We start from the raw sequence: 64,344 nt of genomic DNA, 5'->3' as shown, positions 1-64,344 counted from the left end.
TCCCCCCCCCCCCCCCCCCAACAGTTCTGACTTCAATTCATCATTTCTGCATCAATACTGCACTTTCATGCTGGGGATGGAGATGCCTGTTTCCGCCCCAGCTGCTGCAGTTCAGCAGGTTGTTTTTCTTGGGTATCTTGACATAAGTCTTTTGTGCGGTCATTAAGGTTTTGTACCTTGCCTCACATAGTTTCCAAAAAGTCAATAAGAACCATTGTAGCTGTTGTGAGGCGGCAGTATGAATGTAATCAATGCCCATTTTCTCACCAGTGTTCACAGCTTTAGAGGGGCTTACAAGTTAAGAAAACACAGGAGTAAATGCACTTTTGGCCTGAAAAGACTCCCTGTTGGCAGTAAATCACACCCAAAACAGCCTGAAAACCTGCTTACAAGAAGAGGAATTATACCCAATCACAGTGTTGATTAAATGACAGTTAATACAAACTAAACTATCCTTTAGTCCTCTGCTTCACATGGTTTACAGACTGACGTGACATGAATATCACTGTCGGCCAGGAACAGGATGACAATGATTACTGAACAGCAATTTTGCAAACAGTTTTCAGCTACAAATAACACAGCCATGAAAATCTTTTCTTTTTGTTTGCATTCCTTCCATTATACAGAAAACTAAAAACCACCATTGTTTGGAATAAAAACAACACTTAAAATGTGCAGTAAAAGCAATGGTGATGGCTTTTATGTGTGCGTAAGCCTTGTAGAAGTTGTTGTCATCTCTATTCTGTAATATAACGTCCATATGCTCCTTCTCTCTCCCCCTCGTTCTCACTATCTGCTTCTCTCGTTTTCCCACTGGGTGGAGGAGCTATAAATTAAAGTGGGAATTACTGCTAACTGTTGGAATAAATTAAGGCGCTTTTGCGTCTGTAAACACCGTCTGACTGCGTAATTACACTCCCACTCCCACTGAGACGCCATGGAGAGGGAGGATAAGGAAAGAAATGCAGCATAGATGGAGAGCAGTGGTAGTGGGAGAGGGAAAAGATGAAAATAATGTCAGATATTAGTTCACTCCTTCACTGAGTCCTGAATGCTGGCTGAGCACTCCTACAGATTATGGGGGAAAGGTGACTTTGAACATCATGATCTCAATCAACGTATTGGTCATTACATCTTAATGACAAAAAGCAAAATACTGCAAACTGCCTCAAAATATTACTCTAAACTAGTGCAAACTGCAACGGTTTCCTCAGCAGTTACCTGCATTCTCGCTCTCAGACCTGTTTAGGAATTCTTTGTTGACGATTTACATATTTGAGCCATTGGTTTTTGTCATTATTTTCTTCTGCAGAAAATGTGTTGAACATCACGTAGCACTCCAGCTCTCACTCAATTTGTAGTCTAATTACAATATGGCATGTTAATGGCAAATCACATTTAGCAGTACAATAGTTCATTGGATGGACTGGAAGTCACTATCACAAAAGGATCTTAACAACTGGCTATAAACAAGAGTCAGATACGCACAGCCTTCGAGCACAACAGCGTTGCCAGTTTGAGCATAGCACTTCAGTTCATTTAGGAGAACTAGGTATATTTACAGTTTTTCTCAGTTCTTAACATTTGCAAGACAGCAAGCGCATTTCTCGAAACAGATAGTACAAACAGCAATACAGGATTCACAGTTACGCTTTCACTGTTTGAACTTTAATTTGTTGACAGAGCATTTCATTGTGATACAGAAAGGAAAACCGTTTTACAGCCCTGCAGAGCAAATCGGGAAAATTAGAAATGCAAACATGGGAAACAGCCCTTAGGCTGACGTTCCTGTCTGTCGGGCCACAGATTCTCATCCACATCACAACGGATATCTTCATCAATTCAGGACACATTTACAAAAAAAATGTCTAATAGACATGTATAGAAATTATCCTTGGACAGATTATGACAACATGTTCAACCATTTTGCAATGACATCTGCAATGAACTTATCGCTGCATTGTTTGGGGTTGAAAGACTATTCAACAGAAAATCAGTATAATATATTGTGATCAGTATGACATAAGTGACACAAGTGACCAGATGATGTGGAGGTTGAACAAGTACTTTTGAGAATTTCAATTCTGATCTGAGAAATATACCAAAGCCACTGAGAAAACCTGTAATTCTCACATTTAAAAATGTGTATGCTTCTGTACACCCATATCAACTGCTGACAGCGAGTCAGAATCACATACAAGGTTGTTGACATTATCCAGTACAACACAACTTGCATAGTAGTCCACTCCTACCACTCTAGTTCAACATGCAGCACAGGCAGCCAAATGAATGGAGCTCAGAGTCCATAAAGCTCAACTCACCTTGCTACTTGATTGTATAGCAGCTGTAAAGAAAATCAAAAGCCAGCCTGCAGAGCCACTGAACTGTCTGGACCTGCCAGCATGACTCCAGTAGCGATTGGACCTATTGTTGACTTGCATGCACATAATGACAGATAGCTCTTGTGATTGTGTAGCATACTGCTAGTAGCAAGTGTCTAAGCAGCCTGCATGTGCCTATCAACACTGGTGTCACACAGTTTGCCAGGGGCATGCACCTTTGATAAACTCTGACAGCTACAAACAAGCCTACATACAAATCATCTGTCACAACATTTTTATGAAATCGTGGCAGTTTAATGAAAAGGTTGGAGTTTCATGACTCCACGGTGTATATCATTCAGATTAGGATTATTAGGCTCTACATTCCCATGCATACAGGATAGGCGTCAAGTGAAGAGACAAAGTTGAGAAACAATACTTCACAAACAGGTTAAGTTTAGGTGACAGGCCTCCTTGCCTTTCTGTCGACTTTCATCTCTCACTTGTAGGTTACTCGCTACAGACACCCAGTCCTATCTGCTCTCTGTTCGAAGATCTAAGGTTATCAACATGCTATAACACTCTCAGATGTTACATTAATTGTTTCCTAGAGAAACACTGACGTAGATTTGATGCACATAAAATTACATTAAATGGATGGCGAGCACAGGAGTGCATGGTGGCATAGAAAGCTATGAGTAGCTGCATTTTTCATTTTTCAAGGTCCTACTGAATCATTAATGTTATATGCTGATGCTCTGCATTGTAATTATAGGAGCCGCTGATCTTTGCTTACAGTTTTGCCTTTTACGTGAAAAATTCTGCCCTTCTACACAAATCACAAGCCTGGATTTTAATGGGACATGATGGAGCGGCATAAAACAATATAAAATCCGTAGAGACAGCACATTTTGTACAATGACATGCACATTTAGGTAGGGAAAGAGAGACTAAAGCTGTGCCACACCTAATCACAGCTGATTCATGGAAAATGCTCAAGCTGACAAGTGTTGGTTTTTGATGCACAACTGAAATGTAAGCAGCAGGTCTGAGCTCAGCCCCGCCGGTGGGACTCACAACACTCAGCCCTCACACGGCTTGGTTCCTCCCACAGCGAGTGGTGGTCCACATCACTCTGGGGACTGTGGCAGATGTCCAACCATTTTGAGGACCACTTAGAAAACGCTTGCTGTCAAAGCTGAGATTAACAGTGCCATGATTGGACAAACTCATAACCTGCCCAAGATGCTGCACAGATCAGAGGCGCTCTAATTAAAAAAAAAATCCCCAAAACATCCATCCATCAGCCTGACAAAGAGGGAGTATGACTGAGACCAGCCAGAGTAAAATCTGTGGGGAACTGAGTTTTTCAAAATGCAACTACACAGAGACTCCTGGTAATGATATTATTCATTCACAAGGATTGATTTCTAGACAGAAACACTGCAGATATAATGGATAAGACAGACACACACACACACAGACAGACAGACAGACAGATAGATAGATAGATAGATAGATAGATCTTGAGCTGAATTTGCAATTTACAACATAGGTCAATATATCGCTTGCTTTGCACAAGTACTATACACACACCATAGTTAAAAACAGTGAACAGCTGAGTGACAGAGAGACAGAGAAAGAGAGAGAGACACAGAGAGAGAGATTTGTGAAATATGCACCGTGTCTCACTGTTATTCAAATGACATATATAGAGGAAAGGCTTTCTCAAATGCGCCTTAGCCTCATCCTCCCTCTCCTTTAATCCTCTCCATTCTTTACGCCTCACTCCTTTCTCTCCTCTGCTCCTCTTCTCCATCCTCAACCGGCTGATTGGAGAGATTTTCTTTTTCTCTTTCAGAAAAATAAAACGCGTTTCAGCGTCTCGGGGGCAATTTATGCAGTGCAAATAGCGGACGCAGCTGAGAGGCAGTATATTTTGCAAAGGTGCACGGATGAGCGGGCACGGACCGGTCCGGTGACTAATTGCCATAATAGGGCGCACAAGTTCGCCAGCGAGTCAGGCACGTTTTATTTCTCCGTATTACCATGTAGCCAGTGCCGCAGCGGGGAGATAATCGGGCGGAGGGAGCAGTTACACAGAGGAGACAGAGAGACAGAGAGAGAGAGAGAGAGAGAGAGAGGAGCTGGCAGCGCAGGATCACACAGGCTATCCAGTCACTGATCAACTGGAGCATTCATAATTGCGCTGGCGACAACATATGGGAATACAACAAAGCGATTGTGGTCACACCTGCTTCTGGAGGACACCGGAGGACCCGTGCGGGAAAAGGGCGGCCGAATCTGAGGGACTTTGCATCAAACACAGCCGAGAGAAAGCGTGGCATCGAAGCGCCATCCGGTAGGTGAGCCTTGATTGATGTGCGCGGACTGCCAATATGCTGTTCATCATCGGGGAGAAAAAAAAATCACCTTACCAGTGTTTTATTGCTCGTGATAGCCCAACAAGTCTTTGAGAGATATTTGTCAGATGTTTGTGACAGGGTTCAGTAAATAATAAGGCAGATCTGTGAAACAATAGCCTACAATCGCCTCTTTGCAAATGCCCAACCACTTGATTGAGAATACGTGTTTCAGATAATAGCAGTCAGATATATAAGCAGTGGGTTGAGGTTCGAAGGCCCAGTCTGGATTTAAATTCAAACAATGCAGAAGACAGAGAGAGGACATAACAGCTACAGGGATCAGGCAGTTATCGTGCAGGTCTTCATGCAAGAAAACCCCCCAGCATATTCAAGCAACGACATGCAAGTTTACAAATGTAATATTTTAACACATTTGCACTTGTAATGTTTATTTAACGCATGTATTTTAAATGCCTGCATTTTAGTTACAATTAGAGGAAGAACAATCTATTTTCAAAACAATGCTTTCAAGAATCAGTCTGAATGTAGGCTACTCAAATCCTACACTTCAGCCCACTGTTCTGGCTTGGGGCTGAATGAAGTTAAAGTTGGTGAGGTGAGTTCTGGATAACCTAAAACCCACCTACCCCACCCCCACTGCCAGGTTTCCATGGACTTATCTGACTTGAGGACAGGATTACTGCATATATTATTCCTACAGCAGTGTGCCCATTAAATTGACATTAAGTTGGTTAAACAGTTGGATGTAATAGCACCACACACTGAAATCAGCACAACATGCAGTAAATCTAAACATGTAAAATAGAAATATTGTGGTTCAGAGGATCAGTCAGAGAAGTGCTCATGTGTCCATAGCTTGCTTCATGCATTGGCTGAGCTGATTGTGCAAATTGTCCAGTTGTAATACTTTTGCAACATGTTGTGTGCCATCAGTACAAAAATCAATCCTCTTTCATGTAAATGTTCTGTCAGTGCCAGCCTCATGATAACAGTAGCTCTTTTATTAGCAGCTCTGAGGAAACAAAAAAGAATCAGACACAAGCATTAGTGTCTGATTATGAAAGGTCTTTTGGAGATAATGTTGGCTAACCCAAGTACATACAATACAGTGTATTCCAACCACATTTCCAATGCAATTAATTCAATAATCCTGTGTGCTGACATTCATGATGGAGGTAGATTTGGCACGAGGAACCTCTGGTAAAAGCCCACAGAAGGGCACTTCACAGAGGTGAAAACCAAACAGGATGATGAGGACTTGTATGAATAAGGAACTGCAGAGGCTTGAGACATGTCTCCTGTAACAACTTGATCTAACCTGTGCACATGGCACACAGGCGATAGACAAACAGATGGCATCTCCAAAGGAAATCATCTTGTGAAAGTTGGAAGAGATATTCTTGGATGGGCTACCCTCTGACTTGCTGGCACCGAGGCCTGTGTCTGGCAGTAATGATGGCAGTCATGGTGAATGGCCTCGCTGATTACATCGCTCAGTCTTACGACTTACCCATACCTTTCAAAAATAAAACCCTAGCTGCACTGTAACTGTGATGCTGATGCTGCAGAGTGTTGTTGAATTGATTTGCATAGCTTAATCATACATCAATAAATATGCAAGCAATTGAGATTTGCAATTGGATGGCTGGCTCAGGCACAGTGCAGTCTCTTCCCGTGCTATTAGATGCTGGGTCATTAACATGGTTATTGAATATTGTGGCTTTGTAATTCATTCGTTTGTAGATAAAGCTGGCACATTATAGTGCAAGGTATTTGTAGGACAGGGGTTTTGTTGTTGGTTTTCTGGTTGTGTGTCTATTTTTTATTTATTTGTTGATTTGAAGTTATCTGTAGTTACTGCAAAACCCAGATTAGAGCATGGCGATACTGATTTATTTGTATTGCCTGACAGAGACTATACAGCAGTCCTGTCCTGGATTTGTTTATGTTGCTGTCCAGGTCTTTCACAATGTAGCCATGGATGCTAGTTACACACGTTTCTATGGCTGCAGTACTGAGCTGCCTTGTTAATCACTTCATTGCATTAAAGAAAAAAAACATTTAAAATCAGTATGTTGTGTCAGATGATTAATGTCTTTGGTAAGCAGCTATGTAATAAGCAGGATAATGTATAGGGAGCCATTCGTTATTGCATTTTGCCTTGGGGCTTACTTTCAATAATGACCAGCTCGCTTTAAGTGTGCCTTACTTGGCAACCTGTAGCAAATCAAAGACTTGTGTTGTTTGCTGCAGGTGATAAGCCAGCACCAAATCATTACCGCTCGTTTCAATTGGCTGTGTGTGCAAGATAACCTTACTTACTGACATTTGACTTATTGATGTTTGAAATAAAGAAGCAACAAACAAACTTACAGACCAATCGGCCTTTGTCTCATTTCAATTTCAATTAAATTTTACTTATTTACTGCCTAATCGTAAGAGAAGTTCATGACTCTTTTTACTGTAACACCATAGACTGCTCAGTGTTGCCACAAAACAAGCTTACATATAGAAATGGTGCAATTTCAGTCCAGCCAAGCTAGCTGCCCTCAGCTACAGAACATCTTGCTCACACTGGGAATATGTGAACTTCCTGTCTATAAAACATAACAGCACAGCCATTATATTCATGACAGCACAGTCATTACAGGAATGACAGCCGTCCCGCTACCCATTGTTGCCATTACAGCTGAAAAATTGATGGTTTGCGGTTTCTGTGGTGGGCAGTGGGTGGAAACTTTTCAGAACAGACTGGAGGTGGACTGAGAAACAGGATTAAAACAACTCATAAAAATAAGTTCCAGTTTATATTGACGGAAAGCACCTCTACTGCTTATTTACTCATATTGTTAATTGCAAGGTAAGGCATTCCAACAGTCCCACTGTGTTATTTTCAGTGTTATTTTAGTGGTAAAACAACGTTGATCAAGGAAGCACATGTGTACCAATTGGTACTACTTTGTAACAAGATGGGAAATTTATGAGCATGTATTTCTATCATGAAATAGATCACAACCACATTTATCTGGTGGAATGCATTTTATGTGTTCTTACAATTGCATAATAGGGCAAATTGGCAAAATTTAAAATTGTGTTTGAAAAAGAAAATTCAGCCTCTGTAATTTCTGCTATGTGTCTGTGGGCGTGCCTGTAAGGAATTTGTCATATTTTAAATGCATTGTACACCCAATTGTTTTTTCTGTTTTAATGAAAGCCGTTCTCAGCTACTTGCCTTTTGCAGCAGCAGGAACGGAAACACAGTCCCTCTCTTCTCCACTGAAAGCATTAGAAGGGAGGAAGGAAAGGAAAAGGAAGGAAAGGGGAGGGAGGGCTTTCTGGAACCAGTGGGGCCTTTGGTGTTGGTACCCTTGCCACAGGCCTGTGCTGAGCTGGACAGCCTCTATCTTTGGCCATGACCACAAATTAATTAGTTGTACATTTGATTGGTAAACAGCACATTGAACTACTGCTGATAAAACTGAGGTTCACTGGATCAGTGTTAGTCAGCTGGCTGGGAGACTAGAGAGGGGCAGCTCGTGACAGGATGTGTCACTGCATCTCCATAGCTCAGTCTGAGCTCACTCTCCACTCATAACATCCGTCTTTCTTTTTTCATGTTGTCAATTCATTCTGATGATAAACACCTATTGACTTAATTTAGACATAAATTAATGTATTGCGTCATCTTCTCTGTGTGACTTATTGACCAGCCATTAGTGTATTTCATTGGAGAAGAGTTGGCAACACTGTCTTTTGTGGATTTATCCAGACATTTATTGTAAACTTCCTGCCATCCCGTGCTGCAGACGCCTGAGTTTTATGAGTGCAATTTATTTGGCAGAGTGGGAATGGCGATATCAGCACATGCACTCCAAACCGAAAAGGCAAATAAAATATAAATGGACATGAAAACATTTCCAATTGTCCCCTAATTGCTGTTGATTGTTGTGATACTGATTACAAATTAGCATGAAATATGATATACTAATAAAATCAATATTAACCACCTGAAAGCTATGAATACTTTCAGTAGTATGTGAGCTTCACTGTAACTCATTTTTGGGCGAGGTCATTTATGTGATAGCAGGTTTGGTGAAACTCACCTTTTACTTTTTCCAAGAATCAAAATGTAATGAAGTCAAGCACTGAAAGCATGCAAATAGACCATAATGATCACAAGCTATTACACCTATTACACAATGCATGGTGTTCATTGGTGCTGATGCTCCTTTAGGTCTGTCTGCTGTGTAAAGAAAAAAAGAGTCATTGAAAAGATTGTGGAGAAGCTCAGTTTAAGAAAAACAGACATTACCATTTGATTCAACAATTCTGTATATACAAATACAGTATTGTTAACACCTGGAAGTATTTAGCAACAGAGAAGAACATAAGCATAACGGATAAACGATTGAGACTTTTTAAAATTTACATCCTGTTAAAGCTATTTAAACTCATTTGAAACGAGTCAGGTGGTGAAGGGGTACCTGAGTTCATCTGGAACCGCAGGATGATAACCATCAGCGTTCTACCTGTTGTCACTTCAACAGCCAGTCCTACGGTACATAGATACTCCTACTTATCAGATCACAGGCTTCAAGAAATATGCAAAAGAAGTTGTGAGGTTTAAGATCACATTCTCAAATTGAATCTAAGCCAGTGCAGGTGCAAAGATGAGACATTGACAATTTCATGATAGGTCTAAAAACACCAGATAGGAACTGCTCTCCCTCCCCTGCTATGCTTTAGTCTTGCTGTGTGTGCAGTGCCTATCTCTCCCTGATTACATCATCTGTGATGCTGATATAACCATTTACTGTGATTTGAGGCTAAAGAAACATAGCTTCCTGCATTCATTTTGTCTTTTGACTGTTTTGAATGTCTGCCATTTTTACAGAAGAAAAAGCTCTTAATGTGTCAGCCTTTTTAAAACAGAAAGCTGGTTTAAAAACCGAGCTGCTTTACTTCGGTTGTGCATGCAAAGTGACCAGTTCATTTACAGACGTAGGCTCTGTGCAGCTGAGTGAGATGTGGGGGTCACCATTGCATTGATGTTGTCCGATATGTGCCTTTAATTTTACTTTACTTTTAAGTGGTATCCTGCAGTCCCTGAATTGAATGTCGAACAACAATTGTTGTGGGAACATCAATAGCTTGAACCTGCTTGTAAGAGTGTACTGAGCTGGAGAAAAATCACAATTCTTATGGCTCAAAAGAGCCTGTGTTGCTCTACCACAGGCAATATCATTTCCTCCTTCATACATTACACTGCCATGTTGAGAGACTGAAAAAGCAAACTGCGTCCTCACTCAATTTTCATTTGTCCTTCATTTTAGGAGCAGGCTCTGGGTACATAGATGCAGGAGATAGAACGCTGATCATATTCAATGCGGTAATAAATAAAAACCTCAAACCTTCTGTCTGCTTGTTGGAGCACAGTTTTCCCAATGGAAATATGTTGTTCTGGCATGTAAACTTAATTTGCTCTATCCTAGGCATTCCTGGGGCCTTTCGCCCTAAAAAACACTAGACATCTTTTTAAATAAAATGTATCTTATAACCACTTCAATACAACATGAAGCACAACTACTGTATGTAACAACACTGTTAATAAGAGTATATAACAACATAATTTTAACAATGCAGCCTCATGCAGCCTTAAAAAACACCTTTCATTTAAACTTGTACATGTACATTGTACATGATTTGGGGAAATACTGTTCATGCCATGTTACTCTAATAAATCTTACTGTGTAACACTGCTGGAGTGTGAGAGAGTGTGAGTAAGGTGAACATGCTGCAACTGATTATTTGCATGGATGATTTCGAAAATCACAATAGTCATTTTAATTTAAAAACAGCGATATTTTGGAATTGGAGACATTTGAAATCTAAAATGCTAAACAACAGCAGTTAATGGTGGTTTTCCTTGTTTAATGCTGAGGCTGTAAATGGAACATAGAGGAAGCTTTCCGAGGCCCAATAATATTGACATTTGTTGACACTAAAGCGTTTAAATCCAGCAGAAGTCACAGAATGTGTCTTCTAATGATTTAGTGATCTGTTAAACCCCCTTGTACTCTGTAAATCACAGAAATCAGTGGTTTACAAAAAGCCTAAGCATTCATGCGTTTTATATGTTAGCAATAGAGTTGGATCTAACATTTGTTCGCAAAATATACGCACATATTCAAAGGTTGTCAGAATCACCCTAGCTGCAGAGTGCTGCTCAGTTGTAAACTGTATGAGCCAAAGGTATTAAATATTAATGTTTCCCATGAGGTGGAATGTGAGCAAGTTGTATCTGCATGTGTCATGCCCAGTCGTGTAACATAAAAGGCTTCAAGAAATGTATTAATCTGTAAATCTTCTGCAGCAGCGCAAAGAATATCAAGTAACTTCATGTCAAACCCAATGTACAGTATGTGCTGATATACAGTATTTTCAACCCAAACCCCACACAGCACACATGCTGCTGACACTTTCAGAGTAACTAAGCTGAAATTCTCTCTGTGCAGCGCTCTGACTGTAGGTTGATTGATGGTCCCAAAGTCAGAGAGAGAAGTCATGACATCAGATTTTCTACAGTGTGTTGTTAGTGCAGCAGGCTCCATTAGGGTTCACAGCAGTCTTCATTCATCATACAAAAGTAGGAAACAAGCTTTTCTTAAAAATGGATACTTTTCTGCCATTCACTAGTAATTGTAGTTCACCTGTGGTTGGAATGTATTGGGGACAGTGCGCCTCTGAAAATCGGAATGACTTGCTCGATAATAAGTTTGCTCACAAAACGACGTGCAGCTTGTGTACCTCGCTGGTGTACAAATATGGCATCAAGAGAAGTCCTTTCACACCACATATTTCACTCATATTGATGAATTTGTATTTTCATGCACAGTATGCACAAAAGCATGCATAAAACACTGTACATAGTTAATGTCATGGTAAACCCTAGGGTGCACCCATTTGGCATAATGCAATAAGAATCACTCTGTTGTGGCCTGTATACTTAGTAATTTGCCATAAACATGAAAAGTGGTTTGCTATTCCTTTTCATATCACACTCACTCTATCTTTTCCTTCAGCATTGTTTTCTCATTTCCCCCCACCCCTCTGATGTCGACCTCTCTTCTTTCGAGCTGCCATGTTTTTTGTTATCATCCGAGAGACAAATGAGAAACAAGAGGGAAAGAAAGCCCCGGGGCTCGTGTCCTCACATCATCGCCACTCCCTTTATTCCCCCTCCTCCTTCTCGTTCTCTATCCTCCATCTTTCTGTCTTCCTGAGTGACAGCTGGCAGCCAGTAGGGTACAGTGGGCATGCCAACCCAAGTGCAGATATTTGCCAACTGACTTGAGAAAATACACATTTGAACGTGACTGACTCATGCGTGCTGTAGCTCTGTATCTGTGTATCTCCTATTGCTGCTCTTTTTTTTGTTGCTCAGACACATTACACATTACACTCCCTGATGCCAACGGAGCTTTGTGGCTATTAAAACATGCAACAGTACCTTCAAATAAGGCCTGTAAATGGATCCAGCGGGACGGACTCGAGGCAGAGGCCACACAGGCAGCTGCCATAAAGTCAAGCATCGATAGCAGCTTGGAGAACTGATTTGATAAAACAATTATATGTGGACTGATTTTAAATTTAGATTGATTTTATAAACATATAGAAGAGGATAGATTGAGACCCATTCCCTATATGTTAACATAACATGATGAGGATGTCTGGGTTCATTGCTGCTGGAAGGCTACTGCGATTTCTTTTTTGTTTTGACTGGAGCAATAATTAAGCTCCGCTTTGTTGCTCATGTGGATTTTTTTCCTTCCTTTTTCTTTCCCCTAAAAAAAAGAAGCTGGTGCTTCGGCTTTAAATTCAGGAGCTTTATAGCACACAGAGAAAGGAAGACATCTCCTGTAATGACTCTGCAATATGCAAACAGCACCTTTTATTATACAAACAGCGAGGCCTGTCCCGCTCCCCCCCTGTGCGGAAACACTCGCACATATATATGAATGTTCAGCTTCACACTACATACAGCACAGCTGATACTGAGCCGAGTCCTGAACATGTGACAGCCTGACTGAGAAGTGGTGGTGAAAACAGGAGGAGCAGGCATGAAGAAGGAGCAGCAGTTACCATGATTATTCTTTCAGAATTTCCACAATTTGTTCATTTTCAACAATTCCCCAATGGCAGACTGTCTTTTCTTTTCATTCCTCCACTCTAAATGGGAAGTGACATTTAGGTCAGTTCCTCTGGTTGATGTAGACTGAACAGCAGCTCTGGAAATACAAGACCTGATTAGTGGTTTGTGGGGGCTGGATTTCCGAATTTTACAACAATTTATGGAGGTGCAGAGGTCAGTGATTGCAAAGAGGAAATTACAAGACACACAATTACATGAATGGCACATAGAAAGTCAAAGAAGACAAGATGCGTGCCATATCACGGCATACACACATACGCACCCCCTACATCTGTGTGTAATCTGGGATTATTCTAGTACAGAAGAAGGGCATGTCCAGCACTTCATGCAACGCAGAAATACACAATAGAAAAAAGAAATAGACAAAACACAAGGCTCAGATTTGAACCTTAAGGGATAAAGCAAGGCAGGTGGTAATGAAAAATCAGGGATAGAGGGATTTGTTGTTTTGCTTTGATGGGGGAGACTGACAGTGAGAGACAATCAGAGTCTAAGACAGAAACACCAGCAACAATAATCTCCTGGAGACACTAAACAGACGCTTCTATATAAATCTGATATCTGTGTGAATGCTGCTCTTGCTATTAGCACCAGTTAGGTGTTAACATCCAGCATACTAACACTGATTACTACCATTACAACACAGACATTTGTAGAATTACCAAAACAAACAGGGCAGCCACCACAAAGCCTTTACACTACCAATGATATTATGACATTATGTGTCTTTGCATTTCACCACAGATCTGATGAATCGCTTCCATGGCATATAAAGAGAGACTGGTGGTGACTGGTGGCACAGGACAGGAGGAGGGGAGTGTCTTTCTTGCAATGGCACAAAAATGACCTCTTGGATCTTTATTAGAGCTGCTATGATTAGGCGCTTAATTGATTAGTCCATTGCCAGGAAATGAATTGGCATTAATTAGTTCAAGTCATTTTTCAAGCAAAAATAGCTAAATGAACAGGTTCCAGCCTCTCACATGTGAATAATTGAATAATTATTTTCTTCGTTGTTTTCTTCTATGACAGTGGACTGAATATCTTTGGGTTTTGGGATGACAAAGCATTAATCATTTAAACAAGGACATAATCTGTAAATACATTAATTAAGATCATTTGTAGTTGCAGCCCTAATCTGTACATCTTCAGTAAAGTGTAGGTTACCGTTTTTAAAAAATTATTCCCATATTTTTTTGTTTTATGTTTTTTACAGAGAGAGAGTAGCAAGAATGAGGGATGTTGTGAACCAAATTCAGAGTGATGCATTTTCAGCCTGCAGTGGTTGAGCATGTTAGCCTGCTGTGGCTGCTCCGCCCTTGAGTCATTTAAGTCACACTTAGGTTTCAGTGGTCATTGGAATTCCATTTTACGAGCCCAATGATCAATCAATCCCGTAATTCAATCCTCCGGTCAACCATGTTTAAATGAATAATTCACAAACCATCACAGAAAGCTCAGTGAAATGGCTCACAAGCAGGACACTGCCCTTATACTGCAAGGGGACCTGAATGGAATCTGTCCAAAATAAAACTGATCAAAATGTATGAGACAAAAGACACGTGTGCAGACATGATCAGCATGTTACTAGAAATCTGCCAGCGTGAATACCTAGAAAGAACTGCTCAACAGCCAAATTGGTCTGAACATTGCTGTGATCAATCCACGATCAATATGTGGAAAATGGAGAAATGCATGAGAAGCTGGTTACAGTTTACAGGCAAAGAAAAGGTTCAAATATTATTGTCATATGCACAGAGCACAGGTTGCTCTCTGACAGCCATCCATAGAAACATTAAAGGCCATGAAAACCTGCTCTATTTTCTCAATCAGGTTTTTATTGATTTAGTGATTCAGTGAAACGTTAGTGCAGGACATTGGTTATTTCATATTTGGTCTGTTTTTTGTTTTGCTCTTCTCTCTGGTTTGAAGTGGGTGCGACACAAAGGTGATGTCACATACTTCCATGCACCAGTCAGGATTTAACAAGAATTGAATCAGAATCTGGTGAGTTGTTTGGTTTCTGTCAATTAAATTTGACACCCACAATTGCATCCACACAGTCCTGATGAGGCAGATTTGTTGAGTTTTTGAGTGTTGAACATGTATTGACATGAAAAAAATTATTACTTTGATTGTTGCTCATTTAGTTATGAATATTTAATGTTACAGAGAAATTGTTAAGATGAAGCCACATTTTTTCAGGGGATTTAACTTTGCAAAACTGTATAGTTTAGTTAATTGTGCTGCATTAGTGCAGATTTGTACAGTAACTCGGGTGTGCAACAATAATGTGAGTTTGGTACATTTAGATGTGTAATACAGTACATTGGGTGGATACATTAGCAACAAGCAGTGGAACAAATTGGATCAATCGGGTCACTGTAGTAAAGTCTAAAAGCCAAACTTTTATAATTGCCATGCTGCTTGACCAATTAACATGGTACATAATTGGCATGTATTATATACATTGCCACATAGTAAACAAACTTTGCTTGTAGGACTCATAAGCTTTACATATAATAATTTCCTGTTCAGTATTGTATCAAAGTGAACATTTCTGCTCGCAGCGTTTTATTGTGACATTTTCATTTCATTATTTCACATTAATGCTTCCCATTTGGTGCTTGCGTGCAGTCAGCTATGGTAATTGCTATGGTAAAGCAGCAAAAACATTTATAATTTGCCTTTTCTAAACTTTGTAGCTGCACGAGACCGGAACATAGAAGCAATCCGAGCAATCTGTTGCACTGCCCACACTAGGTCAGATTACAGCGACACATCAGCCGCTTGCAGTGCGGACGCCCTGTCAGGGTGCAATAACCACCAGCCCACACAGACGGGGCCCAGATGGACAGGTTTACTGTTTCTGATTTCCTTCCCTCCTCCTGCCACTGAGCAGTCCTCTCTCTGTGCTTCAGGCTTTGTGCTTTGTGAAATGAAGTGCGATGATCAATTGCGCTGAAAATTTCTCAGAAGGTTTAAAATGGAGTTGTGTGGCCCCGGTCTGCCTCCTGAATTTTTTAACTTTCCTCTGTGCTGAAAGACAAATGGCTGCCCTTTATGGAACAGCCTTAAGCAGTTTGATTGTTAATACTGTAGGTGTTTAATATTACAGCAGAGCATTGTTAAATATATAAACACATTATAGTACACTGTATAATTTATGAGCTTTTAAGAAAATTACATCATACACCTTTTTATACAAGTTTCTGGTTTCTCTATTTTCTAACTAATAAACGGGAGCTTTTGACCTCCCCGGGAGTCCTGCATGTGTTTTTTTACAGTGTCACAGTTTTCAGTGTCAGAGTCACAATCAGTCATATGGCCATGGATCTCTTCCAGCACTGCACACTCTGAGAATAAAGGAATAAATTGCTTATTAAAAATGCCAGGAAAACATAAAATTTCTTGACTTTGAAGTTATTGGCTTTGTGACTGTAGAGAGGGTTTATGGCAGGGAGCTTTTCAGAGGCTAAAAGGAGACAAAGGAAGCTAATCTCACTAAGAACGGTAAAATCTGCTATATAGCTAATGAAGTATTATACTGTGGTCAATGAGGTAGAGGCACTGCAGAGAGCCTATGCAGTGTGTGTGTATGTGTGTGTGTGTATGTACAGTATATGTGTGTGTCAGTGTGCTTTGCAGTATGAGTGGGGGTTTGTTTGGTGGTGATAACACTGCCATCAAGAAGTGAAGTCTTTCAAGGGAGAATGAGCATGTACCCTATGAAGGGAGGGACAGAGAAATGAAATTTCAGTGTGTGTGGTAGCATGCTAACATTTGCTAATTAGCTCAAAAAAAACCCATACACAGCCAAGGCCAAAACCAAACCAAATTATTGTACAAATAAAATACTGACCTGATTAATGGCACTAATATAGGGGATTACCAAATTAAAGGAGTGCAGACTTAAAGTTGCTATAATCAATTTTTTAATATCAACCACTGCTTGTATGTAAAAAACCCCAAGAGATTTAAACCAGGCTCTTCAGTTCCCCTCAACTTTTTGGAGCTTTTTAGCATCTTTTAGCTAATTTAGCCTGCAACTTTGCCTTACCGCTCTCACAGCATTTTTTTAGGCCACAGCAGGCAGCTGTTTTCAATGAAAACACTCTGCTCAGCAACAACCAGAGTACAGACACAGTTAAAGACTAGCCGGTGAACAAAGCAACAGGAGCATTTATTAGTTGGCATAGACCAAACGCAGAGCTAAAAGGACCTACATTCATCAGGTGGTCAGAAACATGACTCCAAATGAAAGATAATGGTGCTCTGTAACTGCTGGATGTGGAAATAAGCAACTGTTTGCCAGAAAAGCATAATAATAATCATAATAAACTTTATTTGTATAGCATCTTTAATAACATAGAAAGCAGCTCAAAGTGCTTCACAAGGGAAACAAATCAATAACACAGGGATTAAAAACAAGAGACAGCATTACCTTAAAGGTAATAAAATGTGCCAGTGTTGTGTTCACAGCTTGTTTCTGCTGCCCCCAGGTGTCTAAAGAATCAGTTATTGCAGATTTAGTGTTCACTTTCATAGATTACACAACTCAAGCGTCAAGTTTCATCAGTCATGCAATTTGTTGGAAAAAATACTGTTCTTAAAAAATCTCAAACACATAGTCTAGTCTAGTATAGTATAGTGTAGTATACAGTAGTATAGTGTTTTGCAATATGGTCAACAATTGTACATTTGAGATGAAGTGACTGAAGTTACTGGTTAAAACATGCACCATTGATGGCAGTAAAAACAAAAACAAAGACAGCACAATCAGTTTGATTTTGTTTTGTTTTCATAAACCCTCAAGAATGAGTGTAAAACATTTAGTATGACTTAGCTGGTTGGTTTTGTATGAATTATTCCTAACTTTAAATGGGCGTTCTTTGCAGAAACAATTAATGTTGTTAATGATTGTTGTTTATTTAGTTCTGTAAAATGCTGTCAAAGTAATATCCGGACACAAGTCAAGGTTGAGTTGCTCTGTAAGCTGAGACAAGGGCAAGCAGTTTTGAAAGATGACAACTATATTTTCCTCAGCAGGAAGGCAAATGTCATCAGTCCTGAAAATATGGCCGAGGAGCAGTGCTGTGGTCAAAGATCATGAGAGACAATGTTCACACATATCGCGCTCCAACGCCACCCCACCCCCATCCCTAGAATGATGAGATAAAAACCTGGTTGACCCGCCAAGAGCCCTGGGGCAAAAATATAGAATCCTTGTGATTCAGTCACTGCCACTGTAGCTGCAGATAATTGGCAGTATCCACTCTGTAGAAATGTGAACCCTTCAATAACTCACTATGTTCTGTGCAAATATCCAATCCTAATATATCCTAATATCCAAATTGAAATACAATAATACAAACTGCTAAAATAAACATATTTTCAAAATGGAAATGTTGCACATGTTTGGTTTGAATTTAATTCATATTTTGCCTGCATCGGCACATCAAACTGCTTTTTGAGGCGTTTGATGATCTGGGTCCCCGTGGCTGCCTGGGGATACTCTAGAGAATGGAGGAAGCCTCAAGAAAGCAAAGGAAATCGAACCTCCTGTTCTTTCCCCCGTGTTCCTGGTTTGTGCCGCTCTCCATTTGTCAAGTCCTGCTGTATCATTTTTATGCTTGACTCTCTTTTCCTATTACCTCATGTACAGATAGTATGGCAGCCCATGGGATATGTCAACACACATTACTAGATCTTGTTTATTATGAACTCGGATGTAGCATATCCAACTGGATGCAACCTTTTAATATTCATGCAGCGTGGCTGTTCCCAACTGATGCAAACAGGACCAAGTGGGATCAGATTAATGCAGACAATCAAGTACACATTTTGACATATAGATTTTTAACAGCTTGTGTTGTTACATTTCAGCATATAGATGTGCACAATGTACTTGTACAGTGGAACATGTGAATGCACACACCGAGGATCTTTAATTAAAAAAATAAAGTCTGTTGTTCTGTGCTGGTCTGTGCTGGTCAGGTGAAGATTGGATCAGCCTGGGCTATTTCTGTCTTTTTTTTCAGTGCGAGCTCGCTGCAGGCACAAGGGGTTGGAACACTGTCCGCTCGGCTGAGTGGTCGAGTGAGGGCGACCCATCACGCAAACAGGGAAGACTTTCTAGAGGAAGTATTTTAGTAGGTGGAAGCGCTCACTGAACTGCACCTCATGTGAGCAGTAGGCCTCTGAATGACATGAACAAGTGTAGTGGTCAAAGCAGCAAAAACTGATAATGGTTAAAAATGTAGTTTGGTTGGTGATAACACGGTCTGTTGCTCTCTCATGGGGCTGTAAATTTGTCATTAAACAGGCCATCCAGACATGAGTCATCTGTGAGATTAGTCTTTGTTTTCTGCATGCCCTCTGTCCCTCTCTATTCTTATCCTGCCTAATTTCCTCTCCGTCTCACACGTTTTTTTTTCCTCCAGCATGTTGACCTTGTCCCTTATTCCACCTTGTTCGATTGTGAGATAGTCCACAATTTATGCGTGACTGTCTGTGTCTCTGTGTGTGTGTGTGTGTGGAGGGGACAGAGGAAACATGGATAGAGAGAGAGCAGTGGAGAGAGAAAGAAAGAGAGCAGTGAGGTGTCCAGCACTTAAATTGCCTGTTTATTTCCAGTCATTGCATCAATTACACTGATACAGCCTACAAACAAGCACACTAAGTGTGTTTGTGTGTAAGAACGATAGATATGGAAATTTTAGTGCTGTAGTATGCAGTTTCTGCAAGTCGCAACAAACGCAAAGGCAAAATAAAGGTTTTTTTGTTTCGTTACCAGGGAGAGAAGCAGAATAAACTCAAACCGTATTTTGATTGCAATCCGTTTGACAATCAGAGAATTCTTGCATAAAAATGCACGTCTGAGTTTGTGGAGGGGGCTACATGGGTGTGTCCATAAGTGTGTGTTTTGTGGGGTCGGTCAGTGGCTGCCCTAAGATCAGGAGCATGATTGTCGGCTCTCTGGGGAAGAGGGGTGTGCCTGTGACAGGCTGCAGTGATTAGTGGAGCTCAGCGGGCAGAATTTATCAGACTCAGCCGAGGCCATGAACCATTCCGGCTTGCAACTCTGCAATTTGTCTCCCACTTCGCGTCATATAACAGCCTCAATGCGGCTTGCTTGTGCACATTTGCAACATGCACATTTGTCTCGCCTTATGCATTTTTGAGTGTGTCTCCTATGGCGAGGTACATTTGAATTCATGAATGGTGAGAAGTTAGCATGTCCCATGTTTGCAAAACAAAGGTCTTTTACGGGAGAAAGATAGACACAACTGGTGTAATTACAATTAGATTTATGCTTACTTGAGTTAAAGACATTGATTGTTGCAAAGACATTCTGAAGATGAGCTAAAACAAATGGTTGATTAATTGATTAGCCAATTGCAGGGCTGCAAATAAGGATTATTTTTATTATTGATTAATCTGTCAATTTTTTCTTGGTTAGTGGATTAATCACCTTGTCTATAAAATGTCAGAAAGTAGTCTTCAAATGTCTTTGTTCAACCAATAGTCTCTTCCATTTTTGCTAAAAAAACTAAAACGATAATTAAATTTTCAAAATATTTCAATTACTGTAATAGAAAAATTGTTGCAGCTCTAGTAAAGTGACAAAGAACTAATCGGCAACAATTTTGATCGCAAATTAATCAGTGAAAGTAATTTACCAAGAAAATAGCCTGTGAATGCCAGTCTCATGGGCTCCAGCTCTTATACGGACCAAACAAGCAATGTAAAATTTTAACTGACATTATCTGGAGAAAAAAGATGTTTTGTTTGCTCCAGGGTTCATATCTGCTCTCTACATCATTTATCCTGTTCTCCTTTGAGAAAATAAATCTGAAACCCAAAGAAAGAAATGTATATTTATTTAATATTTTTTCATTTCATGATCATGTCCCCTGACACACTTATAAATCATTGACGTCAGCGTTCAGTCTGCTACACATGAGCCACAGTCTTTGCACAACAACCCACATTGACATGAACACACGCCTTGTCATGAACTGAGACTGATAATTCTCTGGATGTCCCCCTATTTAAAGATGAAACAATTCATTTATTTATCAAAACAAGAACTGAGAGATGAATGATGAATGAATTGCTAATGAAAATAATGATTACTTTCACCCCTGTTATGAAGCCATTAGGTTTCCAGCATGAGAAATGTCAAAGTAAATCCATGTATTAGAAGAAACTACTTTTAATCAGCAGCTGAACAGCCAATCATACTGGCCTGGCTCATTACTGTCAAAAGCACAGAGCATGAAAAACATTGATGACAGATTTAGTGGCCTGGCTTCATCCCTTGGGGATGCATACACAGTTTTTATGGTAAGGAAAACAATTCATCACAGGCTACTTCATCAGTGGATAACTTTTAATTAATGTTCAAACGTGCGGACCTTTAAAAGAGCAACCTCAGCTCGCTCCCTCTCTCAAGTGTCCGCTGTGTTTGTTGCCTTCTCCCAATGTCTGCACCTCTTCTGTCCTTAAAGTGTGGTCCATCTATTTACTCGTCCGCTTTCACTTCAACACTATCCCAGTCTATTCTCACAGCTCCTCTCCTCCTCTCCACTCTATATTCCCTCCATGTTTACATTACTTGCACTGGCAAGTCCTCGCGGCTCAGTCCCTGCCAATATTTGTGTTGTGGTGAATGCTGCCCCTCATTTGCAGGATTTTATCATCTTAATATCTCTCCCAACCAGCTCATTTATTTTCCTATATGAGGTTTTTCCCCCATCGTCTCCCCTCTCCTCTGCCCTGAATTAGCAACATCAAGGCTGAGAATGAAAAGAAATGGCCGATCAGAGAGCGCAGTGGAAGAGCAAACTATTGGAAAGGCTCAAAATGGAGCCAGCACAGGCAAATTGGACAGTCATAAGCACGCTGTGTAGATGTAGAGAAGTCCACATAATAGGGGGAAAAAGAGAGTCCGACAGATTGATTCTGAGTGAAATTAACGACGATGAGGGGGAGAGGGAGATGAGTAAATTGAGCATTACATACTGCATTACAGTGTCTCTTAATTAACCGTGTAAAAGCTTTCTTATTAGGACTGATGCACTCCTCAGTTAACGAGGGAAGAGAGAATGCTCTTTCAGTTGTCATTGAGATGGGCCTCAAAGGAAAAAGTGAAACAGCAAAGCACTGAATGGGAAAGCGCGAGAGCGACTTGGGACAACGATGAAGAAATGTCCATGCTAACTGTTCATCACATCATCTCACTTAGTGCGTCTTGTCTCAGTTATCTGTCATCTTTGTCATCCCAGTCCACGCTGCTCTCCACCACCTTCCTGTCAGTGAATAGACATTATGCGCAGCTGCGTTGAAAGTCTGATCACATCGCAGGGTATCTGTGTGTGAGAGTAGTGTGTGTGTGTGTGTGTGTGTGTGTGTGTGTGTGTGTGTGTGTGTGAAATCATTTCAGGTTCAGGTTCTGCACCTCTGCTGTCTATCACTATTAAATCGCAGTGAGGTATAAACTGTTTAAAACACAATCACAATCATGGAATCAAATAATCTCTTATATTTGTTTAACTTAAGAATGCACTATTGAAACGGAGACATGTAGCAAAGCGTGAGCCTCAACATGGACACCTGATATTTTGTGGGCAAAATTTATCACTTTAGAATTAGTCATCAGATGTTTCCAAAGCATGACAGATTATGACAATAATGAATAATTAATGTTTTGGGAAATCTGCTTTTTCTGTGTAAGCTGAGAATGTCATGTGTGTTAAAGAGCAACCTGAATTTCTTACTTAATATTTCATAGAATTGATCATTAGAAAAGTGATGCATGATTTCATGTTTTTTTTTTTTTTACAAGATACAAGGGCCGAAATTCAGATGAAATAGTCTGCACCTCTGAGCATCAGATGACATCACATAAAGGAGTCTGTGTCCCTGAGCTGAGTTTTCAGCCATGGTGACTTATTGTGTTTGTGCAAGATGCACAGTTTCGAGCCTGTCTGTACAAAGAATTGGGACACGCTGAGAAAAACAGCTCCAAAGCCTACTCTTTAAAATCATTTCACAATTCTGTTCGGGTTACACAAACAAGACACATTATCTAAAAAAGAAAGTTTTAGAGGTGTTCATAAATGTATATTTAACTGAAAGTTAAATGAGAAGATAGATACCACTCCCATTTCCATTACATCCAGAAGACAGTTAGCTTAGCTTAGCACAAACCACCTGTTAAACTTTTCATAATTCTTAACATCTTATTTACATGATTATGGATAAAGCAAACATGATACAATGTGTTAACTAGTGAGCTTTAGAAGTGCTGGTAGGCTAGTTTTGTTACCTTAGGTCACAAGCAGGCTAGCTGTTTCCGTCTGCTTCCAGCTTTTATGAGAAGCTAAGCTAACCGGCTGCCTGCTGTTGCGTCATATTTACCACACAGACATGAGAGTGGTATCAATCTTCGCATCTAAATCTCAGAAAGTAAGCAAACATGTGGAACTTTTACATTATGTATTTTTTCCCCTGTTGAGCAGTTATTTTGAGTTAAAGAACAAAATGGAGGGCAAACTAGTAGGGAAATACTATTAAAACCTTTTCATTGCATTTTATAAATTTACTGTTGATTCCTTTTGATTCCGTATTTGAGAAATATTAATCCAAATCTCCCTTGCAAGTTTTAGATGGCTAATGTAGTGTAAATGTTTACGTATGGACTGGTCATTAACAATATCTTCAGTAATCTCTTCAATGACTTTAAAGCAACATTATGTAGTAGTTTTATCTTAAAATAACAGCTTCAAAATAGTTTTGATGTAACACTAATAATAGGGTTACTGGCTTCTCTATCAATGCCACTCTGGGCGGGGGAAGCTTGCTATGGTACTATGTAAGATTAGACTCCCAGGCAGGATTTCTATCGCGAGAACAGCCTAACGCTTTCGGGCACCACAACACATCAGCAAAACTCTTCAGCAAGCAAGTTATAAGAAGAGGCACAAAGTATAGAATGTACAATGTCAATTCTTTGGAAGAAGCTAGTTCGGTATTGTAAGTATGGATGTCAGAGAGAAAAAAGAGAGAGCTGCAAAGTTACTAAACTTGCTAGTTTTTGATCGTAATGCAATCATAACAAATGCACGTGTACGGCTCTTCTTATTTTCCCAGCGGTGAATTACACTGAAACGGCAGGGGCGCAAAATCGCACAAATAAACGCATCTTACATAATGTAAAAGGAAACAAGCCCAAGTACATTTTGAAGTTAAGCTTGACAACTGTGCTGTTGCAGTTATTTTCAGGTTGCTCAGCCAGATCGGAGCTGCAGCAGTCCAGATGGGAGTCAAAGACAAAGAGTGTTTGCACAAGCAACTGCGTCTGAGTCAGCAGATTTTACACACAGCAACTCTGCAATAGCAGCTGTAGCAGTTGGTTGTCTGAGATCAAACTAAATGTTGGTCTAGGGAAGAGCGGGTGTCATTGTGATTGAAAGCTCTTGTTAAGGGAAGGGTTTCTGAGAGGGGAACAACGGCTCAGTCTTGTCAAGGTCAATCTGGAGGTGTCTGGCAGGAATCCAATTGGAGATTTTAGCTAGAAAACAGGAGATATGCAACCCAAACCTGTGTGTCAGAGCTGGGAATCAAAAGGTCAGTTAAGTGTCATAGCAATAATAGGAGGAATTATGGGCTATGGTGACAGAGCCAAGGGTTTAAGTGTCACTAAAGAAGATGGTTTGGCACTGTGGACCCCCTTGGAGAGGAAAATGCGGACTCTTTTCCTGATATGGTACCTGTAACACAGTGTTTTCTTAAAGCACCAACCATTGGCTGGATAGGCGGTGGCTGATTTCACAGGCAGTGAAATAATACTTCTAGCTTTCAATCCTTTCTCTTGAATCGATAGATGTATTCACGTTAGAAGCCTTGAAGTCAACACTCAGACAGACCAAACAATAACTTCTAATTTCAACAAAAACATGCACTTTATGAAAGTGCAATAAAAGAAGCTGAACTGTGTTTAATGTCTCACTTCACAGTCTCTGCTTCTTATGTCTCTTCCTACAATATGCCACTGTGTTTAACATGACTTAGAGCTGCTCCTCATACAGTTTGGCCATGATAATAAAACTGTTGCTGTGTTCGCTTTTTAGCTGTCACATATGAGTAAAGTTGTTCCTTTCTCTAAAATCTGACTTTAAGTGCCATGCTAGCGAGGCACTTGTATTGCGTGTCATTTGGATTTGACTCAGTATGCTGCACGGACATCTGGCAGGAAATATTGCTTAATCATAACATATAACTGATGGTATACTGGAATGAAATCATGGGCAAGGTGCACTGCTTGCCCGACACGTAGATATTTAGCAGCTGTTGAATCTGGTTCTGTTCCAGTTTAGTGCCAAGATTATATTTCTAACTCCAAGTGCAGGTTTATGTCCACATCCGTGTCAAGTATATCTGCATCAGAGGTTTGTGACTCTACAGTTCTGATATAAGTGATGCTATAGCAGCATCTATGCTAACGCTGATTGGTCCGAACCACTGCGGTTTGGCCACAAATGCAAAACTTGAAGCCTGGCAAAATGGATTCTGTTGTAATCTAATGGGATCCTGCCAATCCAGCTGACTCACAAGTTAACGCTGATTTTGCCCCATCATGTAGACTGTAACTAAAGATTAACAAGTCTCTACTTCCTCCTAATGTACAAAAATGAAGCCAAAATACCTCAGAAACGGGCACTGCCCTCTTGCACTGGTGTTGTCATTTTGTTTGTAAAACTGTTGTCAGGACACTGTGAACTGCAAACAAGGTAAATTATGACTCTTTCTATTATAAATTAATAATTTAAAATGAAAACGAATATTAGCATAATAAGAACTACCTAAATGAGAGAAACCTTCAAACATGTTTTTATTGTGTACTTTAATGTTTAATTCTTTTTTATTTTTACATGGATGGGGAGGGGTTTATTACCTGTACTCGATCGAGATGTTTTGGCACGCTGCATACAGGAACTAATTTGGTATACTTTTAAAGGCGTCAAATTGGGCAGGGCAGTTGTGGGGGGCCCATAGTCTCAGAGAAAACGCCTAATCTACATGAATACCTTTTGCAGATACTTTGTTGAAATGATTCAACAATTAAGACATGGATTTTGAGCTTTGGTTTCAGAAACTGTAGCATAAAAACACAACACACACTTGTTAGTTTTTTAGTAATTCTTACAGAGCTCATTGGAAGCAGCATGCTCGTGAATTTAAGGAGAATAAATGTTAAACGAGCAATACTGCTCCGTAGTTTTAGATGTCTGATCAAATGAGGTTCGGTTTCATGACAAGGGGAGTAAGTTGAACTGACTCGGAGGAAGACGGCATGCTGTCTCATGTCACAAAGGAGTCGATGTTAGCTGTGAGAAAGAGACCCGATCAGCATCGATGTGAGGACTGAGATAACGTTGGAGGGGGCTGCTGGCAGAGTTTCAACGCCTCGTCTGGAAAACAAGAGAGATGTTTGCTGGTAGATGGTAGTTGGGAGATTCAAATGTCATTAACCATTTTGTCATAACCAAGGGAGGCAGCTTGAGAAGAGAGGAGAGCGTTGGGCAGTAGTTTGGTGAGGTTAGAGGTGGAAATCTGTCACATCAACATGTTTCAGACGAGATTGATACCATTCTTTGAACAGATTTTTTATATATATATAGTTTGATTTTACAACCTTATAACTTGCGGGAAAGAGAACAGCATTACATTTGATGGAAAATTACGGGGAAAGTAATGGGTATTTCAAGTCTGCTGACTTAATACTTTTATAATTGCTGTTAAAACCATTTAAACAGCATTTGCAGTCATTTGTTTTTCTTTTTAGGGTGTTTTTCATTAAACTGAGTCATGGTCATTGCAAATATACATCTGATTTATTTGGAATAAATGTAATGAAAGTTTGGTAAATGAAATATAAATCACTTAATCCTCTAACCAACCAGAAAAAGTAATAAAAACAGAAACTGGAATACTGTATACAAAATGACAAATAACTCTCGACAGGCGGAGTCATGCAGAAAGATCTGTAAGGCCATTACAGATTCATCAGAAAATGTGACATCTTGACATGTGATTGGCATTTATCATCAGCTGTGATCCCTTATGATTTTTCTGTCACTCTCTTTCTCCACAGAGAACAGACCTGAAGCCAGTGGTGACAACTAATCGACGCCAAAGCTGAACATAAAAACACAGAAGAAAGAGAGAACTCACCCCTACGCACCACCTCCTGCATCAGCTTCCCAGAGTTTATGGACGACATATTGATAAACAGCAGAGAAGACACAGTTTGCAGTGCTTAAAGGAATCGTGTTGGGAAGAGTAGTGCAAATGGTGCTGCAGCACCTCCTTCCCTGGCAGCCCCACTTCAAAAAGTAAGCATATATTCAGTTATTCTTGATTTAGTTATTGCATTTGAAATGTTTGAGCAGTTTATACTGTTTGCTCTGTGTTACTGTGTGTGTATGTGATCAAACCAAAGTATAACCAAAGTATTTTTTTTGCATTTGAATTTGTCACTGACTGATGCTCACCTGTGCTGTATGTCTCCTTATCCTATTTTAACCATATAGTCCTATGTATTACCATTACATTTGAGACATGTACAGGGCTAAGCATTAATTTTTCAGAAAAATAAAGACCTGGAAATCTTTGACTAACCCAAAAAGTTGAATAAGTAGATATTTCCAGAGTCTTCAAATACACTTTAGTCCAACTGGATGAAAAAATATTTTTCGACCTCTGCACGATAAAAGAAAAATATTTTTGACCCATATCCTAAGTAGTGTCTCTTTTCAGTCCAAATAAGTACGGTAGTTGGAAATGACTTATCTCCTTTTTACAACATGGACATAATTTAAAATGTAACTTATTTTGTTGTTTTAGTTTAATTTTAGTTACAAAACAGGTATATTGGTATATAATTGTATTTTGCTTGTGTATTACAAAGGGACCACATGTGGATAGAATCTTTTGGGGATTCTGGAAATTCCTTTGCTCAATGCTCAAAAGTGTTGTCTTACAACCTTCGGGGTTTTCAAAGACCACATAGTAGTTATTTTTCAAAGAAAAGGAAGCTTAGTGGTTTGAAATGATTTGGGGTTTTTTTACATTACATTACATTTATTTGGATTGCGCTTTTATCCAAAGCGGTAAGTGCACTCAACCATGTGGATGAAACCCAAAGAATCATGGAAGTACCTCAACCTCCTCAAATATGCTGAACTGCTTCTAGTGCTACACTTAGAAACAATAAGAGATAGAGAAATGGCTTTTGTTTTATTTATTTAAAGAGCTAAGAGGAGGGGACCCAGAAGTGAACCATGAGGGACCCCAGTAGTGGCAATAAGAAAATGTGATGGGAATAAAAGAGATGCAGAACACTTGCTAATTTAACCCCATCTAATGTGAATCTCATTGAGCCTTTGTATTAGGATCAAAATATCAAAAGCGTCAGCCTATAACAGACTCACTTCTGTGAAATGCACAAAATGTAATATAATTACAGCTTGGAAGTAAGACAGCTGTCCCAAAAAAACACTCTGGTTCAAAAATGTAAAGTTAAGACCATAAAGCTTTAGCAAATAGAAACCAAGCCAAAGGAGCACCTTGATTGTACATCTCTCTCAAATGGTGGCAGTAATTAAATAAGAGATAAATGAAGCCATTAAACAAACTAACACTTATCAACCGTTAAACAGCGAGCAATAAAGCTCGATTATCCCCCTCATTTTCTGCTTTTGGGCAGGAGGCCAAACAAAGCAATCAGTAAAGGTTGCTCTAAAAGCCAGCACCCATTAATGAAATACACTAACTCGCTGCTATCGGTCAATGCTTTGAGGTTGACTTTATCTCGTGACACCATGACTGCCTCAATTTATTTCTCACTTCCAAAGCCAGCACGTATCGGTTCACAGGGGCAGGATTTTAGTTTTTATTCCTCCTGCTTGGCTGGTTTCTAAACATGAGCCATGGTTCTGTTTGAAAGGTGTGATTACATTTATCAGTAAATCAGCAAAAATACAATATGTTCTGTTTTTGAACCCATTCTGACCAGATTTCAGGGACAAAAGTGAGATCATGTGGAGTCATAAGAAAGTGAAGAGCTTTGAACGACTGTGTGAGCAACTTTTGCTTAAGATCTGAGCACTCCTACAGCTGATATTTCATGCAGAAGGCACCCACACACATAGATAAGTCAAAGTCAAGTGTACACTGCACAGGATCTTTTTTGAGCCCCGGAGGCGGTCTGTATCTATTTATCCACTCTGAGTTCTCATATGGTGAAAGACAAACGTATACAGCTCCAAGAGCGACAACACAAGATCATATTTACTTCATTATTAACGAAAGCCTGCATGCATACACTAGTGCCTTCTAAACCACAGCTTCACTTCCATCTGACAAGGAAACGTCTCCTCACATTTACTTAAATTAGATTCATGTAAGGCTCAGTAATTAATTTTCTAAGTTGCATTGCTGTCGTAATTTTCCTTTGGACCACATTTTATTAGACAAAACTGGATTTTAAGGGGATGGTCTTTGCCAACATTTGTTATTTCAATCAGTCAAATGAAAAGCAAGTATTTGTTTGCCTTTAGTTTATAAAATATGCAGAAAAAAAAGAACAAATCTGATGGAAAGGTGAAAACATTATGAAATTCAGTCAGTGCAGACAACAAGGGCAAGACATTTTTTTAAATTAACACAAAAGGCGACAGGCCAGACAAAAAGAGAAAGAAAAATTGTTAAAGCAGGAGTGATGATGAAGCCAGATAGCTGCCTCATCGTTTCCACAAGCCACATACATAAGTAGAGGAACTGTGACAGGAAGAGCGAGGAGAAACTCAGACTAACTCAGATGTCCAGGCTGAAGACGTGAACTAACATGTTTTGATTTTGCAAAGTACAGTGTAGGATTTGATGTGTAAAATGTGGTGCGGAGGGTGTAAGTGAGAATATGAAGACCCAATTATCTGACAGGGAAGTGAGTAAAACACTAGACTGGGAGCAACAGGCTGAGATCATGGCACCAACACGTGATGGCAACTGGTCTATGATCAGGAGTTTTCATTAGATGTTCTGCTTGAGCTTAGGGTAGGATGTGAATTAAGCTTTGAAATGTTGTTGTGGCCAAGGACAAACAGAACTGTATCCAAGAATATTCACAGTGTGAAAAACTATATTAGGTTGGAAGAATATGAGCTACAGTAAAGTTAATCCAAATTTATACTTGATACAAGCGATTAATTGGAGTACCACTGTAGATACCTAATACGTTGGTGTTGTTTTAGTTTTTAGGCCAAATTGTGGTCTAATTATATTCCCTACAGAAACTATTGCACTTCCCTTTGTAATATAGAATGACTGTGGGCTACGCACATACTTCTATAACTGGAGTTATGACAGGCAACTTCTCTTTCGCCTTTTCTTATTACCGAAAGGAGACTACTAATGTGCAAGTGGCATGTTTATATGTGAATTTATTTATAGAAAGCGATGATCGTGGCCTGTAGAAGATGCAGTGGAAATGGCTTTGCTACGTGCGTGTTACTGAAAAGCAGCAGATTACTGAGCCTTCTTCAACTTACTTAATGTGGGCTAATTCTCCACCGGCATCAGACACTTGTAGGAGAAAACAAGCAGCTACAGTTCTTGTGGTCTCCATATGGAGATCTCCGTAACCGCCATCACCCCGATGTGTAGTTACCTTTTTAAAGTGGTGCACATCAGCTGCCCCTTAAACCACTATAGCCACGATTTTTGAGGCTATACAATACTACAGAGGCTGTACTATAATACTGGTTTTAGATTTAAAAAAAACAATATACCTGCTGATTGTAATTTATATTATTTATTTAAACATGAACACACATAAACAACAATCTTGAAACAGATCCCTCAGATGTGTTGAGAAATAGTTTGTTAAGAATTGCGATCAAACTACATACTGATCTTGGCCTCATACTATACGTACATAAGCTAGCAATAAGCTAATATTGGTTGATATATCAGTCTAACTTTATAACACACAAACATCAAGCATCAAATTTGAATGAAAGGTCTTATAATAATTTCCACTTTCCCAGAAAAAATAACCATTATATATTGAAACAAAAAAACACTTCATTGTTCATTGTGATCACAGAGCCAACACTGTGATAGCTACCTGCCAGAAACCGAAGTCAGAACATAAATGCAAACCAATAACCCTGTCTGGTTGCAAAGAAAAGTGCAAAGAATGTTTACTTTATTTTAATGTGGACACGTCCATCAGTTTCATCCAGATGCAGAAAACACAAATACAGCCCTGACATGAACTAAAAAGTACAATTTGCGTTCCTCACTGGGAAAATTAATGCTACTGCAACATCTGATTACACATCTTTGAAAAGAATAGCCACAAATAATTTAAGCATATAAAATACATTCAAAGTCATAAAACAAAGATAAGGAAAGTGGCAGTGTAACCACGCCTCAACTAGCAGCTGCTGTTGATGTTGATGTGTCTTTTCAACATGACAGGGATGGTTAATAGCAGTAAAGTGATCAGTTTACGCTCAAAAGCACATATATTTTTCACATCATTTTTGCAGTGGTGAGATGGGAGGCGTACTCAATTTTTCATAGCTGTTGGACCTCCAGTATGGCTGCCAGACATAACCTGACAGTCCTGTAAAGGTTTCAGGGATACAGAGAAGGTTTTCATTGATGTTATCTTCTTTTTTTTTTATTCCTCTGTTGTTTTTCTGATGTGGAGGTTAATTTTCACCCTGAAAGAGCAGTGATGTCATGTGACTCAACCACCTGGCCCTCCCACAGCCCTGTATTTATTTTGCAGCTTGTCAGGGTTGAATTCAAATTTAACCAATTAAACTAACCAAGCTCCCTCTCTCCTTTTCTCACAAATAAAAAAAAAATCCAATCAGAGTCCTTGCTGAAGCGTGACAACCACAGCCAGACTCCTTGACTTAAAGGCAGAAGATAAATTTGCCTTTATAAGTCTCGTTTAAAATGATCAAGTATGTTTTCTCAAAATGGAGAGGCGAGACTCTTTTTTTGAGAATAAACTGTTTCCTCGATTTAATGTAGCACCAACATTACTGGGAAAACCAGCAACATTAAAAGAAGCATAAATGATTTCGGAAACCAGAGAGGCATTGATCAAAGACTGTATTATGACCACTGACACAGACTGACACATCTGAAGTTTATTTGCCAGCTAGTCGGCCACACTCAGGCTATCTCACTGTATCATCCACCAATACGGCAGAACAGCAAATATCCTACTAAATCTCAAGAACTTCATTTTAAATTGCAATAGATAAAACCCAGAGGCATGTAGGTCAGGTTTTTTTTTGATAATTAGTATACAAAGGCGGGAATGCTTGCTTGAGAATCTTACATACATTTGATATGAGAAAGGCACTTTTATCCATTCCAGTAGAAATGAAAGAAAGATTGTAAAATAAGCATTAGCATGGCTAAAAATTAATTGTTTGGTGGATTACCGTCATTGTTTTTGAAATGGGACGATTAGTCAACATATTTTTGCTAAACTTAATGATAAAAACTGTACAGTTCAGTAAAGATAAGATAAGATAAGACAATGCCTGTAATACCACTGAGAAAACAGCTGGATCACACTATTGATCAGAACATAACCCCTCCACCCCCAAAACCCTTGCAGCGTAAGATTTGTTTGTACCTTTTATACAGTGCAAAAGCATATTGCTGAAAGGAGCTGCGGCCCTTTCGTTAATGCTGAAAGAATTTACCTGTAATCTGGCTGTCTGGAGGAAGAAAGATTGAGCCAAAAAGAATTCAGGGGCAGCAGCAGCTGCAGTTTAGAGGACCGGGAATGGAACTGGTGGCTCGACACAACATATTATAGTGCTATAAAGATAAAGCATGTTATAGTGTTGTAGAGCTATATATCAAGTCACTTCAGAACCTTGTGAGCGGCATACCCACCAGCAAACTAAACCCCCCAAGTTGAAGGTACATCCCCATCTGTGAATTATGTGAAACACTCCATCCCTGCTGCACTCTATCACTTTGCTGCAGCATATTTTCAAAGCAATATTTAGTAAACTACACAAAATAAACTGTTCATTTGTAGTTCTAATTTCCTACATCCCTTTTCTTTTTGATCTATATGGCAATTGGATGCAAACACACAGAATCTCTGAAGGTGCTATAGGTGAACCATGGGTGGTCATAAACATACAGTTAAATATATGTATTGAAAGTATTATGCCATTTTTAGTTAAATGTCTTGAATCCAGATCCAACATTACACATGGAATGTGTGCTTTATTAGAGAAGGAATTTAATAATTGGTTTGTACATGTAATTGAAGAATTTAAGCTCTTTTTCCTTCTTTTAAAAAAAAACATCGGTCTTAGCACAACAGAAAATACAGGTCATTTCACTCGAGTGTTAATATTGACTATGTGACAAAAATAAGAAAATGATTTTCATCTGGAAACACAAATCTTTATATATGTCACATACCCTGGGTTTTTGTGTCAGCAGCTCAGATGAGAAACTGCTGAGTGCAAATCCAATCACTCCTTCATGCCAGGAAATTGCATAAACCAAAAAAAAAAGAGTTAGTATGGGGAGGAAGAATCCATTACTTATTAAGCCTTTAACATGTTATTGAATCTGCTTCCATAGCATATGGCTTCTCAAAGAAGAGAAGGTGACAAGAGAGTTAAAAGGATTGTAATGAATTGGTTCTGTACATCAAATAATTCATTATTATAATTTATTATGAGCCACAAATGCAGGGACTCATTTAAATTCAAATACATGAGGCGATGAATATAGATGGCTTTATTCAAAACGCTTGAACGTCATTTATGATGATGAGTAGGGATGTCTGTTTCTTTGACATAAAAGTGACACTGAAGATCATGATGTTGCATAATGTGGAAGAAGCAAACTGTGGAGAGTATAATACATCTGTCTTTTTTGTATGCTGCGGTGCGTGTTTGTGCCTTGTTTGGTTTTCGGGGATTATAGTCCAATTTTTTTATCTCCATGTTTTAATAGCTTGAAGATTATAGTACATTATTGCAAAAACATGGTCTCTTAGCTAGAGTATTACAAGAAATATTATATACACACACAAATAAAACCCAACAATCTCTACGATTAAGCAAAATGAATAGGCAATGCCTTTCTGGCCTCTCCTATTTTGTTCTACCTCAGATACCACGATTTAATTCTGTCATCACCATAACCGTCATGTTTTGCGTCATACTTTCCCCTTTCCACATGTCCAATCTGTAAATCTAAAATTCGATCCATGGACATGGCATGTAAGATAAGCTGTGGGCCACTATTATCTTTTCTCAGCCATCAGTAAAGTGGATTTCCTGATACATCAGCAGCCTCTTCGGTCATCCAAAATCCGTTTTTCCAGATTTCCCAGTCCTATCCCTCTGTGGGGGTCTTAATGGGGGAGATGGGGTTCAAAGGTCTTATTCAAAGCTGCTTTCTGTCACTCTCTCTCGCTCTCAGTTTTTTTAAAATGTAAATCGATCCAGTTTTGGGTTCCAGTATTAGATTGAGGGTTGTTGTGTGTACTGGACTCTGCCTGAGGCGGCTGGCTGTCTGGCTAACACATTACCCCACATCCCTGCTTTACTCCCCTCTACAGAAAACTGAAATGTAGACTACAACCAGATAGACTGTGCCCATATGGGTTAATGTTAGCAATTTGATCGTGCATGGATAGACAAACACACAGTACCTCCGAAGCAGAAACATTCACACAAACACAAAGAGCAGTCAGGTGCTCTTTGTGTTTTTACGTCATTCTCTAATATAGGAAGAGAAATGAGCAACCATAAGGCAAAAACCCCTGAACTGACTGTCTGCCATTCTTTGTAACACCTGCTTAATCCAGAGAATCCCAGCTCAATATGCTCTATTAATCCTCTCTAGCTCCCTGCATCACTTCAATCTCACACCACATCTATCGTGTTTTTAAAGGGCTGACCCAAATACTCCAGTGTTCAAGAGACTCACTACTGAAGCTCGTGGGATTCAAAAGTCATCCATTCTTTAGCACTACTCACATGCACATGTGCACACACCAGCAGAATACAGTGTATAGCTGTCTTAGTCACAAAATGAGTCATTATCAAAATAGCCGCGCAAAGTGTATATACAATATCAGCTTTTATTGAATTTCAGAAATTATTTGATTTTTCGCACTCCACTTAGAGTGCGCTAACACCACTTCACTGTGTCAAGAGGAGTGAAGTACAAGTAGGCATAAAAATGGAGTTTCATGATCAGTGAGCACTGAGTTGGGAGATGTTTTAGCTCACGGTGACAGACATTATCCAACAACAGTAACTTTTTACTTACAAAAGTGTTTGTCATAAAATAGATTTCTTTCTTTCTTAAAACTTCACACTTTCCAGCTATATATATGACAGTTTTCCTCTGTGGTGTTATTAAGTATGTTTACAATAATAATGAGGTAAAACAATAATAATGCTGCCAAAATATAAATTACAGCCTTGATCTGAGACATCCATTTTCCCATGTGTAGTGCCATCTTGCCTTACAAATGTTGTTTTCTGAATTTGTCACTTTCTTCTATACGTCTGTTTCACTATGATTAGAATATTTAGATTTTTAGAGGCTTTATTTAGAGATTGGTCTAGTGTACACACATCATTTATAGAGGAAGTACTTGTTGGTTATGACCTGTGTTGATGGATTACACATTACTAGTTACGTTTTTTTAAAGTAATGTATTTCATTACTAGATTACTCATTGCTGAAAGTAACTAGTTACACTACTAGTTACATTACTTTTGGATTACTGCGTAGCATCACTTGAGATGCACAATAACTTCCAAATAACAATATAAAGTTCCTCCTTATACATGCCCAGACCAACACAAATCCTTATTATAATGAGGACATGCACAGGATCTCTCTTTTATGCTCTTTAATATTACAAAGCTGACAACAAAGTTCTGAACGTCAGCCCAACATTTCTCAAAAGAAGAACAAGGCTACAGGACAGTATTATAATGCTTAAAACTGTAATTGGACATTTGTTTGGAAACATTTATTGTTTCAATAATGAATTTTGTTACAATACAACATAACTTAAATTAGGTTGTCCTTCCAACCATCTAGGACAAATATTAATTTGTTGAAAATAATATTAATAAAATAAGACACTGGCCCTCATCAAAATATCAGATGATGGTGAGACTTCGAAGGAAAAACATTACAAACAGACCAAACCCACATAACAAACTTACTGTAGCTCACTAGCCAAACTATGGCTTTAAAGTAGAATTTTCCCTCTTAATCGACATGCTTATCAAAGAAGTGGTTACACCTCATGAGCAGGAGTCTCTCAAATTCTTTGTCAGCCAACCTCGGAGCCAACCTCTCTCAAATTCTCTCAAAATCTTTGTCAGCCAAACTCCGAGGAGGAGTCAACACGAGACTGCCCAGGCTAAAGAGCCTCTCCACCAGTAAGCTAGAGGGTATCGCCGAGTTAAATATCATGGATATAGCCTTTATGTGGGGAAACAGTTCAGGATCTCCATCTCTGACCCTGACTTCAAAGATGTCAAGTCAAAAGTGAGGTCGGACAAGTGTCACGCAAACACGCACGGAAAGGGACGTTTGATTTATTTTTCTCTCCTCCCATTATGCAGATAGTGGAAGATCCATTACGCAGTAACAAGATAATTTTGTTATTAGTAACTGTAATGTGTGTTATTAGTTATCAACAGTTATGCGTTACATTGCTGCATTACAGACGAAAGTAATTTGATTACAGTAAGGCGTTAACCCGTTACCCCCAAACGCTGGTCATGACCAATGTTTTGTCTCGAAGGAAGCCAAAAGTGTTTATTGTTGTTTTGACTGTCACCTTGAAGGTGGGTTGAAAAGTCATACATATGGGAATAACGACACTCTCTCGTGGAAGGCGCTCATTGCATTAGACGTTCACACATCTTGCCAATCACTCCGCAAAGTGAGTGAAAATGTTTGGTGACTGATGGTTTCGGAAAGTAATAGAAATTGTTGGACACAGCCCTCACCCCCCCACCCCCTCCAATTACAATAACCAGAAGCATACTGGCAGCTTTAAATTTCCAGATAGGTTTGATAATAGACCCTGAAGTCCAAATCAAACCTAATGCAATGGTAAATAAGATGGTCATAAAACCGTGCTCAAGTTAACTCTCATTGGAGAATAAGTGCAGAAGAATTTACAGTTGTAACCATGTTTGAGATGAAGCCATGGCTGAACAACCGTTTGAGTATTTGGTGTTGTTTATTGTGATTCATTACACTTGAATATTTGTGAAATGTCAACAAAATTTGTCATCATTTTCAATATTCTGGTAATGAATAAGCATATACAGAATAATGTTTGCAAATATATGTTGAGCAACGTCAACTCCCAGCAGAGTTGTCATTTATTTGGTTAATTATTGTACTGTCTAACTTACACTCCTGGGAATTCTGTAATCTGCATGAGAGCCGACTGGCTCTGGCAGATCACCTTGGATTTGTGAGAAAATCAATACTACAGCCTGACTATGTTTGCTGCTGTGTGGGCCTTAACAGTTTGACTAATGGCCTTGGTTATTGAAGACTGCGATTGGCTTAAGTTGTCACTGTGCGCAATTTACATGTTTTCAAATATCTGTAGTCAATACTATACTTACTGTTATGACATCTCTCATTTAATCAGTAACAACAACAAATCATGATGCCAATCAAGTTCTGAAACCAGCTCATGAAGACTCCCACAACACAATTGTGGTGACTACAAATAGTTAACTAGTTGTCACATCATCTGCATTCTGCTGCAGATTTGATCTTTCCATAACTATTTTATTGTACTTAATACATTTGATACAACCAAATTAAGGAGATGTGATTTGTGTGGAAGTTTTTATGAAGTTTTATACTGCCCAGTGCCATCTTGACTGCCGGATGAGAATTTAGCTCTTGAAGACGATAGCTCTGAGCTACAACACGTTCCTATGTTCCTACTTGATAATGAAAAGTATCTTCAGCTCTGTCTGGCTAATGCAGCCATCTGCTGGCAACTCCTAATGGAGTTATGGAACCTCTCAAGATCTCTTTAATAATTTAGAAGTACAGAATATTCTCAAGCCTTCATATTTATGCACAAGGCTTAAGTCTAAATGTAGGATTGGATGAATCAATTTGAGAGTTGCTTTTCATAAGACTATATTCAGTCTGCTTTGACCATTTAAATGTCTGTATTCTTGGATTACTGTTGCTAATTCAACATAATAATTGTTTGCTGTGCAGTCTTTGTGTCTCTTTGGCTTTGAATCGATGGCAGAATGTGTGAGGCTGTGATGGGAATCCTCACAGATCCATCCATGTGTGCATATCTCCCTGATAATATGATTATTAATTCTAAAAAAAACAATCTTGTTATTGAATGCAAGATGTCTCTCTAGCTTTTGTTTAGATATGATAATTGTAGCATGTTCACAGATTATAATATTGTTAAGACATGAGATAATGAAAGTGTTGTGTGAAGCTGAGCTCATGAAGTTGAACTAAAAGTCTTTTAGTTGTCTTGTCACCTGTGGCCATTAACTAAATAATTTGTGCAACAGTGCTGACTGTAATTTCTCTTTCTTTCTCAGGGTGGAGGTCAGAGGATTCCAGCTCTGCGCAACTATTTGAAGATTAACAACAGACCTGGAAAAGAGAGACAGTACTTATGTTCACCATAATGGCGCCTGTAGGTGTGGCTAAACTGCGGGCTCGGCTCTTTCTGCTGTTTCTTTGCTTGACACTACATGCTGGCATGCTTCAGTTTGCTACAGCCACGATACAAGGGTACATTGGAGATAGAGACATGATATGCCCATCTGTATGCAGGTGCGATGAGGACTTTATCTACTGTAATGATCGTGGCCTGAGCTCCATCCCGTCACTGCCTCCTTCGGCATCCGTCCTGTACCTTCAGAACAACCACATTAACAACCCAGGCTTGCCCACCTCCTTGGAGCACCATCTTGCCGTCCGTGTGGTCTACCTCTATGATAATGAACTGGATGAATTCCCCATGCACCTGCCACCATCCGTCCGTGAACTCCATTTGCAGGACAACAACATACGCACTATTCCTCGTAGTGCACTGGCTCGGATGCCTTTGCTAGAGAAGCTCCACTTGGATGATAACTCTATTTCCACTGTCAGCATTGAGGACCAGGCATTTGCTGACAACCCACGGTTGCGCCTACTTTTCCTTTCACGCAACCACCTCTCTAGTATCCCTTCAGGGCTTCCTGCCTCTCTGGAGGAACTCCGTCTGGATGACAACCGAATCTCCACTATCCCAACCCATGCCTTCCGAGGCCTCACCTCACTAAGATGTCTTGTCCTGGATGGGAACCTTTTGGCAAACCAGCGCATTGCAGATGACACATTCTCCCGCCTTTCCAATTTGACAGAGTTGTCCCTAGTCCGTAACTCCCTCCAGACCCCACCTGTCAACCTGCCCAGTGCCCATCTGCAGCGCCTGTCTCTGCAGGACAATGCCCTGACTCATATGCCACGTGGTTCCTTGGATGGTATGCGTAGGCTGCAGAGGCTGGACCTGTCAGGGAACAACCTGACCACCCTGCCGAGGGGACTGTTCAAAGACCTGGACAGCCTGGGTCAGCTGCTGGTGCGAGGTAATCCTTGGCACTGTGGCTGCAACCTGCGCTGGCTGTATGACTGGCTAAATGCCCGTGGTAACTCCATCACTGTCAGAGGTCTCACTTGCCATGGGCCTGACAGGGTGCGAGACATGGCCTTGATAGACCTGACCAGCGAGATGGAAGAATGTGAGGTGGTGAGGACAGCAGGGACCAGAGACAGAGGTGGGGTCGATAGCTCTACCACTCACACCCCTCCACAGGGCTCGCTCTTCACCCTCCGCTCAAAGCGACCGGGCCTAGGGCTTCCTGACTCTGGCTTAGACTACACTCTTAGCAGCAGCGGTGTGGGGAAGAGCTTGGCTCTCAATGTGAAGCCTCTCTCACACAACAGCATTCGTGTGACCTGGAGCGTGGCCCAGCCCAGCTCCTCCTTCAGGCTGAGCTGGCTCCGACTGGGTACTGGGAACGCCATGGGATCAATTACAGAGACTCTGGTCCGTGGTGACCGTCGGGAGTATCTGCTTACTTCCCTGCAACCACGCTCCGGCTACATCATCTGCATGGTGCCTCTTTCTGCCAGTTCAGAAAGCAAAGGGGCGATTTCTGGAGATGCTGACTCTGATGAAGCTCTGGTGTGTGCAAAAGCAGAAACGTCAGATGTCAGCCCATTGGAGGAGGAGGAGAAGAAGGAGGACGACTCACAGCAGATGACAGCACTGCCCCTGGCAGTGATTATTGGTGGGGCTGCCACTATTGTATCTTTGGCTCTTATTTTTGGCATCTTCTGTTGGTATGGACATAGGACTGGACATTTGTGTCCCCGTGACCACTATACTCGCAGCAGCTCTCGAAAAAACAAGACCTACGATGATTACATTGAGTCAGGCACCAAGAAGGACAATACCATCTTGGAGATCCGTGGTCCAGGGTTCCAGATGACGCCTATGGCAGCTTGCCAGCCAATGCAGCCTAAACCCCTACGAGAGGATTACATCATTCATACCATATATCCCTCCAATGGCACTGGCCTGTACAAAGGTGCCAACCATGTTTCTAATGCAGGACATGGCACCAACCGCGGCTATAGAGAAGGAGGAATCCCAGATATAGACTACTGTTACACATGATGTACTGTACCAGATCCTGTTCACAGTGTTATTGGTAAACTGTATAGATGCACAATTTCCCTTCGCATGGACACTTCTGAAGCACCCCTCTGTGCCTTCTTCTTCTGGTTTCCCATTCCAAATGACCTGCTGTTCACTGCACTGAAAGTACAGTATGTGATTAACTGGAACTACCAAAACCATATGGGAACAGTTCACTGCAGGAAGCAGTAGCCAGTGTCCAGGTGTAAATGCACAGCTGACTGTTTCTTCACCATCTTAGTAATGGCCTGTGTATGTTTTCTTTTCTGCTCTTTCCCTGTGACATGTAAGCAAAGAATGTATACATTGTGGAAAGGTCAAAATTAGCATAGGTCCAGGTAGAGTTTCTCTTTCACGCACAGGAGCCACAGCAGTCAATTGAAAATGGATTAAGACATGATGAGAAACTGACATTTTTGGTACTCTTTTCCTGCTCACCAGTCATACACAGTATGTAGTCTAATCAACTCATTGTTCCAAATGCCTCAACTATATTGATGTGCCCTACCAGCTATCCAAGGAAAGGGCTTTGTAAAGCTGTGAATTGTTCAATTTCAAACGACCCAATAACCACGTGTCTTAAAGTAGGCTTGTTATTACCTTATTCAGTAGTTGGCTGGGTGAAGATCTTATCAGGGCTGGTCAGCCTTGGTTATACCTCTCGAGGTCATTCACCTAAGATCAGTATTGTAGTGTTGCATAGGATGAGATGCAACACGAGCGTGTAGATAATTTACTTAGATACCGACTGGGCTGTGTTTGAAAAATGCTTTGCTATTTTTATCAGTGGTTTGTTTTGTAATCAAATCCTGCACAGCTCTCTTTATTTATTTTGTTCCTCATGTGATGGTTTTTGTCTCTGCTAAAATAGCTTTTTTTCATTACTGATGAAACTCAGCTTTGATGAAGACAGTGGATTTGTTTCATCTAAAAAACAAAAAAAGAGAAGTGAAGAAAATATCCTGATGGCTGACTCCAGGTTTATGTGTTCTTAAACGCAGCAGAGTGGATTCTTGAGTGAGACTAGTTATTATATGTAAAAGGAAAATTAGACCCCACCCAAAGACTAGCATGTCAGTCCACTGAGACGATAGAGATCAACCTCAATCCCTCTTCTCCCATATATTGCCTGTGTGCTTAACCTGTGACTTCAGCTGGTAGGTTTTGGTTATAAAATGTTTCCTCCACATCCTTTTAGCAGTGACGGTGTTCACAGGGAATCCAGAACAGACAAAATACTAATGTGGAGCCTCCTGTGTGAGGCGGACTCTTGTGAGGGAACACAAGAAATGAGGGCAAGGACTATGAGTGAAACTGAGGAGACTCAAACCGCAACACTGTTGACCTGCACTGTGGAGTAGCGGCCAAGCTGTAGGTGGGTGGATGGACTGGTGGGGGAGTTTGGAGGTGGGGGGACTCCTCAGTGACGTGAGTTCACTGATGTTTGTTTTAGCAATGGTGAAAGGCCTCCACTCATTCCACCTCTTTTATTACTGAGCAGCACTAAAAATGTAAATGTATTAGCACTTAGCAGAGAACAGGGATAAATGTTATGACAGACATGGGGAGACGGAGGGTAAAGAAACATCTCCAGGCACCGAGAAAAATGCGGAATTGATGGCTCTGGCACGGTGGAGTTCACTCATGCATAAATCTGTTTGTCATACTCAGCTTCTCCCCTTGGGTTTAATATTGTCCATCAGTTGTTTACCACTGTGTTGCTTCCAAAGGGGAAACCAATTGTGCTTCCTTGACTGTTCTGTCCGCTAGAGTTTTACAACAGTGTCAGACAATATGTCAGTGGAATGTATATTTTATCTTGCACCCTATATCACTGACTTAAACAAATTACATCTTACTGGCCTGGCTAAGTCTGTTTTGGGGGATGTTGATATAGTGTACTTGCTATTTTACAGTGGGTCTATTCAAGACACGTACTTCCTCATCATTTGTATAAATAAAACCATGGACAGCCACATGAATATTTTTTCTGGTGAAATTATAGAAAGTAATGGTGCCATAACTTTGCGTAAAAAAAAATATGTGAGATATATCTGAGATATGTGTGGAATTTGCTTTATAAATTCATCTTCAGGGGGGATCAATAAAACGTTTTATAATCTTGTTATTACTGCAACCTGTCATTTCATATCATGCCTAAGGAGACAATATTTTTATAACTCATACAATAGAGGTATTAGTAGGGGACAAGAAGTAGGCTTTAATGCAAAAAAATTACCTACATATTGTTTTCATTTGATGAAGGATCTGAGTGCACAGCACTGGGATAAAACAGTGCCAACTACAGCCCGAGGCCAGACACTTGGAACCAGCTGAGATTATAAGATGGAGCTTGGAAGAGTCAACAGGCTGCTCCCATCAGTGACTTAATGGTGATATGCAGCCTGGACCTCCACGAAGCTGAATAACCCCAACTCCAAATGAACAACTTCATCAAAACACTTCAGATGGAATCAGCCTTACTCCGTTAAAATTTCACTTTGTTTAAAGGACGGTGCCTGTGCATCAGCTGGATAGCCTTCTGTTTTCTGAATTTCCTCCACCTATAACAAAGCCACTTTCTAATTTAGTAAAGTTGTTGCATTTGCAATACATGTGAGTACAAGTCAGTTAAAGAGGTGGTATTATGCTCATTTTCAGGTTCAATATCTTATTTACGGGTTGTACCAGAACAGGTTTTAGCTATGGAGTGATACATCTTGTCTCTAAATAATCTTTGTTGGGAGTTGCACATGCACAGTTCCTAGTTAAGGACTACTAGCCAATCGGAGCAGAGAAGGGCAGGTCAGCAAAAGGCCCGTAATGGCCAATCAGAAGCAGAGAAAGGCGGGTCAGCGAAAAGATGGTAAACAGCTGCGATTCAGCTGTAGGCTACATAATGCCGACCAGCTTGGCAACATGGACTGGAGCAAGAGTTTCAGAGTGGTGAGTTATTAATCTGTAAAAAAAGTGTCTTTCATCCATAAAGTTTTAATTGAGCTCTGTCTCTACATCCCAGTAACAACTTCATGTCCACTGACTGCCTGGAGGGTAGCTAGTGTTTAGAAGGGAGAGGAGAGGTGTGTGCTGCAGCTCACTGTTTTTCCACCGGTGTTTTTGAGGGTGTGTCGGACTAGCCGCTCGGTGAGCATTATGACAAGTATTTTCATTATGACGTCACAAGAAAGGGAAGTAAAGGCTGGACTACCAATGAGCTGTTCTCAGGCAGTTCAGAGCAGAGCTTTCTGTGGGAGATGGGAACTCCCTTTGGGGTGGACTTTGGGGTTTTTCACTTTGCAAACCTGTTACATGCACAAAAAAGATATATAACTCAATAAAGAAGAGGGAAAAGCCAAAAAACATAATACCACCTCTTTAGTCAAAAGTGAATCATAAAAACAGGCTGAAATGCAATATGTCATTGCCCTCTCTGGCTTGTTGGGTGTCTGGCTGGTTTCAAGTCTGTGTCCCATCTGACCACATCCAGCTTCACTGAAGGATGGCGTTGGGTGTGTTCAGAAGTGTGCTCTGTTGCACCTGTAACCACGCACAACAACTCAACCCAGCTGGAGCAATTTAATAAGTTCAACCACTGGTCAGAAAAAAGGACTTTCATGCTACTCTTTCAGCAAACCAATATACAAAACCTCACATTTGTCTTTGCAAATTTCAATCACTCATTTTAAATTGGTTTGGCGCTGTCACAATTGTGCTGGACAAAAATGATATCAGTTACATAACTGCAAGCTGTAGACACAGAAACTCACATTTAACTACTTTCGGTGGAAACAGTGAATGTTGATTGAGTAGAAATTTAGAAAATATTGAAACTCAAATTTCTCAAATGCAACTTGAATTTCTTGGCATCACACATTTTGATTGCAATAGAACCGCAATGTGCTTTCATTTGTTTACTGTCTATGCCCATGGGAGTGTGGTAGGGCTGTGAGAGATTTAATGAGTATCAGCACAGATCAACAATGTAACTGCTGTTGCAAAGCATTGTGAACAGTTTGTAATGGCAGTTGAATTCCCCATGCAGAGCAACAGAAGTTGATTGGATTATCCCCACTTCAACATGCCGGAGCTATAAGTCAACCCAACACAAGTTAATTAATTTCAAAGGGGATAACAATAAATAAAGGTCATATACCTCGCAGACTCTGAATGAAACATCTGAAAGCACCTCATCACATCTTTAATTTACTTCTCCAGCATTTCTATTGGCTTGCGCCAGGTATGGTTGAAGTAAATGAAAAAGCACATGAATGCATTTACAATCTGCAGGTCTCATCCAGTTTGGTCTGGTTTTAAAGGTGAACTCCATCCAAGTCTGTTTACAGGTCTTAAGGATTACTACTGCATATGTGAAAAAAGTATAAAGCCTTTTGTGGAGCTGCATCAAGCCTGATAAATGTCCTCAAGTGATGTCACTTGAGTCAGCATCGGTTGGGGCTGAAGACTACAAGTTTGAAAGTGAAAAAAAATGTGGAGTTAGAAAAATGTTTTTACCAGACCTCTCGAGCCCACTCCTCATCTCTACCCCCGGTGTTCAGCTTAGAAGGATACATTATTGTACTTTTATTGTCATATACACGTAGCAAAATTCATTCTCTGCATTTAACCCATCCCTTCAGGGAGTAGTGGGAAGCCACTGTGCAGCGCCCGGGACCAACTCCAGATCTGAGCCAGTGTCACTGGTCCATGGCACTGACTGGAAACACCACACAGAAAGGCCGGGACATCTGGGGTTTGAACCTTGGGATCTTATTGTTGTAAGGTCACAGTGCTATCCACTGGACCATTGCACCGCCTGTGGGTAATGTTATGTAGTTGTCTCACTAAAACAGAATTTATTGTTAAAAGTTTAAAAAAATTGAGAAGAGGCTTATGTAGAGCAACGCCACCTTGGACATGAAGTTGCTACTATCACAAATCAATGGTATTACAGCGAACAGTCAGTAGGGAGAGAATGTAAACTGGGATTGCATCAAGAAAGATGGTTAAGAAAGATCCTTCTTTGCTTATTGCAGCCTTTGTCTAAAGAAAAGCCCTCTCTGACCTCATGGTCAACAAGGAGGACTTCACTGCCAGCAGTACATATGTCGCAGGTCTTGAGACACCCCTCTCGAGCACCTATTGTGCTCACAGAGATAAAAGAGTATCCTAATGTCATGGTCAGCTGGATCACAACTTAAATAACTGTGACCTGAAGGTGGGGCAGTAACCTATTTCTTGCCTCGCTCCTGCACGATTTAAGACTGTCCCCTGTAAATCTCATTGTGCAGCGAGATAAAAGGTGAGGGGGATGAAATATGAGAAATACGATATTGGAAATGAGGCCAAAGAGTTGATATTGCAAAGAAAGGGATTGTGGAGATGTTGGCGAAGGGAGCCGTTGAGTCTCATAGCAGATGGGCTTGCTTGGTTTCTAACAAAGATGGTTTAATAATGTTTTTCCAAGATTTCCACAGTTAAGGGTTGATAAGCTTGCAGTCTGATCATCTTGGATAAGCGTAATATACTACATGGATTTTGTAAGGAACGCTTTGTCTGAGCCCTTAAGCAGGAGACTGCAGTGGCTACACTCACAACATAATTGCTCAAAGTGGAGAGACAAACTGTACTGGTAGTTCTCTGCAGGGTAAGCAACATAGTCATCCCAGTATAGTAGAGCACAGTAGAACAATCCTGGACCTCAAAGAAGTAGCTGCAACTCATTACCACAGATCAGGTAAAGACCTTTTATTTCCCTTTTTGCTTCATCTGTAAACACAAAATATAATCTAAGAACTCAGAGTTCTGCAGTATAAATAAAGAAAACAGTCCAAGGTCTTAAAAATACCCTCTGTGCCACAATGTTGTATGCAGGGAGGTGATCGCACAGATACATGAGAGATATAAATACAAAGGTGAAGAACATTCGGTACTCTCTGCATCAGGAGGAACCTGATTATAATGGACCAGGATGTGTTGTGTTGCCGTACAGAGGGAAAGACCAGTCATAACAATAGCACTAGAAATACTGAAATGTTCCTCTATTGGACATAATCCCCGTCCCTGAGAGACGTAGAAGAGCTTGTTAGCTGGAGCTCACTGGTTTGACTGTGGCATGGAGTGGACCTCAGTGCTATATATTGGGATTAGAGTATATGTTCTTAAACCTGTCTTGAGCTTTAAGTATTAGAGTGATATGTTGGTAAAATAGTAAAACCATATAGTTGCCCAGATGGAAGTGATCTTAAAAACTGTTTTAGTTTTTAGTTTAGTATTTACATTACTTATTTATTTGAGCCTTTGACTTTGCCATCTTAAAGTGATACCTCAACATTTATCTGCCAGGATTTCTTGCCTTCAGAAATTTTATTTCTGCACAATGATCCTAGTGTAATACCAGCCCACTGTTATTATTGTCTCATCCAAGATTTTTGGAAATATGTTCAGCTTTAACCTGCAGACATACTGTGTTGTTTTCTTGATTTACTACTATAATACTTGCATTCTTTTTTTAATTAGTTAATGTAGGAGAAGAATAATGGAGACAGACTTTTTGCGTAGGTGTGAGACATTTTCTTCAAGAGTTGATTGAAGCAGAGTAACACCAAAGACAAATTTGTTGCAGCACAAATCCACTGTAGGTAGCCTGACATCTGTATGAAGTGTGCTATTTATTCTGAAGTGGTAGTAATCACCATGATGTGACTCAAATTACTGGGGTGGTGCTCCAGACTGGAATAAAATTACATTTTGCAAACCAATTTAGCCTAGCTGTTTTTACAATTAGATCAGCGGGATATTACTGACGCAGTTGTTCTGGTTGGGCTCAGACAGTGTACATTCTATAGGAGTAACTTAATAAAACAAATACCCTTAAGAAAAAGCTTATGTGCATGCTGGCAGAATATGTACAACTTGGCCACTTGAAGTTCTAAGTATTTCTGTACAAAGCACCTGATGTTACAATCACAGGTACTGGATCAGCAGTTAGCAGGTGTGGGCATATGGGTGGTGGTCTGTGATTTTGTGTGTGTGTGTGTGTGTGTGTGTGTGTGTGTATCCATGCTCAAATTTGCCTGCTGGAAACATGCAGCTGAAATCTGTTAAAATTCTGTCAAGATTTCTAAGAAAACTGTGCTCACCAGTGGTATCTTCCCACTGCCAAACTGGCATGGGAGTATAATTTCAGTTTTCAGTCAGAAAGCTTTTCAAGCAGGATTATCTGTTTTTCTTCAGACTTGGGGAAAAAAGGCAAGTTTTTGTAAATGACTGCCTCTGAAAGATCACAGTCTTATTTTGTTGGACTGAGAGGGAAAATAAATATTTAGTAGAAATTATGTCTCTTTGCTATATGATTAAATGTGAGCTCTAGGACAGAAGGAACAGTTGAAGATGGACTTTTTTAAATTACTGTAAGCACGGTCAAAGTTTAATATACAGTCGCACTGTATATTCCGGAGCTCTGCCGATGCAGCTCTGAATTGTCACAGGCTTCGAACACAGAGGACTTAAACATCACTTCCTATGTCACCTATGTTGCGCTACAGAGCACCCGGTATCTAAATGTTAGGTCTCACCACGTATGTAAAGTTTTGTGCAGGTGTGAGCATGTACACTGAAGTTACAACATCTTCCTGTTTCATGTCGAATCAGTGATTTTGAACGCCACGCCACGGGCACGCCGTTCCACGAAAACTCACCGTTTGTACAACCGGCACATTGAGTGTCAATGAACATTAACATACGTGAAAATCAAAACACAACGCTAAAATTGATTATTTTTGTTCATGAAGTCTGTTATTAGGAAAAACACAACTGTGGATGTAGGTATGTCATGATCTTTTACCTAATATTTAGATTTATTTTATTCAGGTCATCAGTGCAGTGTCACATCTGTCTGCGCAACGCGCGTCAGATCTCTCCGTCATGCTGTGGCTGCCTGAAGCGACACTTTCCCTGTCGTCACGACTGTAACTTCCACTAACCACAAGAAAACAAAAAGGAGAAAAGAGCATGAGGAGTGTTTATGGCTATAACAACGCTGTTGACACAATGTACAGATAACCTGCAACCCCTGCTGGAGCAAGAAAACTATACAATGATCAGTATTTAATGTTTAATTAGGATATAATCAAAACTCATGTTAGGTCTAATTTTCGGGACAAACCGGAAAGGGGTCGGGAAAACTGCTGGTAATTTGGGACTTTACGCTATGACTATTGGTGAATGTTGGCATGTACATGTACTGTATTCAGGACGGGATCAAACTTCGAACAGATCTGAGCATGTACAGTCAAGTTACAACAACTTCCTGTGTCATGGCGAAGCCTGGAACTTCGCCGCCACACCATCGCCACACTGTTAACTGCAAACTCACAAATTTTACAACTTGGCTTCATCAATGTGTTAAGGGTTTTCTGGGACAGTTTTGAAGTTGATATGGCCAACCTGCAAGGAGTAGTACATTACAGCATAAAACGAGTCATTTCCTGTTGCCAGCAGGTGGCGCTATGACTTTGAGTGAATATTGGCATATGGATGTGTTCAGGGCTGAACTATAATTATACTTATCAAATTTGGTACAGATGTGAGCATGTTTATTGTAACAACTTCCTGTTTCTTGGTGAATTGTCGATTTTGGACGCCATGGGAACGCTCGTGGATGAAAACTCACCGTTTGTACAACTTTTAATCGGCAATGGGTTTAGACCGCACAGTGAAAATTTGAAGTTGATCGGATTTCTCTAGGAGGAGTTCGTTAAAATATGAAGTGTGTAAATCGCCAAAAGTGACCATTAAATCGAAAATGACTGACTTCCTGTTGGGTGTAGGGCATCGCTCCATGAGGCTTTTTTGTGCATCTGGACATGATACATGTACCGCAGAATTTTCGTACACGTAGGTGAAACTTTGGCCTCAAGCTGCTCTGTGGGGGTTGCTACCGAGCCATTTTGCCACAGCCATGTGCGAGACTCGTGGAAAACAACATTTTTTGCCCCACCTGAATTATGTGCAAGACAGAGAAGTACTGCAACAGAAAATCAGCTGGTCCAGAGACCTGCTGCCTAGGGCAGCTTCGGGCGTCTGGCCCAGAGCAAAGGTATGCATAATCATTTACACAGTCTAGGTTTTTACATTTTGGGGAACAGAGATCCTCTCCCGGCCTTGAAGGGACATTCAAGGAGAGGGGAGGAACAGCAAGAAAGGAAAACACTAAACAATCTCAAAGCTCTGACCTAAACTCTACATCTGTTGACAGACTAATATAAAGAGTACAATAATAAGAAAAGGTTAATGATAAAAATCAACATATATAAGGCATGAACAGTAATAGTTATAGTAATAGTAATAATGGAACATGCATAAAAGATTAGATTAGAGAAAGAATTTTTGGATATTACAACTTTTAGTCAGTATTTAAATGTGTCCAATACTTTGGTTTATGACTAAATACTTGCAAAACTATTATATTACAACTACTAACTACTCCATCAGCCTAAGCTGTTGGCTGGTTTGTGTTCCGGGCTAATTAGCTATTGTTAGCATGCTAACAAGTGAAACTATGATGGTGGACATGGTAAAAGTTATACTTACCAATGCTAAACATCAGCATGTTAGCATTGTCATTGTGAGCATGTTAGCACGCTGATGTTAGCATTTAGCTCAAAGCACTGCTGTTCCTAAGTACTGCCTCATAGAGCCACTATAATGGCTGTAGACTTGTTTAGACTTTTAATGGTTTGATTCAGTTTATTATTATACAGTAATATGCTAAATATAGCAATCTGTTGTTTTATAAGTAGCTTTATGATCAACATTTTCATCAGCATGTTTCTTGTTTATTTTGTCTTTGCATAGATGAATTCCTGAAAAGAAAATACTGGAAGCACCCTGGATGCATCTATGAGAATAATTGATTTCCCTAGCTATATTCTCCCACTAGTCTCCCCAGCTGCTGAGATCATTCCAACTCCCCTACCTCCACCACCAAACTCAAATATAAGTAGGCTAACCCCTTCTCATATGCCTGTCTTGCTACATTAATTACGTGCCGTACACATTTTCATATACTAAAATCAGATTGTCTCTATTCAGGCCAATTCAAATTCAACAATGGAAGAAGTGGCTACTGAAAAATGCTGGTCGCATGTGTTTGTAAGACAGCAAAAAGAGTAATAAGCTCCTAAGATGAAGAGCATCTGTGAAGCTGTGTTGTAAGCATATCACATCTGGTCCTGGAGGTAACAACATCTATCATGACTGACACAGACCCTAAAAGTAATTCATTTGAACAACTCTTTAGCCACTGGCCCACTTTGTGCAATCCAAATCTGGTCTGTCACACTGACTCTTGCGTAGGTCTGTCTGTCAACAGTTTTATTTTTCAGAAATCTCAGTGGATAATCTAACGACAGGCCAGAGTCAGAGAAACAGTTATGACAAATTCACAGTGACTACTCATCTTTATATCAGTTATTTTCTCTCTGCGTCAGATCCAGTGGAGTGTTCACTTTTAATCATTTGAGACTTGAGCGCTGCTCTAATATTGTCGACTAAACCATTGTGATCAAACACTTCAAAGGTAGGTAGTACTGACACATCACTTTAATGCTCCATCTCCCTCCGCTCTGACTGTAACATATCCATTACACTGATCAAATACTTGTCATCTGCTGCGCTAAAAACAGGTGTAGCCAACTGGATACCTTGGTTTTGTCTCCCATCCTTTTCTCTATCCACTTCCCATGAAGGAGAAGGATGCGTATTGGACATACAGTAAACAAAAAAAGAGGTTTAGCATGACATCTTTGGTGTTAGCTATACTTTGACATTGAACGGTCAAGTGCAATTTAAGCTTGGTTAAACAGGGCTTAGCAGAGCCACTGGGTGAGGCGAGTCACAGATGGCTCACTAACTCTCAGGCGGCTGCTGGACACTTCATCAAACCAGCGAGTTCCCAAATCACAGCCTGCAAAGTCCTGCATTCTCCTCCTGTCCCCTGTAGGAAGATGCACAAAGCTATCAGTGTACTAACCATGGATCAGTTGGATCTACCACTGTTCTTCATCTTCACTTATAAGCAGCACTTGTGGTGAGGGATCTGCTAAACTGGGGTCAAGCTGTTAGTCAGCAGTGTTTCAGAGGTAGCCGCAGCCAGCAGTGGGCCAAGGATGCTGATAGCTCAGGATCTGATTTTATCAAGCACGCAGGTTTCCAGAGGGTCAGTACACACATTGAACAACAGCATAATAACACATGGATAACCTATTCTGTCTGTTGACTGTCTCAGTGAAACGTAAGGATGGCTAAACAAAACATTTGGAAACAAGCAACTGTGTATTAATTGTGTGTTTTTTTGTGAATAAAAATGTCTTCTTTGATAGCAGTGATTGGCTTCTATGCATGTGCTTGCAAGCCATGAAGATTTCATGTTACGTGCTCAGCAGCTAGATACAGAGATACAAAATGTGATTCATCTGGTCTAATTAACTCGCACACAACAACAAATGCAAACTTGGCGATCTTTTTGGTGAGTTTCAGCAAGTCCTGTGTGCATGTTAGCATGCTGAAGTTAGCATCACGGTGTCTACAGCAACAGCTGCTACTGTGGTTTGTTATAATTACCTCAGTGAACAATGGTTAGAGAGTCACTGATGATGCCCTGCACCAGTGTTTCAACCAACTGTTTTTTTATTGTGTTTTTATTTATGTTCTGTTCTGTTAGCAATTAATCACATTTGCAGTGGATCCCACTTTGTGACACCCTACACAAGGTTTCTAACATTTCTTTGTCATTCATGAGATCCACACGGGAGCTTCATCTTGTACTGACTGTACTGAGGATCTCACATTGGGGAGTGTCAGTGTAATTTACTGTCTCGTAAAGTGGCACCCTTTGAGACTTAAACAGTGATTGCAGGCCATCCTGAGAACCAATAATAGCTGCGTGCTGGGATGGGGCGGGTACCTTCATCCTCTTTACACATTCACTCCCAGAGTGCTTGATCCTTGCCTGCATGCCTTTACGGGTCCACTGTAAACACCAGGCACTGTTTCGTCTGCTATTCTGTTGTCCCCGGTCACAGAAGGGACAGGAGGAATTATTTTCTTTTTTTACCTGCAGAACTGCATCTTCACCTTTTCATTTCAAGAAGTTTGGATAATTGAACGTTGGGGTCGATCTGGTCGTTACACAATTTGGATTTGAATAAAGCCACGCTGGGGCTTCTCCCTAATTGGCTGAAGATGTTTATGGAATTTTTTTCAGTCTTAAACGGCAGAAGGAACTAATAATAAGGCTGATGGGGGGTGAATCCTGGGTGGAATACAACACATTCTAGCTGATTAATAGAAACTTTGCAGAATTTTCTGCTGGGAAAATGCTCAGGGCAACAGTTTACAGCAGGCATCTGTCAAAGAAAATATTCCATAGAAAATGCGGATGTCTTTTCTCTGTCAGCCAATCTGTGTCTGTGTGAGTGACTGCGAAGAGTCTGGCAGCCAGACAAAAAGCGCCTAACCAACAACCATTCATCATGATTCTTTGTTATTGATATTTTTGTGTGCAAATGAAGCTCTGTCTATTTGTTAGACCAAATTAAACACCAGCATTTGCACAAATACACTTCATAATGCATGTTATATGCACAACCTGAGGACGTATATGTCATTTGTGCAGCATGATGTTTTATGCTTTTGCCCACTTTCCTCACCGAGCTCAATGACGAGGACAGTCTAAGTGCTCCAGACCTCGCAGTCTTTTATAGAATTACAGGGTCCAAAATTAAATAGAGGCATGTGCAAAGGTTGGAAGGCCAGGGATAAGTCAGACAGGGCCGAGGTAATGTCACTGTGTTTCTGATCTTTATTGGGAGCGACACAGACAAAACCTCCCTCACTCCCTCCCTCCAAACAAGCACACACACACACACACACACACACACACACACACACACATGCATTTCCTTGTATTGATTAGTTGAGAAAAAAGAGTTGAGGTCAGCAGGCATATGTCTGAATTTCTTTCTCTTTGTCTCTCACACTCCATTTGTCTCTGTCTGATTCAATACTCTCCTTCCCCCATCAGGGGGCCATGCTTCGTCCATATATCTGCAACTCCCCTCCCTGATCCGCTCTCACACTCTGTGGTTTCTTTTTGTCCGTCTCTTTGCCCTTGACTTGACATACATAAATCAATCATTCAATCCAATTTCATTCAGAGTAAAGCCTGTGAGCCACCTTCCTGATAAAGTAACAGCATCCACAGTGTAATTACATTCTAAATGAAATGATGTGGTTATGACCATGGATTTGATTTTGCTTCATTTTCAGTTATCACACAAATATACAAGAGCAACGACATAACACATACAAACAAATACAATCAGAAGGAAAAACAGTTCATCGCTGAAGCTCACTGCGAAATGAGGTAAACACAGTAGTTTTCATTCTGGAGAGTGGGACCCCCAGAGGGGCACAAGATTGTTTCAGGCACTGGAGACATTTATGGAATAAGAATAAAACACATTTAGAACACATAAAAATATTGAAAATTCAAATACAAAGGTACTGAAAGCTATTCATGTCTAGCTATAAAAAGGGACTTTTGGAATGATTTTATTAATTTTTATTTGCAACATGCAGCATGTCCAAGATTTGTTCTTGTTCCATATTCTCTGATATTCTTCACACTGAAGATGTGCCACTATGTTTTGTAAAGAAAAGTTTGTTGAAAGACAAAAGACACGATCTGTGCAATGCTATCAACAATAGATCACCATTTGTCATTAGCATAGGCATAAACATGAACAGTAACAAAATGTTTGTGTTTTACATGAAATGAACTGGTGCGCAAAGCTGATGTAGACAGTAGCCAGAACAGTTTTGGAAACAAGAACTGGTTCTTGTGAAATTAAACAAATGTAACTGGAACCTCAGTCTAAAATAAGAAATTAAACAAATAAATTTTTTTACAGCACAAGTTACATTGGACAGATGTGTAGAAAATAAGTGTAATATGATAGTCATCAGCAGATGTGCAAGACATGTAAATAAGGTTAGATTTGTAAACGTGACATGATATGTAGAAAATTATCTTTATTATATCTTTAGAAAATGATCATTGTCACAGTTCGAGAAACTGTCACAATGATACCAGCCTGTGATTGTAAACAGTACTGTCTTCTTTTTCAGTATTGTAAATGCAACATGTTTTAAAGGTATTACACACCAACATGTCATAACTCCAGTAAGCAGCTACAAACAGCCACCAGAGACTATCTGGATTTTCACCACCACTCTGATTTAGGGCCAGTCCCTTCACACTAACATCAGGGAACCTATTCATTATACAAGCCGTGCCTGAATCTTAACATTTTCCCTCACAGATAGAGCTGATAGCTGATCAATAGTTGCCAGACTCAATCAATCATTGCCCCCCACCCCCAGACAACTTCTTCGGTCGCTTCAGACCCAGCTGCCTCAGCTCCAGGGCTGATTTGTCCTCCATTGCTGCTGTCATTTTTCTTTAGATTTCCCTTCCATCTGATAGCCCCAGTGCTTTTCAAATGCCCTTTCCACATGTCAGTGATTTATATATGAGCCTGGTCATCACTGAGGACGCTACAGGACTGTGCTCATTTGCACAAAGTCATTTTAGTCTGATATTTGTTTTTTTCTTCAAATAAGTCAGACAGTTTGGCACTGGGGTGAGATGATCACACATGCATGCAGAGTTGTTTAGGCATGCTGTTTAAAGAATTGCCTATACACAGAAATGTCTTGTAACAAGGGTGGATGAGACTAATTTGCCCCTGCACTGATATAAGCTACATAATTTAACTTTATTAAAATAATTAGAGCAAGTTAATTAATTTGTAAATCTACATGTTTTTCACTGCTAAGCAAAATTTCAAGAAGGATTTTTACACTCAGTGCTGCATTAAGCCACTTTTATTTAATGCAGCATAATTACATTCAGTGCTTTAGACCTTGTAAGATGTACAGAACATCTCTGACTCCTTCCTTTGAAGCTGTTTTTTCTGTGGCTTTTTCATTTTCGCATTTTACTCTCATTGCCTCCCTCCACAGGCAATTCACATGTGCAGTGAACTGTGAAGCACAAGATTTGTACCCTCATTCTCAAATACATGCACGGTCATTTACACACACAAGCATACATGCATACTATAGAGACAAAAAGACATTATTATGCATGAACAGACAGCAGCATGCACACATCGATGTCATTACCTTGCATTTAAAAAATCGCTTGTCATAGCAGGATTGAGAGCTATCATGTGCAAGGTGTTCTGAATTTTTGTAACCCTGATGATGTCTATCAGGGATGGCGAAGTTTTTTATGTTTTTTCCTACATTTACAGTCCCTTACAACTTTTACTTACTTACTTTACATCCATTTACATTTACCTTCATGACATTTGGTAGACATTCTACACTAGAATGACTCAAAATGTTGCTCATTGAGACAACAGTTCTTTTTCTTCTTTTAATTAAGTCATTGCAATAATTCACAAGCTTATGATCTCAGGCCTTTGCAATCATTGATCATCTATTTAAAAGATCCACTCATACACATAGAAGATCAATAATCTATGTCTGCGAAACCAGGGGTCTGTTCTGCTGATGAAAGATTGATATCTTTATCTGCCCAGCCACTGCTGACTGGTGAATGATTTATTCCAATATTCTGTGTACTCCGATAATAGCCAATACTTCACTGGCTATCAGTTTGTACACCATCTGCTGACTAAACACACTAACTGCAATCTGATGCATACCTGCCAAGTACAAAAAGACAAAAGCCCAGCAAAACAGGGAGCCTTTTTTGCTTTTACACTAAATTAATTAAAGTTTAGTTTTATCACTTTGATACTTAGGTATTATTTACTTCTATGGAAAAATACAAACATGTGTATATATATATATATATATATATGTTTGTATTATATATATATATATATACGTTTGTATTATATATATATATAATACAGATAGATAGATATATAAATTCCTCTTGTTATATATTGTATATAGTAGATGCTCATAAATTTAAACATATTCTAGTTTCAAAGGTTACTATGCTATATGGATTTGTTCTTCTTCCTACTGTATACGATCAATCAGTTAAGTTAATTTAATTTATCTAAATTAATTTAATCAAATGTATTCAAAATAAAGAGTTTAGGATTACGTTATAAAATCCAGCTTTTCCCAAACTTCACAGCAAAAAGGATGCAGGAAAACCACACACACACACACACACACACACAAAGTAGTGTTATGGAGTCAAATTTAAGGAAAAGTCAACTGTCTAACTGTGTTGGATTACAATTTAATTATATAAGTATCCCTACAGTTGTCGAATTGTCAAATGTGCTAATAGTCTAAATGTAAAGTAGCCTTTGTTTTATGTAAAGTAATGACAATTTAAATGTGTGTAAATCATAAGGTAGCATCCACTAGAATCATGAAGTGAGAATCTCAAACGAGAGATGTGGTGTGATAATGTCCAGTGATAAATATTCCATGCAAATAAACCATATTTTATTAATAAATCTCTTTGGATAGCTATACAATGTAAAATAGATTGAAGGTTGTGATTCTAAGAGAAACTGGAAGACATATATATGAGGTCACATTTTATGGTAATTCATATAATTCACACGTCAGTGTATGTCTTGCACAAACAGTTTGGATGATATTAGACACCTGTGCGTGTTAAATAAAAAAAGAGCATCCTCCAGTACAGTAATGAGGGGCATGCTTTTTCAAACTCATTTAGCATACAGGAGAAGAAGGAAAAAATAAAATGGCGGTGTGGAGATGATAAACAAACAGCTACCTTCCTACAAACTGTACATATAGCTAAACCGTGCGCCATATGTCTAAGTTATTTTGTAGCGGTGCCCTTTTCTATGTATATACCGCGAATTAGCTAATTGAAAACAAATCGTCTATTTAAAAAAGGATTTAAAGTAGCATGCACTCCGGCTCAGCAGATGGCAGAACCATAGACTGTATGGGCAGAACGCACATGTTGGTTTGCAACAAAAAGACACGAAGAAGACACAGAAGCGGAAGAGACGTGGCACATAAACAGAGAGAGGAAGGAACAAGCTAGCAGTCAAGTTTACTGATGACAGCCCCGGAGCCGCCTTACATGTGAATTTGACAAGGAAGCTTTAATGACCACATTACCTGAAGCGAACGGGACTTGATTAAAAGTCTGTGTGAGAGGTAACATGTAACTATTTATCATTTGCGTTGTGACTTCCTCAACTTCACCAGCTAACGTTAGCTAGGTTAGCTCACCTGATAACTTCAAGCTAAGGTAGCAGCTAATGTTAGCTATATCGCTGACAAGACGTTTTAGTTTATGTTGAAACATTAAGTTGAAAAGAAAAACTGACACATGTCATCGCGAAATTTGTACGATCAAAACACTCGACGTGCAACCACTTTACGTTTATAACGTTACAGTTAACGTTAAAGAAGTAAAAATCCGTCTAAAAACAATATGAGTAACGTTAGCATCTGTTGGTGCAGGGGTCAGTGATAATCAGCTAATAAGTAAATTACACGGCCTATTAATCCAATTGCATGGCGATATCGTCACAGATAATGTAATAGAAAGGTTATAGATTATGATACCACTGTCAAAATCGCGGCTCTTAAAATCTTGGGATGTTTGGGACTGCCGACCCACCCACTACTTGTGATCTGACAATAAGGTCATTAGTAAAGTAGATATGATGAACACGCAGCAAGCTACAACAAAAACCTCAGAAAATGTTAGAAAAGTGTAACAAGTCTGTAAGCTCAGGAAAAGACAAAAATCCCTGGAGATACTAACATAGGAGTGGGCAAATAGGGCTAAAGTCCTCTATCACAGTGACTTTGTATCGCAGTAATGCAGTTTATCAAGATGAGGTCCATTCGTAGCTAAAATCAGTAGAGAAACTGTTAGTTTGATAATAGCTAGACAGGAGACAGACATTTTTATACACATTCTTCTTGCTTCTAGGTTCTAGTCGTACTAAATAGACACTTTATAACATACAGAATGACGAGAACTAGGATCCTTAGTGAGGAATGTTTGCTGGATAGATCCTTAACAAACCTGCATTTGTCTGTGTGTTCTCAACACAGCGCGGGTGGCTATGGGTCTCTGCAAGTGTCCGAAGAGAAAAGTGACCAATTTATTCTGCTTTGAGCATCGGGTAAATGTGTGCGAGCATTGCCTTGTCTCCAACCACAACAAGGTCAGTGGGTGAACCAAGTGTCACGCGATGTATGCTTGTGCAAACTTGTAACATCACATTAAAATTCTGTATTTCCACTTGCTGCCCTTCAGTGTATCGTGCAGTCATATTTGCAATGGCTCCAGGACAGTGATTACAACCCCAACTGTACTCTGTGTAATAATATACTGACTGCTCAAGACACTGTCCGACTGGTCTGCTATGGTAAGATTATCAAGTTTCTGTTTGTCATATTTTTCCACTTACCTCTAGTAATATCTAGAAATGCAAAACAATAGAGATGAATGGAGTTCTGTTTGTTGTACTCGCAGTATTGGAAAAATGACATTCCACCCCTGTTGCTGTCACATGAAACTGTTTTCTCCTTCCACAGACGTATTTCATTGGTCCTGTCTTAATAACTTGGCATCTCGGCTGCCCCTCCATACGGCTCCAGCGGGATACCAGTGTCCCACCTGTCAGGGTCCAGTGTTTCCCCCTTCCAACCTTGCCAGCCCAATTGCTGATGTGCTGAAAGAACAGCTGTCATCTGTTAACTGGGCTAGAGCTGGTTTAGGGCTGCCGCTGGTAAGAGCCTATTGTTGCTAAATCCCTCGTTTGATCTCGGTGTATTTTCTGATTGTACTTGTAAATTTTATAGATTTGATGTTAAAGATATTAATAAAATGTCATCTTTGACTGAAAGATTGAAGAGCCCAGTGAGGTCCTTGAGGAGACCACAGCTAATGATGTCACTGATTATACTGACTGGTCAACATTTGACGGTGAGCCTTGATGTTACTTTTAAGTACCTAACAATATATGTATATTTATCATAGACTGTTTTGTAGGTGTCTACACAGTCTCAAACTCTGTCCTTTTTTTCTTTCAATAGTACAAGAACAAAAAAACATTTACCCCAACCACTCCTACAACAGCCCACTACCAAATCCTGTCTCACATCCAGCACAGGAAGACCTTGGAGGTCCCCGTAAAAATGGAGATCCAAATACGCAGGAGCACGCTGTGATAAACTTAACTACTGCCACTACACATGATACAATTACATTACACACAGGTAAAGCAATAAAAAGCCCTGTGTATTTACTCTCTCTGACTGCTTTACAGCTGTGTCTTTCTTTATGCTTTTATTTTTTTTTTTCCAGCTTTGTGCGCAAACACAACGTTTAACATGTGTTGTTGCTTTCGATGTTAAAAGATTAACTGACTGACTTGTTCTTATCCTCCAGCATCGTCACCAAGAAAGATCTACGACACACGAGACATTGGTCACAGCTCTGTCACACAGATTGACTTTGACGATGACAAGTACCGGCGACGACCAGCGTTAAGTTGGTTTGCTCAAATTCTCAAGTTAGTATCTTGTTGCTTTGTCTTTAGGAATAACTCACTATACAAATGTCGTTGTGATGTCTGATTTGAAAAAAAATATGTATGTATAAAAAATAATAAAAACACATTTTATGTTTTCAGAAATCGCACAGGTGGAAAGCGGACATCTCTGTCCTGGAAACAGCGTGTCTTCATGCTGCTTCTGGTCGGAGTTCTGGGATTCTTTACATTGATAATCATCATGGCTAAAGTTGGACGTGCCTCTGCTGGCTCAGACCCCAATTTAGATCCTCTTCTTAATCCCAACATCCGCGTGGGGAAAAACTGATAACGCATTGATTTCTTCTCTTCCTTCTGTGTTACACAATATAAGTCTGTGTATAACGAGCAGAAATGGGACTTTCCAATACATGGTTAGCCCAACAGAGGGGGCCGTTTACCTTGAATGGAAAAGAGAAAGAGACACTGCACCTCCTTTAGAAATGCAGGCAATCTCTGGCCACATTCATTTACATCAGGCCACGGCCCTTTACAGACCATAAAAAAATCTCTCAACATTCAGGAGATTTCTATGATCCAAGCAAAGCAACCCACAAACTCCAAAGCTGACCAATGCCGGTGCATATTGAGGAACGATCCAATAATTGTTCTTTGAAAAGCTAATGATGAGGACGGGGTAATATTTATATTTATAATTCCAGCTAACATTTGTCAGTGATCTTTGTAAGTTGATTTCTTTTAAAGTTCAGTAGAAACTAAATAAACACTGTTGATATTGAAAGAACATCTTTTGCTGGCAGAAAATTCATAATGTATATAATCAGCAACGCAACCTTCAATAACGTCTACATGTTTATAAACTGACTCCACTTACTGATTTGATTTGAGTGGACATTTGCATTTCTCTTTTAGAGAAGATGTGGCCCTCAGAACTGGAATCAAATATTGCCCACACGTAATTAATACATAACTATTCATGGGTGTCTGCATTCCTTCTGAAATTAAGTGCATTGGTTTTAGATTTGCCATACATAACTGTATGTACATTTTCCTGATGTTTTTTTGACTGTATATTAAATGGGGATACTACAGAATTTCAGTATTAGAATGTTTTTGTTTTTAAAGTCCATGAATCGTGTCCATTATCTACAGCTCTGCATTGGCAAAATCAAGAGTGAAGAATTTATAAAATGTTAGTTCATGAGAATGAATAATGTCTTTAAACATTATAAGAAATATATTTTTATTGTACATGTGAGTGCAGAAGTTCAGATAAAAATGTTGTTAGTCCATCGCCCAGTTCTCATGAAGCAGCTGCAGGCTGTAATCAGCATATTGATTCTATCACAGACTATTCATGATATGTAAATAACATCCCACACAATAGATTGCAGTGTTAGGCTCCCTTGTGTACTACACTGTAAGTTGTTGTACTTCTTTTTGAAGCAATATTTGCACTAAATTGACAACACTAAGAATAATACAAAAAACAAAAGAACTGAAGGCATGACAGCCAGTAATACTTGCTGTCCTTCAATTTATCGCTGTGGCAAGACACTGTGTATGTCCGTCTTCATTAAAAAAAAAGATAAATACATTCGTACATAATGTGGTTTGTACCTTATTTCAGTAGGTTGCAGGTAAAAGGGAAGGTTTAAGCTCAGACCACCTTTGAAGAACCACAATGCCGTGCTGTAAATATGAGCTGATATACAGTGTAGTTTTGTGTGTATACAGTACGTGACTGGCATTAATTTCTGGGATGATATGTTTTGAATAACCCTGGGGAAGTTCTGTTTTGAGAAAAGACAGTATTTGAAACGCTGAAATGTATTTTTTAGAAGATATTTTTAGATGTTCAGATTGTCAACATTGACATAAGACGCAGTGGTGAAATTCAGAAAGCAAAGACGGAAATAAGATTTAAAAAAAGCCTATCTTTTGTGCAGACAACGAACTTCATTGAAAGTGTATTATCTCAGATGTAAACAATTCTCACACAAAGGGCTCATGTCAAGTTATTGTTTGGGGGAGAAACCTAACCCATACCCCAACCTTGTGCTGAACATCATGTACTTTTTTTACGTCCACTCTGAGAAGGTGCAGGCACACCTGTCCCCTGAGAAATGGACTCACTGTGGTCCTCAACCATGACACTACTACTCTACAAATAATTTGCACACTACTCCCCCCTGGTGGTGCATCCAACTCAGGCCCTCCACAGTAACGTCCCTTGGCAGCGAGCTCAGTGACAGGACACACTGGGGTCCAGTCTGTAAACAGGCTCTTTTCAGAACCACCTATGCGGCTTCACTGTAAGGGCTGCGGCTCCCAGTGCAATTCAGTTCTCTGCACTATAAACTACTGCATAAAAACTAAATATCATTGTTTGTCAATTCAAACTTAAAATGGCTATATATCATACATCATTTGTTATATAAGATAATTAGTTCAGGAGTTGGGTGTTCAAATTAGGAGCCAAAATTATATTTTACTAATTCACTAATTCTTAATTTTATATTGTCACATTCATTCTATTAGAAATAGTATGTTGTTGCTACTACTCAACATGCAATCTTTCTTGTGAATGACTTTTAGAATTTGTGTGTCTTTAATTTATTTTATTTTATTTTAACTTTACCCCACGGGGGTATACATGTACAAGTACATGTAGTTCATGGTGGGGAGTACTGCATTCCTTATTAGGCCTATGATGACAAAATGTATGATATAACTTTGTCACATGCTGTCCTTGGGAATCCTCGTAATAACCCCTGTCAAGTGTAGATATCAGTGTTACAAATATTCACCATGTGTTTGCATGTGAGCATTAGTTGCCTCGTCTAACTTTCCATTGCATTTGCCAAACAGTCACAGCAGTGTAGCTTTGCCATTGATTGTCAGTGGATCTGAGCCATATTACATTGAGTGAGGGAAAACTGCCAGCGGCAATGAAGATATGTGCTGCAAAATTACTACGAGGATGACAGATCTGGCACTTGTACACACCACAAAGCTGTGTGTAGTATTGTCTGATATATTTCTTGACATATGAAAATGGTATAAGCCATGAGTGGTTTAATATAACATCATGATAGCTTGTGATGTGTAATTGCCTGTCACTCTATTGGAGTTCAATGTATTTCCTAGTAAGTGAGTTATTAGATTGCCCATTGCACTGACACAATAGGGACATCCTGATCAATAACATGACACTTTGTAGTTAACATGCATACTGTAAGCAGCACGTTTTTTCTGTGCCTCTGCCCTGCTCTCATGATGACAGTCCTCACTGAGAAAATGATCTTTGTAATGAGCTGTTGACCTCTGGAGTGATATTGTTTGTGCCTTTCAACTTCAGAGTTTTATGGTTCATCACTCTGCCTTTTCACGGGAATGTTTTCACATTAACAAAGCAAGCACTAACATATTCTGACTACTGAGAGAGCATTTTAGTGTTTATGAATGTTTTAAAAACTAAATTATGGGTGACATCTGACACCCACCCACTTACATGCCTCAGGTTATCCAGCAGGGTTTACCTTTGACTCTTTTTTCTCTGTTGTTACTACTCTTGATGTGTCACACTTACAGGATCCCTGTACTGTTGAGGAATGAATGCTGGAAGCCGTGTTGTTTGGCTTGTACAGTGACTCAGATCCTAAGACATCCATATATCACTATGTGCTCAGGGTATCTCCAAATAAAAACTGCAGAAAATGTGTTATTACATTAATGTTTGACCGTTTGAGTAGCTTATTAAACAAAATCTGAAAATCCATGTAAAGAAATCAACATATTTTGCTCTTTTAAAATGGAATTATGTGCAACAATGACAATAGAGGAAACTTTATATATATAATTTATACACGTGCAGTATGCACTGATTGTCTGTCTGTTGTGTTTGAAGTTATGCTGTATATGTACAGTATAGCATGTT

General features: G+C 39.8%; 2 protein-coding genes across 3 annotated transcripts; both read left to right on the top strand.

Annotated features, from left to right (window-relative positions):
• The first annotated feature begins 4,669 nt into the window (after positions 1-4,669).
• Positions 4,670-42,143, top strand: flrt1a (fibronectin leucine rich transmembrane protein 1a). 2 transcript variants are annotated; one of them, XM_046040230.1, is made up of 4 exons: positions 5,048-5,103; positions 14,853-14,927; positions 27,082-27,322; positions 38,639-42,143. In XM_046040230.1, the coding sequence occupies exon 4, from the start codon at positions 38,716-38,718 to the stop codon at positions 40,768-40,770; it is 2,055 nt and encodes a 684-aa protein (XP_045896186.1). In that variant the 5' UTR covers positions 5,048-5,103; positions 14,853-14,927; positions 27,082-27,322; positions 38,639-38,715; the 3' UTR covers positions 40,771-42,143. The 2 variants fall into 2 exon arrangements, with proteins under 2 accessions (XP_045896187.1, XP_045896186.1); XM_046040231.1 differs by lacking the exons at positions 5,048-5,103; positions 14,853-14,927 and adding an exon at positions 4,670-4,687.
• A 15,731-nt stretch (positions 42,144-57,874) lies between these two features.
• zfpl1 (zinc finger protein-like 1) lies at positions 57,875-61,498 on the top strand. The gene is made up of 8 exons (XM_046039823.1): positions 57,875-58,047; positions 58,960-59,072; positions 59,165-59,276; positions 59,446-59,639; positions 59,758-59,836; positions 59,947-60,129; positions 60,302-60,425; positions 60,546-61,498. Exons 2-8 carry the CDS (start codon positions 58,971-58,973, stop codon positions 60,730-60,732), a joined length of 981 nt encoding a protein of 326 aa, XP_045895779.1. The 5' UTR covers positions 57,875-58,047; positions 58,960-58,970; the 3' UTR covers positions 60,733-61,498.
• Positions 61,499-64,344: the final 2,846 nt, after the last annotated feature.

This window comes from Micropterus dolomieu, linkage group LG23 (assembly GCF_021292245.1).
Source record: "Micropterus dolomieu isolate WLL.071019.BEF.003 ecotype Adirondacks linkage group LG23, ASM2129224v1, whole genome shotgun sequence".
In the NCBI taxonomy this organism is placed as follows: Eukaryota; Metazoa; Chordata; class Actinopteri; order Centrarchiformes; family Centrarchidae; genus Micropterus; species Micropterus dolomieu.
The sequence above is the reverse complement of the archived record's forward strand: the minus strand, read 5'-3'. Positions and strand labels throughout refer to the sequence as shown.

Bases quoted from the DNA above. Each gene is read 5' to 3' on its own strand.
- flrt1a (XM_046040231.1), top strand. From the start codon at position 38,716: ATGTTCACCATAATGGCGCCTGTAGGTGTGGCTAAACTGCGGGCTCGG.
- zfpl1 (XM_046039823.1), top strand. From the start codon at position 58,971: ATGGGTCTCTGCAAGTGTCCGAAGAGAAAAGTGACCAATTTATTCTGC. The intron at 59,073-59,164 runs GTCAGTGGGTGA...GCTGCCCTTCAG, and splicing joins TTGTCTCCAACCACAACAAG to TGTATCGTGCAGTCATATTT. The intron at 59,277-59,445 runs GTAAGATTATCA...CTCCTTCCACAG, and splicing joins TGTCCGACTGGTCTGCTATG to ACGTATTTCATTGGTCCTGT.